The sequence below is a fragment of the Harpia harpyja genome, chromosome 9 (genome assembly GCF_026419915.1).
Source record: "Harpia harpyja isolate bHarHar1 chromosome 9, bHarHar1 primary haplotype, whole genome shotgun sequence".
Classification (NCBI taxonomy): Eukaryota; Metazoa; Chordata; class Aves; order Accipitriformes; family Accipitridae; genus Harpia; species Harpia harpyja.
In genome coordinates, this window is record NC_068948.1 from 19,902,704 (window position 1) to 19,974,792 (window position 72,089).

The following is a 72,089-nucleotide window of genomic DNA, read 5'->3' on the forward strand; positions in this document are numbered from 1 at the left end:
GAATGGCTCAGCTCCCCTCAAAGTTCATTTGATTCCATGTTTTCAGACTTGGGACAGGTACTTTGCAAACCGTGCAGCGGTGTCTGCTTCCCGTGGGCTGGAGCCTCCCAGGAACATGTACATTTGAGGAAGAAGAGAGGTAAGGGTGGAAATGTCGCATCTGAATGAAACAGTAGGTGCACGTTGCTTAGAAGTCTGGGATGTGGCTAAATCATGGGATGGGAGGCCCCTGACTCACCTTAACAACCATTAGCAAGTGTCTTTGACTTAAATCACCAACAACCCAGTGGTTAAACCACAACAGCTTGGATTTCATTATTACAGCTGGTGCTAAACAGTCCCACCAAATCTGCAGAAACAACTAATTATGCAGAAATAACTAATTAATCTCTGAATTATTTTGTACTATGACCTCAACAACAATAAAAAACTGAATAAAAAAAGTGCTAGTCATATGTTGTGGTTTAACCCCAGCCAGCAACTAAGCATGACGCAGCCACTCACTCACTCCCCCCACACCCAGGGGGATGGGGGAGAAAATCAGGAAAAGAAGTAAAACTCGTGGGTTGAGATAAGAACGGTTTAATAGAACAGAAAAGAAGAAACTAATAATGATAATGATAACACTAATAAAATGATAACAGTAATAATAAAAGAATTGGAATGTACAAATGATGCGCAGTGCAATTGCTCACCCAGCTAGTCCCTGAGCGGTGATCCCCCGCCCCCACTCCCCCCAGTTCCTATCCTAGATGTGACGTCACATGGTATGGAATACCCTGTTGGCCAGTTTGGGTCAGGTGCCCTGGCTGTGTCCTGTGCCAACTTCTTGTGCCCCTCCAGCTTTCTCGCTGGCTGGGCATGAGAAGCTGAAAAATCCTTGACTTCAGACTAAACACTACTTAGCAACAACTGAAAACATCAGTGTTGTCAACATTCTTTGCATACTGAACTCAAAACATAGCACTGTACCAGCTACTAGGAAGACAATTAACTCTATCCCAGCTGAAACCAGGACACATAGAAGTCTCTTGTAGTAATGTAACCAGAAGTAGAAACAGCATGACCATGATGGTACTCAGAAATGCCATTGCAGTGAGTTTTATACTGAATGCCAAGCACAAGCTGTGCCTCTGGAGAGTGTGCTGGAGCGGCAGTAAGAAAAGCAGGTGTGTGCAACCAGATGATGGGGTGAGGCTGAAGTCCTGGAGGAGAAGAAACACATCATAAAACAGGTAACCGAGTAAGAACATGTCACACCTTTTAAAAAGAAAGACCCACAATCCATCATGATACCTCTCATAACTTGACATATTTTTTCTACAAACACCATTAACAACTATTCCCCCGCTCCCTCCAAACTTTGTTTGAACTTAAAAATGATGAATATGTGCTTTAATGAACCATTAGTGTCTCTCAATGTCTTCCAGGCTAAGTCTACTCAATTTACAAAGCAAGTGATTTTCCTTTCTCCTCTTTTTTTTTTTTTTTTTTTTTTTCCTGCCAGCTCTGCAAACGCAACCTGGAATCAGAAGTCTGATCCTAAGGGCTCGAGTATCATCACCAATAATAAAAATCTGGTAACTGAAATTTACCTGAGATTGATGTTGTTCATGTGCCATACAGAGCAGAAAACCAGCTCACTTTCCCACAACTATATTGTCTCTTAATTGTTAGCAATAATAAAAGCTCATTTCCATTAAGTAAGCAGATACATCAGACATATGGGGAGCAGATCTGGGCGGGGGGAGTGCCATTGTTTTATAGTCATTTCCCTCACTGTAATGGCATTTAAGAAGTTACTTGCAGCATGTAAACTAGAAGTAGGATATGCATGTGGGCATTGTGTGAGAGACAGCTGGACTAAGAAAATCATCTGGCTTCTATACAATGGAAATCTTAAACCTTAATGCAAGTAAAGGTCTTTAAAGTAAGGGACCCTCTCCTGTTCCCCAGTGAAGTGAATGGCCAGCCTTCCAAGGTCTGCAAGAGAAAGAGTCCACCATCAAAACTTTCAGGAGTAAAACACCAGCTATTTGTTTTACTACACTTGAAAAGTTCTTAGTAAAACACAAAGGTTTTTTGTTGTAAAGAACTCATGTTAAAGTTCTTAGTTCTGCAATTTTCCTTAGGATCTCGCAATTCCAGTTTACTACATAGTGAGAACAACATTATTTTTAGCAGTATATTCTACACAAAAAGGACTGTAAAAAAATCCATTCTCATGACTCACGATGGGGAGAGAGGAGAGGCAGCACCTTTAGCCTGCAGGGGCTGGGAGAGAGAGAAGCATCGCTGGGTGGTATGATAAAAGGTTCTGCCCATGCTTCAGGGGAGTATATCACACATCTTCTAAACATACAGTGCTGCATAACTCTCAGAATGAGAAGCAAGTAACAGACTTCACAACTAGTATTATATGTGTGGTGGGCTGACCATGGCTGGACTCCAGGTGCCCACCAAAGCTGCTCTATCACTCCCCTCGCAGCTGGACAGGGGAAAGAAAATATAACAAAAGGTTTGTGGGTCGAGATAAGGACAGGGAGAGATCACTTGCCAGTTACAGTCATGGGCAAAACAGACTCGACTTGGGGAAAATTAATTTATTACCAATCCAATCAGAGTAGGGTAATGAGAAATTAAACCAAATCCTAAAACACCTTCCCCCCACCCCTCCCTTCTTCCCAGGCACAACTTCACTCCCGATTTTCTCTACCTCCTCCCCCCCAAGCAGTGCAGGGGGATAGGGAATGGGGGTTGGGGTCAGTTCATCACATGTTGTCTCTGCTGCTCCTTCCTCCTCAGGGGCAGGACTCCTCACTGTTCCCCTGCTCCAGTGTGGGGTCCTTCCCATGGGAGACAGTTCTCCACGAACTTGTCCAACATGGGTCCTTCCCACGGGCTGCAGTTCTTCACAAACTGCTCCAGCGCGGGTCCCTTCCACAGGGTGCAGTCCTTCAGGAACAGATTGCTCCAGCGTGGGTCCTCCGCAAGGTCACAAGTGCTGCCAGAAAACCTGCTCCGTGGGCTCCTCTCTCCACGGGTCCGCAGGTCCTGCCAGGAGTATGCTCCAGCGCAGGTTTCCCATGGGGTCACAGCCTCCTTCGGGCACCCCCCTGCTCTGGTGTGGGGTCCTCCACGGGCTGCAGGTGGATATCTGCTCCACCATGGACCTCCATGGGCTGCAGGGGGACAGCCTGCCTCACCGTGGTCTTCACCACGGGCTGCAGGGGAATCTCTGCTCCGGCGCCTGAAGCGCCTCCTCCCCCACCTTCTTCACTGACCTTGGTGTCCGCAGGGTTGTTTCTCTCACATGTTCTCACTCCTCTCTCCGGCCGCAGTTTCTGTTGCGCAGCAACTTTTCCCCCTTCGTAAATCTGCTATTCCCGAGGCACTACCACCGTCACTGATGGGCTCAGCCTTGGCCAGCAGCGGGTCCGTGTTAAAGACGGCTGGTATTGGCTCTATCGGACATGGGGGAAGCTTCTAGCAGTTTCTCACAGAAGCTGCCCCTGTAGCCCCCCCAGTACCAAAACCTTGCCATGCAAACCCAATACAATATGCCAGTAAGAGGGGAATGATTTTTCCACATAGCCTTGCCTATTCACACTTTTATTATAGCAGTGTACTAACACTGGACAAGTTGCCTTGGCCAGGCCAAACTTACTGTTTGGTGGAAGTGAAAAGCAGAATGAATGCAGTAAAATTTAAATCCGAGGCTTGGTGTCATGGGAGAGAAAAAGGCAAACTTCTTATAAAAAGAATTTGGAGAATGGCAAGTAAGAGCTGTACTGAAATCATATTTTAAAATTATTTTTATCCAGCTGAATGACAGAGCTTGTCACTTCTATGTAGTATAAATGACTGAATAGTGGGGATGAGCAATAATACCATGGCAGATTGAGTCAAGCCAAGATTTGATTCTTAGCTCTGCTACCAATTCATGCAGATAAATCATTCAAAGTCTTTGTGCTTTGACTTTCCCATCTGAGAAAGGAGATATTCAGCTTAGTTCACAGAGGTGTTGAAATGTTGATCATTTTTATGCACACAGCAATGTGAACTCATTGGGTGAAAGGTGCTTTGGAAGTATTAAATATTCTTCTTGCTATTATGCCTGCTTTCGTCTTCGTACTGTTTATGAGTAGTGCTATTCTTTTGACTGAACTTCAGCCCATTAGAACTTGACAGTATAGAATTTACATTCTTTGCAATGATAAATGCATTTAATTTTCTTCAAGCAAATACATTCCAATCCAGCATTTAAGTATAAAACTAATCTCTTTTGTTTCACGTGACTATTGAGTAAAAACAAGTGCTCAAGTGCTTTGTCAAATTGAGGCCATAAGAGTTTTTGCAAGAATAAGCAGCAATCGGCAGTTGAAGCCTGTGATTTGATAAAAGTTCTCTTCCAAATCTTGAAGAAACTATCAATAATTTCATTGCCATCCCACCAAAATGGACATGGTATAGTACCTGTACTATGGGTTAACCTGTACACAGGTTAAAACAAACAAACAAACAACAACAAAAGATAAGAATTTCCCATCATAGTCTTGACTCTTCCTCCAGAACTGCAGTATTCCCTGTTACATCTTGCTCTGCCTTTGGAGGGGTAAGCAGCACTAATTGCAAGTCTAAGATGTTTGAGGGAAGAGACAGATTCTTCCCTTCACTATCCTTACAGGGACCAGGTTTTCTTTTCAGAAGAAAGCTGTGGTATATTTCCTAAATCTGTGAGAATCTAATACACCAACAACGTCTCTGACTGTTTCTGCTGTCTCCCTACTACATCAGCAGTAGTTACATTTCTTACACAATCAAAAAACTGATCCAGGGTATGAGGAGGTTTGTGCAGCCTACGAGATATAAACTCATGAATTCCTCTGGAGTACATGCAGTGAAATGAGCTATATCCATACATATTTCATTGATTCAGATCTGTATATTCACATTAATAACAAACAATTGCTATGAATCAGTTCTCATGCTATCTGCAATAAACTAGAAAGTAATATAAACAGTGCTCACTTAGACTGCTTTTCCTGAGATGTTGTATTAGGTCAGAGACTCACTGCGATGAGGGCTGCAGTTTGTAATCTGCAACATTACAGATTATTAGGATTTCATCTGACTTCAATATAAATAGGCTTCCTTGACCAGAATGAAATACAGAAGGCAGAGGATGATCTTTCCCCCACCACCTCCCCCATCAAAAATTTTGAAATCTTGAGATATGACAAGCTAAGCAATCATAGCCCCAGCTCTGCATATGGTATTGGGGAACCCTAAAGAGCTTCTTGGAATGATCTCATCAGCTTTACTGAAAAGACAGACCTAATGAACTTAAGTGAAACAAATGAAAATGGAAGTTTCTGTGCATACGAGCTAATGTACCTAAGAAACAGCCTAGCACAGAACAATCTACAGGTAAGTCACAGTAAGATTGAATTAATGAGCAACATACATGCAAATATTTCTTGAAATGGTGAATTCTGGGAGGAAAATCTAGGGATTTTCTGTCTGAAGCAGAAAACTGGAAAAGCTAATGTGTAAAAATCTCCAGTGGACATGCAATGCAAAACCTAATAAAGCATTTGAGTAGCTGGGATACCTGAAGAGCCCTCCTTCCCTCCAAATACGGTATTATTAAGGTAAGCAAAAACTAAATTCTGTCATCAGGAAAGGTATTGGATCAGTTCTTGTAGAAATATGGTTAAGATTAACTTACACACAATTGGCAGCAGCAAATGCTGAGTGTCACTATGCTCAGAAAGGGCTGGTGGAGAGTGAGGACTGGGTCTTGGACCAAGAGTGTGAAAAAGCTTCTTTTCTTAATTTATGAGATCTTTGTAGACCAAAATAAATGGCAAATCACTTATTTCATTCTCCAAAGAAGCCTAAATGTCCTACCTCGCCCTTGGGAACACAGAAAGTTGTTTTTTTAAGGTTACAGTTTTCTGATCTGTGAATTACCTGAGAGGGATTTGTAGACTGCAGGTACAAGCACCAGAGGGGTGGACAAAAGCTCAGTAAAGCAGTGTCCAGAATGAAACCAGTGTTCTGGGTAAAACATCATGTCTCATCTCAGGTGACATGTGGACTGCCATTCCCAAAGCTACTCAGGAGATCAAGCAGAAAAAGATAATTAACTGTGACTGTTGAGGTTGCAAAGACTCTCAATGTGAAGAGCTGAAAGCAAGAGGACTTGCTGCATTTTAAAGTGTATCCCTTCCTGGAATAGGAAGATGACTCCATCACAGATGGTAATGCTAAAAAAATAAAATAAAGGAAACTTAGTAATACTGTACAGGTGCTGCTGCACCATAGAAGAGGGCATGTTTTCAGTAATGCCTTTTAATCCATCATTGTACACAGAAGTTCCCACTGCTTATTTTACTATCATCAGAAAACACGTATTGATTCGCTTATGATCATAATTCCTGATTCAAATCTTTGTCTATTACATCACAGCAGAGGGGGTGGAAAGGAAATCCAGAAATAAAACAAAAGTAAATTGCCATTTAATTTCAGAGTAAAACCTTAAGCACTTTATTCTTTAAAACAGAGAAAAAAAATATGTGATCTGGATTTTGTGTGCAGCAGTAGTAATATTATTTAATATCATCTTAAAATCAGGAAAAAAAACAGTATAAAACTTAGGCAAATGGCCCTAGAATCAGTCTTCCTGACAGGAAAATGTAGACATGCTGTATGGCCTATCAAGTTGCCTCTGGAAGTAGTTTAGCCATTTATTTGCCCTGTATTAATAATGGTCAAGTATGAAAGAAATTAACGGCTCATAAAAAGCATAGGAAGAGTAATAAAAATGTTGAAAGACAAAAAGTTGGAATTTAATCCCTTTATAGAAACATTCTCACTGACCATTAAAATGCTGCCTTTATTCAGTCATTCCCATTAACAACTAACACAGACCGCTAAAGGACAGGCAGGTGGTGCCGCTGGTTCAGGTTTTCACTCTAATGGAGGTTTTACTTTGAACTCAATACCTCCCACCTAACCACTGAGGGCTGGTAGACTTTCCTCACTCCCCGCCTTTGGGATTCCCACAGTGCCCTTAGATTTTTCTTCTTTTTGGCATCTTTGAGGTTGTGATTCTGTTCCTGAGATCTCTGTGACAGACCAATGACCTAGTATGTCTTGTAAAAGGAGAAGCAGCTGACCTTGATACCTAATTATACAAGAAAGGAAGTCACTAAATAAAAGCTGCGAGCCTGATTCACTTAAGAGCCTGCTCAAACAGCTCCTGCTACACGTGCAGTGCCAGTAACTGTCTGAACAATCTTGGTATGGACACTAAACATACTCCTGCACATTTGAGCTTGAAAATAATCCCAAGCTTTTCTAGTACGATGCCACAAATTACTGCTCAACCAGAGGACAGTTTGCAATTGGATAACACTTACTTTGGTTTAACATACTGAAAACGACCCAAGCCCAGCCCCAGCTGCCCTAACAATGGCTGGACATGCGGTAACAGCCCAGTGCTATTAAGACTCATATATAAATATATCTGCCAGCCAAACAGCCTTTAATAATCAAATATGAGTAACAGTTTACTGTAGCAAATTGACGATAAAAACAAAAGAAAAAGCTCCAGATAAAACTCCCCAGGAAGTTTGTGCCCAGGAATTCAATTTTAAGTTTACAAATTGTACTTTTACCAGTTGGTTGAAGTACTATGTGAAAAGTTAGTAATATAAAACTGACAAACTTTTTGCAACATTACCAAGAGCAACTACTGAAGAAATCAAGTAATGTCTCCTTTCCAGGGAAGTTATTTTATATTTATTAGATATATTTATATTTTTATGTTTATAACTAAGAAATTATTGCCACTGTAAAGGTAAAGATGGTAACTACAGATGGTTGAATGATGTTCAAGATTCATCAAACACATTTTTCAGCAACTGCTGAAAACTTGTGAATCGTATTTTCCTACTGCTAAACCATTTCTATAGCTAGTAAATAAGACATTTCTGAATTTTTGCCAGCTTGCAGTGACTAATTTATTCAAATGCAATTTTTTCCATTATTCATCTCCCTCTCAAGGCAATTTTTTTGAAAGATCTTGATGTGACTTATTGACCAATTTCCTTTAGCTCTATTAAACTGTAAATTTTGTTTAATTTATTAGCTTTTGTATATGTAGCAGGTAGTTATTCTTGTTGGTTGGTTTTGTTTGTTTGTTTCTGATGGTAAAATCACAGATTGGCCTCCATATACAGGATGGAGAAACTTAGCAACCCCAATCAGTCAACTAATCCCACAGAAAGGAAGACCCATCCCTTAGTAGACCAGACCAGATGATAAACCTTAAAATACAACCCACAATTGTAAAATCAAAGCCACAAATGTCCCCTGAATCTTTACTCTGAGAAGGCAGAGTAACCAGCAAGACTATGAAGTCCATTCAAAGAACTTCATGGAAGTCACTGCAGTAACGGTATAGCAATATAAGTCACCTAGATAAAAAACATATTTGATAAGAAATTCAGGTGAATCAAGTAAGTAAGTAAGACCAAATAAACTGAAACAAATTCAACTGTCATAAGAAAACCACACTCCCTGGCACAACAGATTTAAGCTACAGCAATATACTCTGCTACATAGTTGCTTAAATCCAGTTATCATAACATAGGCCAGAAAGAGATGTAATTGATCAGTGCACCAGGCTTCAATAATACATGAATATCCCCTACGTTGTCTGAGTGAAAGCACTGCCTCAGTGTCCCTTTATGTGAAGTAAGAATTCTCCTACTGTCTTGACAAGAGTCCTGGAGTGAGTACCCGATCCATACACAGCATTTTAACACACAATCTCTACAAATAATAAATGAGTATATAAGCATCATACAAATGTGTGTCATTTTTTTTTCCTACCAATACAGACATTCAAAATATATGAGGATTTTAGAAGGAGAAAACGGGTGTAAGAGGGGGAATCAAAAGACTGCAGGCCCCTTGGCCTTACCATTTTTCCAGAGTCTGTAACAACAGGGACCTCTCTGTTTCAAAGAAAGCCCATTGTGTTCTCTGAATCTGCTGTGATGAGATGAAATTTGCATTCAGCATACAGCACTAGTGGTCAGAGGGAATCACTGTTTCCATCAAAGATTGTGCACTTTAAATCCTTTGCTAGTTCAACTGCTATAAATTTGATTTTAATTAAAGTTCTGTCATGAATTATAAAAGACCAGATCTTCAAAGTCATTAATTAAGGCCCCTCGGTGTCTGAATACTAACACTATAATGACAAGTGAGATGTACAGTGCCTATCAACAAGCGGCTGCACAGCAGCAGCAGCAAAGCAAGCAGAACTATTATTCTGACATGTTCAGGATTGCACTTGCTGATTGTTACAGCAATGAGATCTCCCATGAATACAAACAGAACAGCGGTGGGGAATAGTCAAGTTTTGGTGTGGCACTGTTTGTAAGTAATGTGCCTCTTCCCAGAATTTGAGAAATGGGTCACTCAGTGAGATACTCCTTAGGGTCTGTCTCTGGAATTTGAAAAGCAGAAATTCCATAGCTCTGTACTATGGGGCTTCGGAGCTGATCACGCAATCATGTCAACTTAGCTCTAGCTCTTACTGTGCGTGTGGTAGTGGCTACCTTACTAGCTAAGGGCTAGATCCCATCATCCTTACATCTTTCACTGCAAGGTACCTCATTAAGATCAACAGGCTCACTGACAAAACACAACACAAACCAACACCAGTATGGATGGCAGGATCTGTCCCCAGTGCTACTCATGATCATGCTGAGTTTACCAAGCTTAAGCAAATACAGCAGCATTGAGACTTCATTCTTCTGCCGAGCCAACAGTGATGTGGAGTTTCTTTTAAGGGCAAATTAATTCTGCACATTTTATCCACAAGATCCTGTTCATTTTCAAATAGAGAAGCCATTGGCCAGATGTCCCTCCCTTTCCCTACAAGTAGCCCCACTTATTTTTTTAGACACTTTACAAAGTCAAATATGAATGAACACAAAATAGCTAGGTGTTTTTCATATGTTGCAACCAACTGGGCAAATTCCAATGGTAAGTGATAACCTCAGTTGTAAATCGCTGTGGAATTGGATGCTTGAAAATAAGGGGAAAAGCCAATATGTGAAAAGGGAGAAAAAGGAGAAGTATAAAATCAGATACTAATAGTCATGATGTTTTTCTTTGAAATAAAACAAACTGATGCACTTTATGTTCTAAGCAGGGTGCTTGGGTTTACATCAGAAACAACTCGGGTTTTCTCTGCCTTTTACAGATGCTCTGTCCTCAGAGAATACTGATAACTCAAAACTAAAAAATCCTTACTCATGATCAGCTTCACTCATTTCCCAAAATAAAGGTTTCCTCTTACTGCTCTGCAGTTGAAAGCTTTACACTAAAACCTTTTTCTCACCTCACTGCTGAGGAGCAGTTTGAACTTTGTTTCCTCTCTACAAACTACATTTGGTGTGGGCAGCCAGTCTGTTGGAGCTAACAAGCAAGGCCCTTGAGGAAGCCAGAGCCATCTCCTCGCTCGAGCTTTTCTTTCCTCGAGCAGCTTATCTTGACCAATAGACCAACCTGATTTCTTTTAAATTCACCAGCCCTATAAGCTAGAAGGGAGTTCTTCAGACTCATTCTGAAAAACATTATCAATACGCACTTTCACAACATTCCACACTAGTTGTCCAATTTATGACCTCTATTATAATTAATTTTTCTTGTACAGAAACTATTTCTCTGAGCATTTTCACAGTTTCACCATAAGGAATTGCCTTATATTGTGCTCCGTTTATGGTGATTTAGAAGTATTTCCCCATTCATATCCCTCACATTATTAAACTATGTAATTTTTAGTGAAAGCACTATACTTTCCATTTTACTGCCATAATTTTCACTGAAGACACATTTCAATTAGTGACCTTAACAGTTAATAGGTCAGGCATATGCTACTTACTATAATCAGTCTCTAAATGGACATACCTAAAATACATTTTTTTTTTTTAATTTTATCTATTCTCTGTCTGAAATTCAGGGGTGACAAGCAGGCAATGATCAACTTCAAACACAAGTGTTTGAAATTAGTTTCTAACCAAATTCACAAAAGGCTTTATGATTTCTGAACTAACTAGCTAGCAGAATGCTCAACAGCAATGAGTAATCAGAACACCCCAAATTCAAGTTACAAGAACTCACCAGATGTTACTTTATCCTACCGCATACTTGAAATCAAAATAGTTAAAACAGGTAAGAATTACATTAGGAAAATGCATAGGAACAAGAGATAAATTTATCAAAGGAGTCTGCATTTTAAACCTTCTCTAGACTATCTGGCAGTACTAAGAAGGCACAAAGAAGTTTGTCCTGGTGACACATGTAAACTTGGCCTGGGGTTTTGCCCAAAGTAGTTCAGCATATTTCCACCAAACTAATTCACCCAACAGAAGCTTTGCAATGCCAATTAACACCAGATGAGGACACAAGCAGAAATTTCTGGTTCAGGCAGAATCATAATGAACAAATGCAATGGAAAATGCTTTGTCAAGAGTAACAGATTTACTTAAAATTCATTTCTAATTTAGTAGCAAGCTAACAAATGAAATCCATGTGTCAATGGAACTTCACGTCCTTAGGACCTAACTTCCCAAAACAGAAGGGATGAGAGAAACAAATGCAAAAATATAATTGCTACCTTAAATGCTGAAAATCACATCTGGTACCAACTGTTGACCCTTTGTACATTCTCCCGCTCTCACCCCTCCCCATGCACGCACACACACACACTGATTTCCAACAGTTTAAAGACTCCCTCATGTGGTGGTCAGATACGGTGAATTCGATCACTGGAGTCTGAGCCAGCCACTGAGCAGGCAGAGAGCATATCCAGATAACAAACGATGTGGATGTTTAAGACTTATGTTCTGTTAGGATCGACCCTTCAACGTACATGTCTTAGATGAGCTCACTTGCCTGCAATATAAATGAGTTCTTGCTGAAGTTATTAATCCTTTTAAACTCCAATGGGGACTGTTGTGACTGATCATTGCTTCCTGGAGACAACTTTACTAAAACAGATAAACTGCTAATATTATGCCTTCCTCTGTTCCTACAGGGGCACATGTCTCCATCAGTCAACTGCAGCAGACACCCACTATTTGTGTTATAGGCACTGAATGGCAGGTACTTGGAGCTTAGTGTCTTACCAGTGCCAAACACCAGAAAGAACGTAGTCCCTTAGTATATTAATACTATTACTTGTATAGATTGTCCATCTTCAGCAGAGGTACCACTAAGAAAGACCAGTGAGTAGATAATGATTCATATACAGCTGAGGTTCAGTGGGGCTTCAGTCTGGCACCACACTGGTAGCCTTGCTACTTTCTACTGCAGTGCCCTCCTAGTCAGACATGCGACTGCAAGTCAAAATGCATCAAAATCCCTCCTTAGCTTAGTCCAGTTCCATGCTTTCTTCCATAAGCTCTTTGGTTTCCTGGTACTTATAAACTTCTCTTCCTCAGACAGGAAGAAAGGCAGCACTGGAATGATGATCCAGGAGAAATTACAGAACAGGATCTGTGCAAAGGAGAATAGTCACAAGGCAACCCTGGCAACTGAGAAGGAGCCAAAGGCCTGGCTAAACTGGACCTGGGACGGTCACAAGGGCAGCCTTCCTGAAGCCCAGGCAAACTTTTCCATCACCTGAGCTTCAGGTTTTCCAGTCCCTTATAAGTTCTGAATGAAACACTCTGAGAACACCACATTAGCTCTAACAATTTTAATTGGTTGTTTCTTTTTGACAAATCCTGCTAAAATCAATGCAAGTCCATCTACTTTAACCAAACTTTTGTTTTGCTTCCTAAACTTGAAGCTATAAACTGACAGCACAGAACCTAGAAGTAACAAATACAAGAAGAGGCTATATACATGTACCGCAATAGTTTACTTGGAGAGACACATCCCACTGCACCCAGTTACAGCCAGCTGACTCTGTAATCAGAGGATCAGCTGCTTTCTTGAGATCTTAATTGTCCCAATGATTATTTATTTCTTCAGCCTAGCAACAGGTTTCAATTTAAAACATGAAACCCCACTAAGAATAAATCCATCATTCTCCCATGGCCTGTGCTCACTGACACTCTGCCTAACATACTCCTCTGGAACCACCAGGAAATCATCAGCTTTTGATAAAATTTTTGAATTACTGACAGTAGGAATTGCTACAGTACATTTCTGGAGGGATGACTACTCTGTCAGCAAATTACCCAAGACACCATCTGAAGTCTAATCCTGAAACTGCTGAGTGCTCCTGAATCATTTCAAAAATAATTTTCTGAAACAGAAAAATCCTTTGATAAAAACAGCATGTTAATACACACTCATGTATCAGTCAGATCTACTGAGATATGTAGCTTATGGCTCACAAGACATCATGATTCCCTTTTTACTGTTATTACTGAAGCACGTCCTCAAAAGAGGCATTTGCCATCTCAGACTGTGTGGTTTCTGCTATACAGTTCCTATTAATGCATGAAAGTAGGCATTTAAAAAGCAAAACTGGCATCTTACTCATAAAGTAGGTGGTTTAAAATTTTCAATATGGAGTGGTTCTAACCTGAAACAAACACTAGAGGAGCTTTTTATGACTCAGGAGAGATAAATTAATGTATATATCAAATAAATATCTTACCTTATATAGAAGTTATATGCAACATTGAAATGAATTTTTTCCACAAACACATAAAGGCTGTAGTTGCAGTTATAACTGCATTCATTTTCTGTAGCTAATCCAGAGGTAGCATCTATGTACCTAGACAAAAAATCTTGTAGAGTGAGTATTAAGGTAAGAGAAAGGAGACCTAGGTTGCTGTTTCAGCTCTTCCTTAAAGTTGGTAGATGGCCTTTGGTTCTCTTCTCAGGGGGGCTTCTTCCTCTTTCTCTCTGTTTTGTATTGCTTCTTTCCTTAATTTTTAACTTCCAGGAATCTATTCAGAAGTCACTAATTAATGTTAGAGGTAATCTCTTCAGAGTATGGAATGTCAAGGGAGGTTTATGCACTAAACATTAATAGCAGTTACACCGTCAATCTGTCAATGTCAAAATACATCAGTTCAAATGTTCCAGAGTCTGTCTCCCTGATTTTAAGCTTATCTAGTCTGAGAATAGAAAACACATCATGCCATGTCTTTTCAAATTCAGCACGAGTGGTAGGATGATGGAGTAATTCGGGCTGTAACAGACCTCAGGAAGTCATCTAGCCTAACCTCTGGCTCAAAGCAGAGGCCTGCCAGCAGCAGAATTTCCCTACTTTCAGGATTTAGCACATCTGTAGCACACTGAGAACAGGATGATCCCATAGAGCTTAAAGAGAAATATAAGAAGATAAGAAACATTTTGCCCCAAATTTAGTCATAATACGATGGGACTTCTACTCTCACAAAGAAGTGTCACCAGCGTTAACTTTGCTTTGCTTATCTGAAAGAGGGTACCTCAGCTAGGATCTCATAAACTGCTACTGATCTCATGTGCTAATGGAACAGAATGCCTTTCACTCAATGGTCAGAAACTCAATATACTGGTTCACCCAGTACCCCTAAATCCAATATTCCATTATGTATTATGCTTCCTAATTGAACATAACTTGCTTAACTGCTCACTAGTTGAAGTAGTACCAGCAAAGCAGTTTACCAGCAAAATTGCAATCAAAGGTGAGAAACAATGCTTCACTGCAGGTCTGTATGGTTTCTGTTGCTTTGCCAATTTTTTCGAGGAAATGTATTTATAAGGTGACCTCAACCTACTCTCACTGACAGCAAAGATAAGAAACAAAATACAGTGAGATTTTTCAAACTGCACAGACCTCACAGTCCATTCAAAAGTTTCCTCATCCACTTCTGATTCAATGTTCATTAGGACACACTGAGAATTGAGCATTCATTAGATTTCAATGAGGCTTACGAGTGCAACAGGAATGTGCCAGGACACATTCAGCTTTAAATGGCTTCACATTTAGCCCTTCTAAATGAAAGCTACTAAGCCATCATAAATTACATTAAAATTCTTCTGAAAATGACGTGGTTCTTACGCTTTAAGATTTACAGCAGCCCTTGACCTAATGCAAAGCACAGAGATAACTGCAGAATCTTGTGACACAACACATAATATTTTTTACTTGCTTAATTAAGGAGAAGCTAAGAGTAACTTGGCACATCTAGTGAAGGCTTTCTCGGCCTTTGTTCTCTTAAGAGTCTCACGTGGCCGGACACAAATATGAGCTGTCACCACAACCAAAGCAGGAGAGTCATTCCCCACAACCAAGTGCAGGGCTGTGGAAAAACCAGATCATATTTTCAGAACTGCCATTTATTAAGGCAAATCTTAGAAATTACTGTGGGTTTTTGCTGATGGGGAAAACCTAAAAAAGATGTAATTTCAAAGCCAAACCATTAGGGGAAAGTTGTTCACTGTCACTCAAGTGCCATTGGAATCCTACTTGAAAGGATGAGAGGGCATACATACAAAGCTACTTGCTTACAAAGAAAGCTCCATTCATGTATGAAGTTCCTGTAACTCCTCTTTCTCTCTTGAGCATTAAGTGCTGCTTCCCATGGCTGATATACCCAGCGGCTGTGCATACAGCTGCTGTGTTGGGCTGCCGATGGAATTGTATGGGCAGCAAAAGCTCCTGCTAATGCTTTCTCTCTGAACACCTCAGCCCACCCTTTGAAATCTTTGCCTTTATATAAAACTATTCAGTCCATAGATGATCGGGTGCAGTTAGCAAAATAGCTTGATATTAGCATAAATTAAAGAACTGTCAATAGTAACTATTTACAATCAGATACGAAAATATTATGAGTAAATACCAAATACCAGCAAAGTATTTCCTTTTCATTAACAGCCCTATTTAGTAACAAGAGTCATATCGGGAAAACTTTCATTTAATATTCAGCGGAAAGCCATGACAGCCTTTATGCTGACATACAGCTCAGAGGAACCTTGATGGCTGGACTTATGTTTAATAGAAACTGTAGACACTTGGCTGGCCAGAACACAGTTTGCATTCATGCAGAATTGCCAGCCTCCCGTCTTAAAAAGTCATGAGCCAAGCCCCTAGATTAGGGATATTCAGCTAAAAAAATATTCAGCTTGTAATAACATCTCAAAGCTAGCAATATTATGAACGACACAATAAAAAGACTGTCCATGACAATGGCCATTTTTACACCAAAATTTCAGACTAAGGCAGCTGCACCAGTGGACCAAACCCCCAGCATAAGCAAACCCTGAATTTTGTACAATTCCCCTGATGTCAATTATTGAGGATAATTTCTATTGCTGAATCTGCCTGATGATCTCTTTACCCTGTAGATTAAGGTGATACACTGTGCCTGTTGGTGGCAAAGCCTCAAGCTGGTTCTAAACCCAAACAAGCCACAAGAATCTTATTCAGAGATCTGCACATTCTGCACAGATCAGGGAGGAAGAAACACTCATGCCAAATGCGGGTGAGCCCTATGTACACAGACCTACAGTTTATGTAGCCTAAGCGGGAGTGGGACAAGAAGCCTCACTCGGCTGCACTGCCCTGTGCAGGGTCTGCCTCAAAATCCGTAAGCAAAATGTTTACTGTAAAGCACTGTGTAGGAGTGTAACCACATATGACTAAAGCAGATTATTATGTCTGTGGCAAAAAAAATAGGCTAAAAATTAATAAAAATACTTAGCCAGGAAAATAATGTTTAGGAATTTGTTTATTTTTTTATTTAAAATATATGTGGGACACTTCATCTTCAACATTAAGTCAGATTTTGCTTTTTTCTGCTCTCTGGCTAACTAAATACTTTCATATATGCAAATGAGGAGAAAATGTGGCCTCTTTCAGCACTAATAAATATCTGCCTGTTGCTACCTTAAAATCACTGCAATCACATCTGGTAACTGCCCTTTTCTCATGTTTCCACTAGTTTTCAGACTTCCTCTTGTGGTAGCTTGAGACTGCGCATCTGGATGTTTTAAACATACAAAGGAATTGCTAGAGCAAGCAAAAGAGAAAACGGTGCAGAGAGTTAAGATGTGCAGATAAACAACTGGTGCACTGTGCAGCTAAAGTAACAGACAGGCAGGCAGGGAAAAGCTTTTTGCAAAGAGGAGAGCACAAGTTTAGGCAGAATGAAGACTCACGTTGTCTGTGGCTTCATTTTTAAAGTACTATTAATCCAAGTATACCTTTTTAACAAAACTTTAGCTGCACCGTCACCAATCATTAAGTTTCCTGGAGACAGCACTCCCAAAACAGACAAAGAACTAGCAGTGGTAAGTGTTGGTTTCATCTTTGCTTCAGATTTATATTGTTGTTTCATAAGCAGATGTTTCTTTCTTTTTTCAGCTGAGCCTAAGGAATGACTGTAGCATTCTCTCCCTAGAGTCTCTGGAAGTGCTAGCTAGCTAGCAAAGGTATCAGCTTTCAAAAGTTAAAACTAGAGCCAAGTAATGTTTCCTCTCTTAAAATTTTTAAAGCCGGCAAAGAAAGTTGGTTTTTTTTCTTCCTTAAGTCTGAACATAAAAAATAATTTCATTAAATCATTGTGACTATAATCAGAAGATTGCAATGGTAAGAGGGGAGAAGGGCAAGTAAGAGACACCTAATTTTTTTACTTAAATCAAATAGAAGTGAGGGCTCTCGAGACTCACTTAATGCATGTATCACAGCTTTCAGAAGTTTGTTTTCCAGATTGCTTACCGTGCGTTGCATAAACATAGCTTTAAGGGACAACTACAATTGAAAGCTGGCTCGAGTTCCAGAAGCCATTGTGACTAGTTTTGACTTTGGGAAAAAATCTCATCAGAAGTTTAAAAGAAATTTCTTTCCAAATTCAATCTGGAACAAAAAAAGGAGTTTGGATTTCTGCAACATTAGCAAATTATAGCTATAACTCTACAGCATTTTATTCTAACCTTATTTTAGCCCTGTGGACCTTCATAAAAATGACATTATGGGGAAGTCCATTTGAGGGGAGATTGAGATGAATTATTCTTATTTTAGCATGTAAATTATAGACATTTCTCTTCTTCAGCAGTAAGTCCATTTTAAGGAAGATTGAGATAAATTATTCTTATTTTAGGACACAGAGGTTTGAAAGTTGGTCACTTTTCTTTAGGAGTTGATGTGCATCTTGGGAAAGCTTGCCAGGTTAAAGAAGGTCTGGGGGAGGGTAGAGAGAGAATTTCCAGATGGGAGCTGTGGTGGAAAGTTTAGGAAAACAGACAAACTGACCCCAAAAGGGCATTCCTCAGCCTTTAGCAAAACAAATTCACCCAAGGTTTTGCCTTAGCAGCACAGCAGCCAGGGGATGGGGGCGGGGGGCAGTGCATGTAGGAGAGGAGAGTGGGGTCCCACATGTCTAATAGCAATTTAACCACTCTTAAATAATCTATGTTATTAGACACAGCCAGGCTTTTATTCAGTTACAGCAATTCACATCTCCCCTCATCTCTGTTTCTTTCGAAAAACCTATTTATTATGTGTACTCAGAGGAAAATTACAAGCTGGTTTAACACTGCAGTTCTTCTTTGTCTTTCTTGTAGTATTCTTGGGTAATGCTAACTGGCTGTCTTTCCCTCACACCCTCCATCGGAACAGCCCCAACACTCAGCATCAGAACACAAATTGCTGTGTTGCAGCTGGACCCTGTTTCGTTAATGGGCTGGATCAAAATTCCAGATCACCACAGCTCCCTGCTGACTCTGGGGAAACTGAATTTCGCAGCCTAGGCCAAGATGTGGTTTACATAGACACTACATTTTCTTCAAGATTCTCTTCTCATAGAACAGCTGGTTATGTTCATTTCTCATCTTCAGTAAAATCTCCATTTTAGGAAAAACTGAGAGGGGTTAGCTTTTTATTTAGAATCCCAGCAAGTAAAATTCTTTACCATGCCTCATTTTATATTTTTGGTTGTATGTCTTACTCCCAAACCTAAAATGGCAAGAGCAGCATCCTGCTTCTTCAGTAAACTTCAGGTCTGATGCATAGTCTGTATTATATCATGGTATCTCATTGCGAGATGCAAACAGAAGCATAAGAAAATATATCAAAGTACATTAAAATGAAAACTGGGATAAGAACAGATCCTCCAAACTGGCCTGTTTGATTATGTTCTTAATGGATTTCACATAATTTCCACCAGGCCCCATTAACTATGACTAGACAGAAACTTAGTGGTAGCAAAGGTGAAACCACTCTGTGTCCATTATTTGCCAGTGCCACAGTCTCCACCAGAGAAATACGACATCAGAAGTTACAAAAAATCACAAAAACTAGGCACAGTCTGTGCTTAGTTAGTCAGTAAGTAGATGGAGGACCTTCTGAAGGAAATGGTGCAACATCTTGATTAAATCCTTTTTCTGAGTAAGCTCTGAACCATTTCCTATGCAGGGTAGATGAGGTATGCCTGGACTTAATGAGGAGGTGGTGAAATCCAGGCTTGACCAACCGCAGTCATCAGATATCCTTTGCTATATTTTGCCGATCTAGTGGTCTTATCCCCAGTCTCCTGGATGAAGTTCAGTCAATTAGTTAGACACATAAAGTAAGGTTTCCCTCAAGAATACTTCCTGGCACAAGAACTTATATGTGCAGTCATTTTGTCAAGCTTCTTGTAATCCTCGGTTAGAAATAATTCTCACTGATATTTCTGATACCTTTTTGGCAAATACACCTTTACCTTATTTAGGGTGTTCTCCCACCTTGGATTTGTAGTTAATATTTTGGATACAATACCTGAATGATGCTCCTTCCTCTGCTACAGACAACTTTACTGGAAAGATCAGTAACTTGCAACCTTCCTGTCCAACAGCATCATTGGCAAGGGCATCTCTCAGCTCTGTGCCATGCTACACACCAGTTTGGGTGGCCTATCCATCAGTTTGGCAACACCTGCCATTTGACATGGCTGTAGCTTTTCTTTTAGAGCTAGGCATAAAATATTGCAAACACAGACTCAAGTGTGGAGTTCCTGAAATCTCTGTGCAAGAGAACCATAAGATTCACGTTACTGGATAAAGCCAACAACTCCAGATAGTTTAGTCAAGGTGTTTAGAACCTGCGAATGAAAATAATTAGATAATGATAGGTTATTATCGTTATAGAAGTACCCAAACTAACATCTTCATCATAATCCATTTAGCTGCTCCTCAGTGAGGATATAAATTCAACAATCTAAAGCTCTATGTAATCTAAACAGCGTGACTGAGCTTTTCTGTGCAACAGTCCAAGCTAAGGCAACAGCTTGAGCTACAAGTTTTCTCAAATTCAGTCTGGATCCAAACACTGAATCCAAAACCTCTAGCTAGCCAGCAGTCTGTTGTGTGGCCATGTTTGTTAGTCTCCAGATAGGAACACAGTTGATTTTAGACAGTTCCTGACGATATAACTTCATCACTCTTTTTCATTTGAATGAATATGGTTTTATGGCAGGTTTCACCACATGCTAGAGACTGCCAGGCATTCTCTCAGGGTTGGTCTCTACCCCAAGAAGCTCACAGTTACTCTGCCAGTCAGCACTGAACTTAAGGGAAAAAAATACTAAATGGTTTGTGTGATCTCACTTGTGTATTGCATAGAGAGTGGGGACCATGTATAGGTATTCAGGACCACAGGTGTTTATCTACAGTTTAGTTTATTATAAATATGCAACTTATCAACACACATCTGAAAGACTTGGCTGCTTAACTGGAACAATTGCCAGGGAACAGACTAACCCATTGCTCCTCGGGCATTAGAGGCAGCAGCAAACAACAGACAGAGATTGTTTTTTTTCTTTAACAGCACTATACCTGCTAATTAGGTCATACTGATGAAAATGGAAAGTGGAGGAGACTTGGGTGGGTATTATTTTAGATAAGAGATGAAAATAATGGAATTTGTGCTGCCTTTTTGATCCTTTATGACCACTAAGGAGAGGTAATTTTGTGGTCTGCCACCATGGCTGTATCAAAAAGATCAGTCTGGCCATAATCCGCTGGAGCATTCAATGGAGTTTTAAGTATGCAGATATTGATTGGCTGCAGTGTCCAGGCAAATGAGGTGTTACCAAAGACCTTCTTCCTCAGGTCTTTGCAATGTTTGACTCAAAAGCAAACACACACAACATTCAAATAGCTCTATGTGGTTTGAATAAGGAATGGTTTTTTTCCTTTTCAATTAATGTGGTCTCATTTGTGTGGTTGCTTTGATACCTTGACAAGTTTCTCCATAATCCGTAGAGTCTTCCAAGAAAAAAAATACACAAAATCTAAAACTGTAAGCAGTTTTATACATCATAAAGAAACCAAAAAAGATAAACTCATTTTTACTTTGTAGTTCCTACATTAAAGCTCTACGCTTTACTTACTAATAAAGCAATTCATTAAGTAAAGGTAACAGCTAATAGTGGAAATGATTGCTTAATTAGCAATGTTGTGTGATCAAGGATGGTTTGTGTCAATTAAGGAGATTCTGCTGGTCTCAGTTACTAATAATAGTAATTTTGAAAAGAAAACTTGCAAATTACAGATGGAAAGCTAACATGGAATTACAGTATTTTATTTGTAATGATTAACTATTTCTTCTATGAATTTTACAGTCTTTGTTCTGTGCTTTTTTTCCAAGCAATACCTGAATAAATACTATGGGTGCCCAAAAGACAATTGCAATTTATTTGTCCTGAAAGATACTTTGAAGAAAATGCAGAAATTTTTTGGGCTGCCTGAAACAGGAGATTTGGATCAAAATACTATTGAGACAATGAAGAAACCCCGCTGTGGTAACCCAGATGTAGCCAATTACAACTTCTTTCCAAGAAAGCCCAAATGGGAAAAGAATCATATAACATACAGGTACTGACTGGTGATGTTGGGTTTTGCTCACATATAACCATAGTGCTTTCAAGAACCAATCGGACAAGACACTTAGAAGCGGAGTAGCTGCTTAGAGGGCTAGACAGGATTTCTTGAATTAGAATCTCTTTGTGTTTGGAAAACTATCCGATGCTTTAGCAAACACCTCTGAAATTTCAAATTTAAAATTTCAGGAATAATCATCTAAAGATCAACTTCATGGTTCTGGTTGAGACTAAAGAGATTTTGGTTTTGTTCTTTGCTCTGCTGCAAGCATCCTAAGGGAACTGGAGCAGGAGTATCCCACCTGCCCATCTGTTCAGCAGGGACCACAGTACTTACTGACTGCAGGGGCCATGTAGGAGGACAAACTCCTCTGCACTCAGCAGTCATAAAAATGGAGGTTGTCAATAATTTTTAAAATAAAACAATCATACTTCAAATATATACAGACATGATTTAAGCAAACCTATTGCAATAGGTTTGGCATGTTTTAATTTCTTACTCTTACTCTGAAGAGTTGGGGACCCATATGGTTCTCACTGAAGTCAGTAATAAAAAAACCCTCATTACCTCAGGTGGTCCAGGAACAAACTTTTAGCACCAATGAGAAAAAACAGCAGATTTGTCTTAGCTGCTTGACTTGGTCTGCTGCTTCCTCACAAGCTATGACTCAAAGCATCCCTCGTGCTGCAACTAGCTTAATAAATACTGAAAAAACCTGTGGCAGCTCTCGCAGCCCCCACTTGCTGATGTGCTTCCTCTGATTCTTCCTCATTCTCCTTAGGCACGAAGTACTTTCCCTCACTATGCACAGCCCCAGCAGCAAAGAATTGGAAACTTGTCTACATGGAGGTTGGCTGGCTATAATATAAGGCACTAAGAATTCCAATTAAAATATATGAAGAAGAAGAAAGCAATGCAGAGTTTTGTGCCTTTTAAGAGTTTTTGCCAATTAAGAGTTTGTGCCTTTCCCATGTCAGGCCTATGGCTCTATCTTACATGCTTTTACCTCCTATTTCCCCATGTATCCTATTGCCAATGTAATCGACACACTGGTAAAGGCTTAGCATTCAACTGGGACGAAACAATATGCAGGTAACTAAAATGGTGAGGGAGGAGGGCTGTTTTCCTGTTATTACTAAAGAGCAAAACAATCTACACTTGAAACTTTCAGAATGTTATTGAGCTTTTTTCTGGCAAATAAATCTTATATATCAAGATGTGCTTGTATGTTCACGTCTACAGTGACAGTATGACTTGCCAGCCCCTCAGCGCTGATGCAAAACCCTGAATATTTTGTGCAAGACCCACCGCCATGCAGGCTTTACAGCCTCTGGCTATATAATTTTCTTCATGCTGCTGCGTCAATTCCAAAGGAAAATAAATAGTAAGCACCACATCTAAACACATCTCTGAATCAAAGGAAAGTGTTTAGATCTCACATGTAGCAGTGTTACATCTTAACTGGTTTCATTACTGAATCTACTCAGCAATTTGATCAGTAAACAACAAATACTGGGTGGGGGGTTATGTGTTATTTAACTCTTCCTTTTACTTCTAAGGATTATAGGCTACACCCCGGATTTGGATCCTGAGACAGTAGATGATGCCTTTGCGCGAGCATTTCAAGTCTGGAGTGATGTCACACCGCTGAGATTTAACCGAATAAACGATGGAGAAGCAGACATTATGATTAATTTTGGCCGATGGGGTATATTTTTCTATTTTTACATATGTTTTTGGTTTTGTTCCTTTCATTAATCCTTAGTATTGGAATGATCTACCCTCAATAAGCAGTACCCATGAGCCTTTCTGGCAAACCTTGTCCTAGCTTGCACTTGGCTTATACAGGCTAAGATCTAATTTCACTAAGATATTTTTTTTCTTTCTTATACATGAGAAAGAGAGAAGTATTTATACAATATCCTTGTACTATATTTATCTTTCCAAAAGAGAATTGCTAGTGGCAACATTTTATTTTTAAATTAACAATCAGAAATAGAACTGGGACATATTGGTACAGATCTTCAGATGATGTGAGCTGGATTCCTGCCATGGAAGAGAATGGAATGCCATTGTACTGTTTATTTATAGCTCTGTACTCAGTTTTCCAGTGATAGTGGTGGAGGTCCTAACATATTGGAGATTAAAAATGGATTTGTGGCTTTCAATTTTGACTCCATAGCTGGTCTCTGTTCTTTAGCATAGCAGAATGCAGGCTTTCAATGCACTCTTTGGTCCTGAGGAATTTAAAAGTATGGATCGTAAGCTGTATTATGGTTTGAGTCCAGCTGATCATAGGTGACTTGATAATCAATTTTCATTGTAGATGCCTTCTCAATTAATTTTGGTTTCCCCTGAAAGAATGTTTATAGCTTTTCAGTGTAAACCTGGGGCAATTTAACTTCTTACAGACAGTCACAGAATTTTTAATACTAATGAAGATACTTGTGCAGCCAATCACTTGGGAGGTAGACTTTGGAAGTGAAGTGAAGAGTTCAAAGAATAACTGAGCTCTTTGTAAAAGCCTCCATTTCAAGCGGGTTTTCTTTGCTTTAGCTACTGATGAGTTGACCTCAAAAGCTTCAGTGATTCTGTACAGAACTCAAAACTTCAGATCCTCATCCAGGCTGGCTTGGTTCGCAAAAAAGAAGTTTTACAAAAGCAGAAGTGTTTATGCTGGTTTTAGTACTTGCTGGTTATAGTCAGCTCAGAAGCAGTGGGAGCAGAGCTTCTTTCACATTCATTCATTGTTATCACTTTACTGCAAGTCAGATTCACAGGAGCTGGGATATCCACAAGGTTTTTCATCTTCAAGCTTTCTCTTAAGCAAATTATCTACTTTTTGAAATAAATGGGAGTAAAGCATCTAATATATGTCAAAATCTTCTCCTTGACAACTAACACACTAGTCTACTGAAATGAATGAAGGGAACTAGTATTAAGAGAGTGACACCAGCATGAAATCGGTGTAACAGAGTAGAGAATCATGCCTGTGTATTTAGGGCTTCTGTTAAATGGCAAGACATCAGACCAAAAGGCCTGAAATGATGCAACTGGAGATGCTGGCAGCCAGCTTTGATGCACAGGTCAGTGTGGTGGGAAAGCTATGAATACCAGGGTTATGCCCTTGCCAGCCTGCCTTACCCACATGTGGTGTACTTCCAAGAAAAGCCTACAGTGTAATAACAGGAGAGCTACTTAACCTGCTGTTGCCCTGTGAGCTGCCTGAGTCTTGGAGTGTTGATGTGGAGGAGGAACAGGCTCATTCACAGGACTCGGAACACTGAATAAGAGCTAACTTTCCAGAGGCTTGCTACTGAGACACTCAGCTGATTTTCTTTCCTGCTTAAAGTAGTTAGTATCCTGCACTAAGAGCACAGCAGTCTGAGGTGCAGCAGAAAAGAGTAGCCTGCAAAAAGAAATCTGCCTTTACTTTCTAATGTCTGTGTTAGAGACTGATATGAATTATCTAAAAATATCCCTCATCTACAATGTTTATTTTACAGCTCCCTACCAGCCTCCATTGAGAAACAGCAGCGTGTATGCAGTCATACATCTAATGTACAATATTCCACTGTGCTTCACTGTCTTTGATTCCTTTCCACAACACTTACGAGATATAAATAACATGCTGTGACAACTGCAGTACTGACACTTAATGTTCTTTGTAGGAACTGGCTTCTTTTCTCTTCTGATTCAGTCTTGCCAGCACAACCCATACCAATAAACTCACTCAACTAGAGTATTCTGCTGCTGTCTTGGATGGGGAAGCCCACATGATAATCATCATTCATGTATAGACTCTGACAGAGTTGAGGTCATTAGAAACTGCTCTTTTTTGTCTGCTTCCTCCTGCAGAACACGGTGATGGCTATCCATTTGATGGCAAAGACGGTCTTCTGGCTCATGCCTTTGCACCGGGGCCAGGAATTGGAGGAGACTCCCATTTCGATGATGATGAACTGTGGACTCTTGGAGAGGGGCAAGGTACCAGACTTTTTAATGTTTCAGAACATATGGCCTGCTGGCTGCTATGTTTTAATGCTGTTTCAGGCACTGAACTAAATGTTTTCATTGACATGTCAATAAATGTTAGTGGGTGAAAATTATACAATTTAAATTGTTCTCTAGAAAATGTTTATGTAATTCCTAAATAAATGTTACCTATGATTTCCCTTTCTGTTCCTCTACTGTTGCCCATTGAAAAACTGAAATAATAATGAGCCCGATGCTGCACAACCTTCATGAATTGTGGGAAAAGTACAAAGCCACAACTACGATTTTGAATGCTTCAGTTGCCAGGGACTCAAACTGCAACATCTTTAAGTTCATTAGTAAGAGGCAGACTGGCCAGTGCTTTTCTGCTGACATACCCTTTTTAAGACGACTTAAGCTGTGGCTCCAGTTGTTAAGAATGGAACCATCCACCTGAATAAGTTTTTATATACTTATGGTATCTGTCAAAAAGAAATGGAATATAAATCTCTCATGCTCATGACTGAAACAAAACTGACATCAAACAGTGGATTAAGAACATCTCCAAGACTCTTTAACAGGCAGTTTGCCATACCCTTTAGAAGAAAACAACTGAAGTCCAGATAATATCACCTGAACTAGACAAACAAGACCATGTATTAGTAGTTTGGAACCTCTTTTTTCTGCTTGAACTTTGCCACAATCATATAGTACTGATTATAATTCTTCTACTGTAAAATAATTTGGAAAACTTAGAATAAGAATGCAAATTCATATTTGCCTTTCATTTCAAATTCTAGTTTTCTCAGCTGTCCTCCCATTGAAAAAATAATTGAACTTTAATACCAAAATAGTCAACTTCCTTCTGTTTGGCTTTCTTTTAACTTTAGCAGAAGCATTGACCAGTAGCTCTACTAACTGGACCAGATCCCTGCCGCAGACTAACAACGAACAGGAGGAAACTGTTTTCCATATTAGTGGAAATACTGTGCAAGCATCCAGTTAGTTACTGCCACTAAAAGAAATGCTATGGATAAGTGAATTACCTATACATTAACATATACTACAGCACCAGTACTGTAGTCTTAAGACTACATGTGACAAACTGAAATAAAACCCAGGATCTGGGTGTGTCTGCATTACAACCCTATCCCCCAGTGCCACAGCAGATCTCATTCAAGTCAAATTGGAAATACCAAAGTGGTTTATGAGGCATAAGGCATGTTCAGCTCACGCTCAACTGCTGCCTGAAACCTTTCAAACTATAGTGAACATTTAGACCATATTACCAAAGAAACTAAATTACTAAATGTATTAACAGCATGTTTATAAGTTTGCCTTGCCATAGTAACAATAACATATGTATTTTTCTGGGCTGATTTTAAGGACTGTTCATTCTAACACTTCACCATGAGTAATATCCATGTAATTCTTTCAAAATTACCAGTTATTATTTCAGCTATGATCATCTTGCCAATAGAGAGACCAGCAGCATATTGAATTTCAAAGTGGAAATTCAAACTGCATTTCTATACCAGTATCCTCCAGGAAAAGAAGATGTCCAGAAACTGTACTTTCTTATATCAGTTGGTGGCTAATTTCACCACTGCATTTGTTCTCTTTATAGTGGTTAGAGTGAAGTATGGAAATGCAGATGGTGAGTACTGCAAATTTCCCTTCTGGTTCAATGGCAAGGAATACAACAGCTGCACAGACGCAGGACGCAACGATGGATTCCTCTGGTGTTCCACAACCAAAGACTTTGACGCAGATGGCAAATATGGCTTTTGTCCGCACGAGTGTAAGTAGATCATTGTTTCTACTGTTTTTTTCGTGGTAGACTGTTCCCTACTTACTTGCCCATCCACTTCTCCTTGTACTTTTTCCACTTCCTTTCTGGCAGATTTATATTTGCTACTCTTTAATATCTCCTCAGTATCTAAGCAGACAAAACTCCCTAAAGACTCCCTTGGTGTAGGAGAGTTTGTAACTGATGATGACGAGGCCAAGGCCTTTCTCTAAAAACAAGGACATATTAAAGATATGTCTGAAGCAATGTTGGCCCCATATATACATCAAAGACACTACAGGTTGAGCTTCACAAAGCAGGAAAGACAACCACCTTTTAGAGTAAGGATAGGGCCAAATTTGGAGATAGAGTACACTAAATGACAGAAATCTCTCCCTAAATTGCAGGCCATTCCACAAACAATTGAAATTGCATCTCCTTCAAGAGCAGTAACTGACAAAAACTATCAGCTAAGGATGAAACCAAATAAGCCAAACATCTATAACCTTGCATACCAATTTTACCAGCTGGTGGCCCAGGTCCTCCTATTCTAGGAGCCATTTTAGTGCAAAGTGAGACTATTATTGTCACAAATCACCTTTAAATGGCCTCATACTGCTTTTCAAAATAAAAATTATTGAATTTCAAGTAAGTATGTATCCTGCTACAAAGTTATTTATATGTTGGTACATTGCAAATTGCTAGCCAGGGAAGCAGTCACATTTTTAGAATTTAGGTTTTTATTTTTAACGCAGGTCTTAGAACTCTTACTCATGAAGCAGTGCCAACGGCTCACTTTAGATACAGGAATGACACTGTATTTCAGAAATCATAACTCTGTATCAGTATCTATACAAAACTGTTAGAGGGTCTAGGAAAACTAAAATCATACTTAATTTCTAACTTTTTGGAATGTGAACAGAATCCTCTGTTTCACAAGCAATTTATTTCATATTTGGAAACACTCATTTACAGATTAAACAATATGTGTAATGCTTTCATGTAGCCATAACTTTTAAAAAATATACACAACATGATTACCTTTCAAATTAAATTAGGACAATATGTTTCCTGTTTAACATCAGGAACACTTATTTATATGCTTGAAAATCTTGATGAGTCTACCGAATATAAGATTTCAGACAATTTATTGTTATACGAGTGTTAATTTCATCTCCTGTATATCACACAGCCGGAAACCTTTAGAGAAGCAATTAAGTGTAATTGGCTGTAGCCACTGTGCTGATTTATCAGCAGTGAGTAGAGGAGCCACTTGCTCCATCTCCTGTTTGCCAGCTCCAGGGCTGCCACCTATACTCAAAGACATTCCCAGTACTGCAGTTTTCCATATTCACTTTTTTCCCTTTGTACATAACCTATTACTATAAGCTTTTGGCAGCAGGGAGTGTTTCATCACTCATGTTACCTTACATCCTGAGCAATGGATCCACAGGGTCACTAAAACTCCTGCCTGCTACTGCTGTGTCATAACAAATAATAAGAGAGTTATGAAAGAGAACGAAACAGAAAACAATGGAGCTTTTGTCGGACTCATGCTAATCCTGCTTGGAACAACAGTACTAAACTTATTTATAATATTATGGCTACATGCAGTCAGTACAAGGAAAGAGAATGCAGGTTGCTGAAAGAAAATTAGTGATGCTTAAGATGCAAAGCTAACAAAACAAGACATTTTCAGGGTTTTGCCAGACAAAGAATGCACAAGCAGAGGCCGACATGTCCCAGGCAAGCCTCAACAAGTACTGTAAAAACACATGTATGTACATTAATATGTATGTGCCAGTTAAGTACACATAATTTTTTGGAAGACCACAGATATGTGTATGTAGAAAAAGTTCAGATACCCTGTCTTCAAAACTTCTCTGGTATCCTATTGTAGCCAAACACTAAATGGATTCCTGCTTGACAAATTTTAGGGATTTCTCAAGTTCATTTGCCAGACCACACAGTTTCCAATATAAGATTACAAATTTTCTGCATCAGGATGCTACTGGTTTGCAAAGACAATCTGTTGTAGAACATACCAGTCTTCTAGCCCTAATGTGATAAAAAAAATATTCTATAATTTCCAAAACCCTGATTGCCTGTTATAGATCACATCTTAAGCTGGATCTACCATGGTGACAGCTATTTGTACGACTATAGGGGATGAACAAGCAGGAGTGTGAGCTTTTAACAGACTTCAGTTAATAAAAAAAAAAGTTATCATTAGTTACATGACTTTCAGAACTAAGTTCTTCAGCCTAACATTTACTTCAGGAGATTATATACGTGCATATGCACATACCCGCACAATCATTTTTTCCTAAAACTTTGCCATCTCCTTCATTCCCCACCTTTCCCCAAATCTCTTCTCCTTCAGGTTAATCCTTCCAGCTGGAAAAGAGCAAAATTGGCCTTATTTCTTTAAAATACTCCAAATGCTCAGATATAGTCGGAATGAAGCCCAGATTATAGGTAGCTGGACAAACCGAGATCCACATACTCTGACTGATACCTTTGTAAAATCCCAAAGTCATACAAGACCAAAAATCTAAGCAGTGAAGCACTCTCAGGGAAAGCTGGTTCTGGAAGTTGATGTTCCTGGAAATGCTTGTGTCAAGGTTTCTGAAACGGAACAGAAGGGTTTCAGCCTTTTGTTTCTGATGTAATTGTTTCGCAAGATCCTTGAACAGTTATGCACAGATGTTTCTTATTAAATTCAGAGCAGTATTGTTCACTCATTATTCCAAGACACCATTTGCTAAAACCCAGCTAATAAAATCAGATAGGGGAGTATTTACATCACAGAGTCTGTGTTGGGGGCGAAATTCCTAGTTGTCAGTGTTTATTTCTCTCCCATTTAATTCACTCAAGTTAGTTTTAATTCTTCCCGTTATAGAGGCTCGCTGCATATTTGGAAACATTTTTAAAGCTATGGTACTGCACCAGGCTTTTCTAAAGTTAATCCCAGATCTGTACCCTAATTTTGTAGGCTGATTCAACTATCATCTGTCAAAGCAGAAAGCTGTCTACCTACTACAGAAATCTTATGCAGGTGTGCTGAACCTCTCCTTTGCCATACAGAATCAAGGGATCTTGAATCTCTTTCTTTACCAAACTCCACTGACACTACAGGGAGTTTAGGCTCCTAACTTTGGTCCTCTGATATTTAACGTTACTGAGATATGTATTCTGCCTGTACCTCCCTCACACTGATCATAGTTCTTGTAGGCTGCTGCTCGACTGCTCTCCCAGGCAGAACTCTCATGAAGCTGCAGCTACCTCCACCTTGGACCTGTGCCACAGGGTTTTTAGCAGCCTTCCAGCCTGAGGTTTCCTTACATCACAACTGGCTGATTTTTCTGGGAAGAGCTAACAGTGCAGTGCAGCTCACACATTAGTAATGTCCAGTCTGAATCTGCTCTCACATCAGCATGTCTTCACTGATTTTTAAATTGCTGAGCTTACCATGATGCAGAACAAGATTCAGGCCGTTTAAGATACCCTTACAAGTAAATAAAGCTTTTGTTTTGTTTTGGGGAAACTGACCTAGTCTCTGTCTTTAACTTTCATTTACATTAAAGCAAAGAATTTTCTAGTTGGGGGGGGGGGGGGGGGGGATGGAGGATTTGAAAACTTAATAAACCACTGTTGTTACCATCACATGATGTTACCTCAAGCAAAACGAAAAAAACTGCATTTTGACTGTGACTCAGAAACTGCTTCGCGTGGAGTCCAAGAGATTGACTTTCCATAAGGTTTTTGCAATTTAGCCACATTTAAACCAATAAAAAAAGGCTATTGAAATACACAGTTTGCCAGATCTAGAGCTTGAAGCAGCTCATGTGGTAAATGAGTCATCTAAACAACTCAGTTTAATTTTGCCTTCCAATTCTATAATTTCTTTATAAAAAAATAAAGTCTTTCTCCAATCATGATAGCCACAGTCCTAGTTAATGCACGTTTCCTAACTTATTACAGCATCTGAGACAAATACAAACATTTGAAGCTTGCTCTTTTGGGGAGGCACAGTGTGTGTTGCAGTTATCTTTTGCCTAGAGATAGGACCTCTGTGTGGCTGCTTCCATGTCCAGGATGCAGAAGGACACAGATGAGAGCTCAGCCAGATCAGAAGTTCAGCAAACTCGCGCGTGAGCCAGGCCTGCAAAGCTCCAAGTCCTCTCCTCTGTGGGACTGGAACTTACTTCAGTAACTTACTGGTTCATGCCCCCAATACTGTGGCCAATTACTGATTTAAGTGGAAAAGGCAACATGAATCATCTGTGTCACAATACCCCATTTGTTACAACCCTTCCCAGTCACCCTTCAGCCAGAAAAGGTCTTGGGTTTTTATTTATTACTACTCTAAAAAGTGAAGCATGCTCTTAAACAATGTCTCTTCCCATCAATGTATCAGACTAAGCAAAGGCAAAACCCCTGAAATCCTGCACAAAGACACTGAGGCTATAATGGCTTTTTGGTCATCAAAAATGACAACAGCAAAGTTAGAAATAACCTGCCAAGCCTTCCCACATACACGTTTGGGGTTTAGCTGTAGCTTTAAACTGGGGGAAGGAGAGACAGAAAGGTGTCCCCTCAGGCACCTTAAAAAAGGCCAAATCATGCATGCTTTACACTGGGAATTCAAACAGACGTGTTCCATTCTGAGGTGCTGTTCTTAAATCTCAAGGGGAATTAGCGCATGGCTGCATGAAGGATTTTTTTGACTCTGTTCAAGTGCAAGGCCTGGCCCAGTTTGTCATCCTCATGGTTTCCTCTCACCAGCACATGGCACTGACAGACACTGTCCTGCTATTGAGGATTCCCACTGATAAAGCAGCTGAGAGAAGACACAGGCAGGTTCACAAGATATCAGATGCTCCAAGCCACCTGCATTTTCATGTAACTCAATTTGGACATACTTTTTTTAAATATCAGCATGAGAGATTTTATCTCTCTGCCTCTAGATATTCCAGAAAGTTTACTAAAATCCTAAAAACAGATCCCAGAACTCTCAACTTAGTTTAATCTGTACTCCTTCATCCATGAGAGAGATTTCTAGTTCTCAGGGTTGAGCCACGTGGCCTTGTCTGTGTATGCAGACAGACAATAAACAACACCTAGAAGACCAATAGACTACCTTCAGGAACATTAACGAAGCAAACGACAGGAGAAGCCTCCAGTGTTCAGCTTTGTCGGAGATGTCGTATGTCCTCTCTTGTTTATCTGTTGAGTGCCTGAGCCCAGCTGCAGGGATTCTCAGAAATGAGTAGCAAAGCAGAGGAAAAGCCTACAGGTTATTATCTGACTTTAACTCTACTGTATGTCAGTATCTTAAAGAAACTGAAAATGTACACAGATGGCCACTGGGAAAAACCAATCTGACTTGTCTGTGGCTCTGTACAAAGTCTACTATTCTAGCTAACATTCTTGATGCAAGGTAAATGAATCAGCAGAGCACTAAGGAACATGAGTGACTTTCTCAGAATCCTCTTTCTAAAGGTTGTTTCAAGAAGGGATATTAATTTTATGTTATAAGGCAGGCTATAAAGGATACACACAATTCAAACCACATTCAAACAGCTTGGTAGAGTTTTCTTCATTCCCAGTTCATTTATAAAGATCAAACAGTCATTCCTTTCTAGACATTTGTGAGATTGTAACATCTCTTGTCTATCTTGCCAAAGCATTTCATTTTTGGTGTAAAATAGAAGTTCTAAGTGTGAACTGTAGCACGCATGACAGCTGTCTAATCTCAGTCAAGACCTTCACACGTTACCATTGGCACACAATGATTCCTTGTTGCTATTGAGCATTGTGTACTGACGTTTTTCTCTTTCGTTGTCTCTACAGCACTTTTTACAATGGGTGGCAATGGTGATGGGCAGCCATGCAAATTTCCCTTTAAATTTCAAGGCCAGTCCTATGACCAGTGCACAACAGAAGGCAGGACAGATGGATACCGATGGTGTGGAACCACTGAAGACTACGATAGAGATAAGAAATATGGATTCTGTCCGGAAACTGGTATGAGGAACGTTGCTTGCATAGCACAGTCTAATTTGTCATTGTTTTAAGTAACAAAAGCCTCCTGTTTTTACACCTCCACCAGAGCACACAAAAGTTGATGAGTTAGGCACAATTTCAGCATAGGTGGCCAAGGAAGTAACTAGAACAGGAGCAATCTATGATTTGGTATGCCATAGCACACCAAGCTTATCAGGGATACACAAATGTCATTGAACCATAGGACTAAATGTCTACCACTGCAGGGTAATTACGAGTAGATTACAATTTGTTAATGGCCCTCAGAGAGAAGTCTCATGTGATGGAAGAAAGCATGAATAATATTTTAGCTTAATACTTACCATTTACACTTGAAAAAAGAAATCCTGTTTAGTATGTTAAGCTTGAGTTAATAGATATTCTCAGCAATTAAAAAGAACTAAGTAAAATGGTTTAGTCAGGAAAATAGATTTCTGCTTTCTTCACAATTTTTTATACTTTTCAACTTGAGTTTTATTACATAAAGGAACAAAAATTAATTTATAGCCTTGTATAGCTTGGCAGATGTTCAATTTTAGGATACAGACTAGAGCCATAAGTATTTAGACTGTATAAGTTAGCTATGGCAGTTCTAAAATCTCAGGCTTTTAACAGAGCCAAGGGAAAGCTACATTCACCCTGTTGCACCCTGAAGCTACATTCAAACCTACATGCATCCTGTTTTTTGAGTATTTTGAAAATGGCCTAAGCATTTGCAATAGGGATTTGATGTATTGGTATTTGGCTTCCTGTTACTTTTGATAACCAGGTGTAACCCTTCACTTTTACCTTACAGATGTTTAAAAAAGAAAAAGAAAATTAAAAGAAAGGACCAAATTCATTCTAACTTGCTACACAGGAAGAGAAAAATCTAAAGGATAGTTCAACAAACAAACGAACCAATATATCTAGAATCAATATATCCAAAGTCCTAGGTAACACAGTCTCTATCACTGGAACCAAGAAATACACTTAGTTTAAGCTTTTTTTCAGCATAAGACATTACTGCTTGAGGTAGCTGTGATTTTTTTTTCTTTTTTTTAATTTCTGGCTTATTAATTAGTAATAATGAATGAGAAATAAATAACAATAAATAGTTAGGGACACAACCAGCTTTGCCTCTGTGTTGCTCTTCTGTACCTTCCCAGGTAATTTGAAAGGAACTGTAATTGCCAGGCAGCAGTGTAAATGAATTTAAGTGAGTTTTATATTCTTTTCCTATTCTGTTTACAATACCTACTTTAAACTGTAATTTTAAATTTAGTTACACCCTCTTCCCTCTAGAAAATACTTGTACGTGCATATACAAATGTTATTTCTTACATATCACCACCATATACTACATAGATAAGAACACACTGAGGGGAAAAATTTACCAGTTTTTGCAAAAACACCGGTTCAAAAAAAAAAAAAGCCATTCACATTTGATATCCTTTTCTTTAGAAAATGTTTAAAACCATATGCTTTTAAACTGTACCCTGCTGTCAGCATAAAAATTTATTTGATATGACTCCTCTTCTGGACCTTTCGGGTTTTTTTTTTACTTCAGAGCTTATACTTGAGTGGGACACCTACTAACCAGGTGGATACTCAATAGCTCTTTAACCTTTCTGACACTAAACCTACCTTCGACCTATTTGAGACACACTTTAAACCATCACCAGGAAAGACCATCAAAAGATAGTTGCTACGCAATCACCTTCCACAAAACACTGTTAACTGCTGTTTTCTCAGAGCTGTGAATGTAAGTCCAGGGCTCATTCTTACTCCCACCAAAACTATTGGCAAGTTCATTGCAATGGCAATGCCTAGACTTTTTCCTTTTTTTCTGTCAGACAATTTTCTTTTCAAATACTACATTTAATCTTACTCCTCATGTTCTTAAGTGGATTGCAGATTTTTCTGCTTGCTTTCTGGTTTTAGTGTGTAGTCTAGGAGAAGATGCATCAGCTTAATCTCACAAAAGGGACTCCCTTCACACTGTGGTTTTCTGTCATTTTCTGCAGCCATGTCAACAGTTGGTGGAAATTCAGAGGGAGCCCCTTGTGTATTCCCCTTCATCTTCCTTGGGAATAAATACGAGTCCTGTACGAGTGCAGGTCGCAATGATGGCAAGCTGTGGTGCGCTTCTACCGGTAGCTATGATGATGACCGCAAGTGGGGATTTTGTCCAGATCAAGGTAACACAGTTTGTCAGAGCAATACAATGGTAACAGCATATTGACCACACCGATGATGTCACACTTACAATGATTTAATTCTCATACTTATCACTCCTGTCTGGTTACAGTACTTCCCCCCAGCCCGAAATCTGAGCAAAACCCCTACATTTAAATGTAAGACTATGGTTAAAGAGTCAGTCTCAGAGCTCATCTGCCTGAAACATTCAGATTTTCTAAAATTATAACAATGAAGTATCTTTCCAAAATATAAAAACCAAAAACGTTTAAGAAATAAATAAATGTTTTTCTCAACACCAGTTTTGACTTCTAAGGCTAAAAGCCACAAGTACTATAGTATTTCACTAGTATGTCATAATTACCCTCTTTTATTGGCCAAATTAGGAACAAATGCTAAATGTAAAAAATTAATACATTTGTGGCCGATATTGCTGAAGATGAAAAACATGTTTAAAAAATGAGAGAGACAATATAAAATTTGTATGGTGAATATAAGTATTTAAAATTATTTTGGTTAATCTTTGCCCTTATTTGTAAGGTAAAATTAAATATAGCAAAAGGCTTTTTACACATTTACAAACAAATGCTAGATTCAGGTTTTTCTTTTAGGAGGAAAATAACTGCCAAATTTCAAAGACTGTTTGGGCATAATTGATAAAATGTCACCCTGTGATAAAAGATTTTTTTTTAACCTAACAATATGTGGTACAATAGTACTGATCCAGGCTCTGTTCACAGACACACAGATATACAGACCTGTTTATCACTTACATGTCATTTCATGATGTAAAGTAAGATTTGAGGTCTAGATTGCAAGTTTAATTCTTCTGTGCTTAAAAAAAAGTCTGATTTTATTTGCTACACTTCCTTTTTTCACAGAAGTATTAAGACTGTGGTCAAAGTCATTTGCATGTGAGATTTGTATGAGCAAGTATCAGCTACAGAAGGAAGTTTTAGAATCTAACGAAATGTCATTTCTGGCAATGTGTATGACATTCACCATTGGAGGCTGTACATATTATCATATTTATTATTGGAGATTTTTGATGGGTAGCAAGGAAATAAAATTGTAATACTATGAATAACCTGTGTGGTACACTTCTATTTAGATGCAAGCAGCTAATACTATCTTGCTGTGTTATTTAGGATACAGTCTCTTCTTGGTTGCTGCTCATGAATTTGGCCATGCTATGGGATTAGAGCACTCTGAGGATCCAGGAGCTCTTATGGCCCCTATCTACACCTACACCAAGAACTTTCGACTTTCTCAGGATGATATTAAAGGGATCCAGGAGCTATATGGTAAAGTCCTCCCTCATCAGCAGAGCCCATCAGAAAAGCATGGAGCACAGGTTGAAATTTGGGACTCTGAACTTGCAGTAAATTACATACTTCACAATACCACCAATGCCACAAACATCCTCTGTTCCTTTTTCCCTGCTTTCTTCATATTATTACCACCACTCCTACTTCAATCAAATATCACAATTTAAGGATGAGGTGTCACTAAGTTTACTGAACTAACAGGAGCCCCAAAACTCCCCATAACCAAACTTTTAGAAGAAAATTTCTACTGCCTTTACTGGGACAATGAAATGTCATGCTTTTCTCTAGCTTGAAATACCTGACGTGGGTGGTTTGGGGTGTTACTGTCTACAACACTCTGAGCTTCCCAGATTGCAACTCCCTGTAAGAGGGGAAGGACGTTGTTTCCTGTCCCAGCTTGGAAACAGTTCACATTGCCTTCCCACAACAATTCAAGCTGTACTGTCACAGTAACATTTGCAGAGTGTGTGGGAGCTGATACTTCAACATTAATGTATTTGGCAAGCTCCTGGAGAAAAAGTGGATTTAAGTATTTTTATGTTAGTACATCATTAAAATTTATTTTTTTCTCCACAGATACTCTTAGTAAAATGCATAGGAATTATTAGGATTAAAGTTCCTTCCATGTATACATTTTCTACCTTGTAGAGGCACAAGTATACTACAGTCAATTAAGCAGACGAAGAAAATCTATACCATTTCTCTTTCTGTGCTTTTCACTTTTCTACTGAGATATCTTCCTAATTGTAAGTGACTATATTTTACAGTATACAACACCTTAGGAACGATAATAAGAATATACCAAAATGATTACCACGAGACACTTTTTTATCAAAAATCTGATTTGAATCTTCATTTTTGCCTTGTTCTTAGCCGCTTTAATTAAGATTGAGAATTGAGACATGGGCAAGGTTAAGTGAATTTTCTAAGCTCATATGGCATATCGTTGATAGAGTTTAGAGTTTAACCCAGTTCTCTCAGGGCACACTCCAAAACCTGAGACAAAACTATCTTTCTTGCTTCTTTATAACTGATATAACCCTTTACAAACCACTTTCTATATAAAACAAGTATTCAAAAAACCCTTTGTTTTCTTGCATTATAATTATCTCAAATCAGCCACACTCCACCTTGTTTCATACAGTAAATCAATGTGATGTCTAAGAAAAAAGGCAAATGCCTTATAAGGCAACACAGCAGCAGCCAAATAATAAAACAAAATAAAATAAACCAGATGGCAAAGCGTATGTTCTGAAGAGCACATTTTGATTATTGATGAGGGCAGAAAGATCATACAAATGGCTCAAAATGCATCTTTGTAACTTGCAAAATATTGGTACTTCTAGAAAGAAGAGAAATCCACTTTGATGTCTCTCTCAGCAGAGTTGCGGATAATTCTGAATAGAAGGACTTTGAAATGCATTTCTCTTCTTTTTAGAAGCCAGTAAAAAAAAATTGTAATGTTAACATTTGAACCCAATATAGCCACTTCTGAATATCTTTCAAGTTAAATAGACAGCTCAACATGGACAGCCACTTACACAGGCACAGGGTCTTGAATGAGGCCACACAGCAGATTAAGGCAGGACTGGAAGCTAAGGCCTTCTCAGCTGTACTTGACCACCCTTCTTTTGAGAAGATTTTACTATAAATTTTTTCTCCTTCAAGCACTGCCTCCAAATTATTCCCGTTCTAGAAGTCACGGTAGTTCATCTTCTCTGTAACCTATGCAGCACTGTATTTCAGTGTAACAGAATATCTGTGTTCATCATTACAGAAGTATCGACTGATGTCGAACCTGGACCAGGGCCAGGACCACGGCCAGGACCACGTCCAACCCTTGGACCTGTCACTCCAGAGCTCTGCAAGCACGACATTGTATTTGATGGAGTCGCACAAATTAGAGGAGAAACGTTTTTCTTCAAAGATAGGTAAGTGAGATAAATTGCTTACCAGCGGGACCTCAGGTGGAGGAATCTGTATTATATCTGACGTATTCATCAAAATCTAGAAATTTATTATCAGGCACAATCCCTGCCCTCTCTTTTGTGTGTTCAGAGGCAGCAAAGTGTCCTAATCAACTTCTAAGGGAAAGAGATGGCAAATTCTGGTTTTACAGTTAAATAATATGGCCTTCTTTGCCACAAGGGTAAAATGCTGGCTCGTGGTCAACTTGGTTTCCACCAGGACCTCAGGCCCTTTTTCACAAAGCTGCTTTCCAGTCTGTTGGCCCCCAATTTGTACTGGTGTTTAGGATTGTTCCTCCCCAGGTGCAGGACCTTGAACTGGCCTTTGCTGAACTGTGTGAGGTTCCTGTCATCCCACTTCTCCAGGGATCAAGGTCCCTCTGGATGGCAGCACAACCCTCTGGTGTTATCAGCCACGCCTCCCAGTTCTAGGTCATCAGCAAACTTGCTGAGGGTGCACTCTGCCCCAGCATTCAGATCATTACTGAAGTTGTTAGTCTTCTACCCAGTACTAACACCTGGGGTACACCGCTAGTTACTGGCCTCCAGCTAGACTTCATACCACTGACCGCACCCTCTAGGCCCAGCCAGTCAGCCCATTTTCAGTCCACCTCACTGTCTGCTTACATCACCCACACTTCAACAGCGTCTCTATGAGAATCTTATTGGAAACGGGGTTAAAAACCTTTCTGACCCACTCTCCCCTCATCTACCAAGCCAGTCATTTCATCATAGAAGGTCATCAGGTTGGTCAAGCATGACTTCCCGTTTGAGAATCCATGCTGACTATTCCCAACCATCTTCATGTCCAAAAGACTTTCTGTAATTAGAGATAGGTGACATGATTATGCCATAAATTCACTTTTTCTTAGAGCTACTCTCAAACTTAACTTTGAGACTCTGGAATTTTCAACTTCAGTCATTATTTTAGGCAGTTTTGTGGTGGTTTTTAATTTCTAGTTTCTGCCCTACACTGGGATTGAGCATGCCAAGATGCTATGACAACGACTGGGCTGGTGGTAGCTCTAGCTAAAATCAGGACAAGGAAATGCCACAAACCTCACGAAAAAGCCTGTTCTCATTATATTTTCTGTCCAATTTTAGAGATTGGAGAGCAAAAATCAACCCTGGTGTCAGCCCTGCCAGCTTCTGTGGAGTCACACAAGGGTTGCTTAAAAGGGTGAAGTAGCTGGGAGACACATCCAAACTTCTAGATGCTTATGCAAACCAGATATGACCTGCAAAATCTTTAGAGATTTACCCATCTGTAATGTTAATCACAAAATTAGCAATGGAAGAGGTGTATTAACCAGTCTATTGCCTGCCAAAGAAGGATTCATTCTCTATAAAATATTTCCGGATGCCTCTTGTAGCAAAACCTACAAGGATTGTAATTCAGCAATGGAAATCCCATCACTTTCAGTGGAGTAGAGCTCTGGAGGCACTATCCTTCCTGATTTCACTTCATATAGTCTGCAGTCTGGGGGAAAGCTTCAAATCTGATTGCAGGAAAATTTGCAATCTCAATTTCTAAAAACACTCCTCCAAAAAAGTAGTTCATTCAAAGCTAGTGGCAATAATATCAAATGCCTCTTCCACCATGGAGACACTGTTTTAGCAAATCTTCAGTTTTAGCATAACTTTCATTATGACAGACTGGTCCAAAGAGGATCTGTTCCTTTCCCATGTTCATAAAGATACAATCATGAAAAACTGTGAGCAAAGTCTTGTCCCTGAGTGGTTTAATCCAGGTTGAGTCCAAAATCATTAAATAACAGTATGATGTGACTCGTGGTTGCTGTAATAACATATCAAGGGCACTGGTGATTGGGATAGGCTCCATGTGTGCAAGGCCTCCAAGGCAGAAGACACAAAAGGCATTTTTGATGCAAGAGCAGAGACATTCCTGATAAAATTAGGTGGCTGCACAGCTGCAGCTCCCACTGTCTTTGCCAGGGCCTATTACCCAGCTGCTCCGCAATGAAGAGCATCTCCTAAGGAGAATGGGACTTGGCAGCACCATGGTGAGAGACACTAAAGCTCCTTTTTTCCTGCCACAATTTGAAATCATTTATCCTCAGTTACCCTGAACATTCTCCCAAAGCCATTGAAGATGTGGGCACAGTCATGTTCACTGCGCGTGCCTAAATCAAACACTGTCTCCTATCATACAGAAACATACACAACCATCTGAAGCTGATGGAAGTATTACAACTCACCTGTTCACTGCTTCTTGCCAGATGTCAGCTGAAATTTAAAAGCAAGCAGGAACCAACAGACAAGGTCCCCCTCACAAAACAGCAATTTAATAGTTATTTGTATCTCTTTGTGGTGTAAAGTCCAGCCACCTCCTCCAGATTTAAATTTTCAGCTAGAAGATATGAAGGATTTATTACTATGCTGCACGGTTTAACTCTACTCACCAGCTTTTCGTAACAAAAAATCACAGTCAGTAAGGTAATTTTACAGGCTATGGTATACAGTAATTCCTTCAGTGTATTTCCTTCTAGTTCCCATTTATGTGATACCCAGAATAATGGTGTTTGGGCTTTGAAGTTTGACTTAATCTTTATCACAAACTTTGCATTTTAGCAATGCAGAAACGGGATTGAAAACTTCTGGTTGTTAAAACATAATGTTCCCCATTTCTATTACAGCTGCTAGGGGCAAAAAGGGTTCATTCAACATGTCTGTGGGGACCCCTATGATACCTTTTCTACTATTCCTCTTGGCCCCATTTAGTGGCAGGCTAAGATTCCTTACAATCCGGTGATCCCTAATGGCAAGAAACAGCCCTTTCTTGGCCATGAAATGGCTCCACAGTACCAACAGATCAGCCTCACAGAAAGCCAGCACTGGACCCTTCCACCAACAACCTGCACACAGCTGGCCCCACCACCCTGGCCTAACAAGTTTGCCAAAAACACTGCCCACTTTGGCTGGCATAGTCATCAGAGCGCTAAAGTATTCACCTCAGCTCAGTGCCTTCAAAAGGAAAAAGATATTCTCACAGCAGTAAAAAATCTTTCAGGTTCCACAGTATTCACAGCATACTGATCCTCTTTTGCTCACTTATGGGCCTTGGTTTTCAGCCAGACCTCCACCTTGCTTCTGCTTTTGTAAACTGGTAATCACGCAAGGCTTGATCCAACACAGAACAATTTAAAATCTATTCCTAAATCAGCAAAGTGATTCAGTATTCTATATAATCTCAACAAAACAGAAGTATTTCACATTCAGATACAGTTGGTCAAAGAACTATGCAAATAACAAAACAATCTGTTCATGCTTTATCTAACATGTAGCAAAAGCAGACAATTGTTGAATTGTTTTGCTCTGGAATGGCTTTGCCTGTCAGTCTTGCAGCTTTCCAACTATCAGGCAAGCAGCATTATGACTCACTTTTGGAATTCAAAAAACAAATGTCTATCATGTGTCGTGTGACTTTTATGATTCATGAAAATGACCACAGCATCCAACTGTCATATTGCACAGGCAAAAGGAGTAAATAGCAAAAAGGAGGTCAGATCAGATTAATTCTTTCAAAAAAGTATTTTTCCATCCCCCCTCAAACCAAGGAGATAAAAGGGAATTACTGGAGGCGCTGTTGGCCATAGAGAACAGTTGGGCTTTTCCACCAGGCACAGAATCCTCCAAGCAATCAGAGTGCCTGAGTACGGCATTTACACAGGTGGTTTTGTTCTGAAAGGGAACAAAAATTCAAACTTCAGAAGTTTACCAAGACATTAAAAAAGACCCACTGATTTGGTCCCTTTATATAACTGCATGTAGTAATAATAACAATGGCAAATCTTTTTTATGTTAAAATATAATGTAAAATACTTACTGTAACAAAGTATTAAATCTGTCCATAAACATACTAAAATTTAACCTGAATGAGTTAAAAGATTTCTAACATGTTGAAAGTGAAATGAGAAAGCCAAATAATTAATTTCACCATTTCCTCAATAAGACAAGTAGAAATAAAAACACATCCTACCTGATTCAAAAACAAAAGAAAATTTAGCTTTGACAAAGCTTCCCTTTCCATGAGAAAATCTCCTGTTTTAACAAGTCCCTTGAAATGTGTGCTTTAATAAAGACCCGGTGTTAAGTCTCCACTGGCTCTGGAAAGTTTGGAATTCATGCAGATAGTAATTATTAGTGCTGACTCAGTCATAAATCAGGTCCAAATTTGATTGAGACTTCTGTAACTTGGATTTTTAAAGGAGCTACTTTTATGAATACACTGTTAGAAAGATTTGTTATATGTATTTCCATTTCATATCATATTGGATCTGCTTTTCTGTCTAAAAAGAGATGCATAGAACAAATGCTATAGCCTTTTACAGCATTTCATATGTGTTTAAATGCTGTCAAGAGCAAGACTAATCAGTTAAATGCCTTATTCCTTGCCTCTTTAAGTGAAAATTTTGATGAGTTATGCTCAGAGATATTTTTGTACATGTTAAAAATACATGTATGTATGCAAAATGAGAGTTAAGTTAACATATTAATATCTTAATTATTAGTACCATATGTCGGGTTAAATTAATATGTATTTTTAATTAAGAGACAAAAAAACAATGCACTTGCCAGTTGTACTCTTCCTCATATCAAACACTATAGATTATCATAATTCAGTATGCAGCAACTAATCGTACTTGCAAATGCATTTCAAAATGTTTTATTAGTCTTAACTAGCTCTGTTCACAGTCAAACTTCTGTTGATAAAGATAAAGCAATTTATTAAATGAATATAGGACTGCTCCTCCAAGTTTTAGGCAAAACCAAAATTCAGTTTCAGATCCTGGGTTTCTTAAAGGTATAATTATTCTAGGTAGGAATGGGTAATGACTATTTACAGTCTGCAAAAAATAAGATGCCAGTAGCACCTTGAGCTTCGGCAACATAATAATGGTAAAAGCTGTCTGACCTGAGAATTTAATAGCTATAGCTTGGTGCAAGAGTGATTCCACCAGCCTGCTGATTTTTCATTTTATGACCATGGCAAAACTTTTGTTCTGTTGGGGAAAAAAGTTGTTCATTCCATGGAGAGGAAATAGCAGTGCCATTTTTAATACAAAAAGCCCTCAGCACAAAGCTCTGCCATTTAAAGATAATTACAGCTTTTAAAAGATTAAATCAAATGATGATCCTACTTATACATAAAATAGCCAATAAATTACCCTCTGCATTTCTCTAATGAACATTTTTAGTGCTAGCAGTTTCTTTTACAGGCGAGCTCACTTCCAAGCAGTTTGATATACTGTTATTAAATTTGAACTTTTAGTCACTACAATAGTAATTGCAAGAGCAATTCACAGAATACAAATCTCTGCTTTTGTCAAACACTCACCCGTCTGCTCCATACACAACAGCAGAAGAGCTCTAATAGTTTAAATGCCTTGTAAATGAGTTTATTTGTGTATTCAAGCACAGAATACATTTTGCCCTGATACAAAAAGCAACAGGAACTCCAAAGCAATCAGCACAAGCAATTTCACCTGCACTCCAGCATGCAGCTTATTGTGCAACTGTTTTAGCAACATGCTTCTAAATGAATGATTCGGCTTTTCAGTCACGGTAGGAAAACAGTTACAAGCATGTATTGCTGCTAATGTGTGTGTGTGTGCATGTGTGTATATGCACGCTCGTGTGGCCTTTGCCAGAAATGATGAGAAACAGATGTGCTGGTGAATTAGTTCACTGTAAATCTCGCACAATTTTCTGTTCTGCTCAGATTCATGTGGAGGACTGTAAACGCCCGAGGAAAACCCACAGGTCCTCTTCTTGTTGCTACATTCTGGCCTGATCTGCCAGAGAAAATTGATGCTGTCTACGAGGCCCCTCAGGATGAGAAGGCTGTATTTTTTTCAGGTATTGTTTTAAGTTTTAAAATGTAAGTAGCCATTTGCATAAAAGTTGCATTCAAGCTCAGTTTCCTCTGAGTTGTAACTGGGCCAGGGAATGGCCTGCCTAAGAGCCAGTATAGCCAGCAGGTATGGGTGACATCTCAAACATCCCATGCTGAGGATTTTAGGACAAAGGCTGGATCTGAAAGACTCTGAACAGCATTCAGCCTCCATTACAACAAAGGAGAGCTATAAAGACCTAGAAAGACACCTTCAACATTAAGCAAGACTAAACAAAGGTCAATATTTAAAACAAAAAGCAACAACAGCAACAGTGGGAACTCTGTTTCATCAGTCACTGCTCTGTTTTTCTTCTGTTTCCTCTCATTTTAATTTACTGTCTCTGTACATGTTGCTTGAGAAGATTAGATCTTTTTTTCCTCCCATGCCTTTCCTTGTCTCCTCCTCTTTTGCCAACGACTGACTTCCACTCTGGCTTCCAAGTATCTGCCTTGGTGGCTCATCAGGCAGAGGATACAGGCGGCTGTGCTAGCTGCCTCCATGGGAGAGGAGGATAACAGGAAGCACTACTCTGTCCGTCATAAGTCACACATATGGTTCAGCTGTACTGGCCAAATTAGAGGAGCTGGGAGGCTATTTTCAACATGAAAAACTGAGCCAGCAACAACTGGCTTCCAGTATCTACTAAAAACATGACTAAACATCTCCAATCATGTAAAAACCATATGGCTGATGCTGCTGTACATTTTCTGTACAGGAGGGAAAAAAAGTAATGATAATGTATTCCACATGTCTCAAAGGTCATTTGCTTTAGTTTACATGGCAGGGAGCGGGTGGGGTGGGGGGAGCTTAAAAAAGTTTTATTTCAGGCAAGCCAAAACAATTTAAATATTGCATATACTATATATAATCTTATTACATCTAAACCTCTCTCCCTCTCTTTGTAATTTCCAGGAAAATGTAACTAACCTGCTTTTAAAAAAATAAATAAATAAGAACTATCAAACAAACAAAGACTGGTTTGAAAGTTATATTACTTACTACTGAGACCCACCCTTTGCTCCTGAATGGTCAAATAGTAACTTCTCTGGAACTCAAATGCTACACTATACTTTTCTCGTATTAAGACTGTACCTACTTTCTTTCCCACTAGCACAGAATCAAAGAAATGTGCTTTCATGAATGAATCTTTCCATGGCTTTCAGTGAATCCACTGAGGGTATTTACTCAGTAAATTATAATACCATGTAAAGACCGCAGAATACTAGTACATCTTCCACTAGTACCTATTTGGAGAGACATTAGAAAATGTTGCATGACAAAAGACAAAAGAAACAGGAAGTCTGGGTGAAAACTTCCTGTTAATCACTCAATAAAATCACTCAACAAAACAAATGGAGGGTGAACATGAGCTTCTGCATTTGACCTTCAGGTGGCCGTGCCTTGTTTCAGACTATCTTCATCATACAAAAAATGACCAATATTAACTATTTGTTTTAACATAACCCCAACTGTACTAAGACAGCATCTGCATCAAAGATGGGACCGATAAGAAGGGAGGAAGCAAGAGAAAGCTGAGGTGAAGTCTTTTGCTGAGAGGCAAGCAACACTGAAGAGGCAAAAGCAGAAATTGTAATCACAGTATACCTGCACTTTAATCTAGTACTTCACAGATGGTAAAATACTAGAAAGACTAGTAGTGCATTTAGTGCAATAAAATGTCACATAACAAAGCATAAAAGAAGAAATACTACTCTGTATCTGATTAATAAACAGTGTTTGTTTGCTTTGTTTTCTCCCCTACTTAGGAAATGAGTACTGGGTTTATTCAGCCAGTAACTTGGATAGGGGCTATCCAAAGAAACTCACCAACCTGGGACTACCCCCTGATGTGCAACGTGTTGATGCAGCTTTTAACTGGGGCAGAAACAAGAGGACATACATTTTTGCTGGAGACAGATACTGGAAGTAAGATATATTGAAGTGGTGGTGGTATGTTGTTAGCCAAGCTGTGTCTCCAGGGCTGAATGCATACTGAGGTTCAGGAGGCAGGGGGTTCATCTTTTGAGAATACAAACCAAAGGCTGCCAGGACAGCACTGACAGAGTGGCGAGTGAGGATGCTGAACCAGGGAGCGTGTCTAGGAAAGCGCTTCAGTACAGCAGCAGGAAACTAGCTTGCAATGGAAGAGGATATCTGGGAGTCTGTCAGGCTGCTCACCACTAACAACCCATCCCTCAACCCTTATGTACCAACTGCCCCACGTCAGTCTCAGGCTCTTCAGAAGGGCAAGCTGTCCCTACTGTCAGCTCACAACTGCTGGGAGAAAACTCTGAAAGGAATTCCTTAAAAATGGGCTGATCTCCAATCACTTGAAGCCAAAGACTGACCAGATTGCCTTTGAAATTCGTTCACTAAACCATCACGTTTGGAAGCACTAGATGTAAAAGAAACAGCAGGGTGCCTAGCAAAGCGTGCTGGGGATGACTGTAAATCCTTTCAGCAGCTGATGTACCAGTCACTAACACATTTGCTCTACTAATAGAATTGGCACTCAGGAGATCTGACCAAACCACAAGAAGTGTATCTGTTAGTACTCTGGGAAAAGTCTTAGCTTCAATTCATTTTGACAGTCTCGACAATCCTTTTCATGTTTCCAGTACATGCTCAGAGAAGTTTTTGTTGCAAAGAACACCACAAATGTGATATTCCACAAATGCGTGTAACCCTATTTGCACCAAGGTTCCTGTTCGAAAGGCTGTATGAGACGCAAAATACGATGCAATGTAAGCAACCACACTCAGGTGACCTGCTACCACACTCTATCCAGGAAAGATACTGGACTCTTAGATTAGGAAAGAATGTCCTTAAAATGTCTCAAGGCTATTACTGTGGTAGAAATAAATAACCTATATTATACCTGATGAAGAGTCTACTAATTGTATTTAATAGAATTTCATTATCATAACTGGCAGGAAGATCTGGCAGGAAAGATCACCTTAAAAAGCAGAGGCACTTTGGTGTTTTGAGGAACTGTGTGAGTTACCTCGGTGCTGCCTATCAGAATGGCATGAGAACAAAACAGAGACACTAACTCCTGCTTTCACCATCAGAGGTCTCTTCCAGGAACCAGACTTTACTTCAGGAATGCAGACATTACACAACAGGATGAAAGTTAAACCATTAATTAGCTGACAATTTAGAGGAAAGTTAAACATCAGAAACACCCACCAGAAATCTAAGATTCTCCAAGCTATAAGGGTTCCTTCTGAGAGATGCTCTATATAAAGTATTAAAGGAGGTCTCAGTATAACTGACTCCATTTTATGTGAACATTAATTTCATGTTATGATCAAACTGGATAAGTGTCTTTATTATATCCTAATGGCTGTGGATTCCTGTAAGTAAATAAAATACCCTTTCACAATTGCCATTTGATCATAACTTTCAATTACTTTGAGGACAGTACTCTTCTTCATTATCTAAAGAAAAAAAAAAGAACTTAAAAGCTAAAGAATGTTATTCATTTTTTAATGTCATATTGTAGAAACCATCTTAAACATTTGCAAGTAGTTCTAAGTAGTTCTAATACAGCCATTTGCAATACTTTGAATTCCTACCCAAAATCTACAGACTCTGAGTTAGCAAAGCTGCTGGTCTCCTCTGTACCAGCTATTGGTTTGATTAACTGTGCTCCAGGGCCTCCAAGTAATTCATCGCTCTAATCACAGACAGTATTTCTATCAAAGTACCTTATCAATTGCAGTCACTGCGGAATGCATAATTTGTTGTTAAGGCATCAAAATAAGCTTAAGTGATTTCCATCTGTGTAAAGAAGAAAGCAAGCAGTTGACAAGTATTTCAGAAAAAAAAGCATCTCTGTTTAACACAGATGCTATAACCCTTAAGTATGTGGCTGTTTTATTTTATACAAGCGCTCTGCCACATGGAATCAAAATAGTTACATACCATAGTCCTTCCTGTGCCATTATCACACTTACTTTAAATGGATTTTTTGGAAACCTTCTCCTCTCCCTCCTTCCAGTCCCAAGCTATTTTAGTGTTGTTATAACAAGATTGATAAACAAAGTGAAGTTTTGTGACGGAGAGGAAGAGGAACCGGCTCAGCTTCCACAGCTGGTTTTAAAGCTACACAGCAAGGTACTAGATTTTCCTTAAATATCCAAGGAAAAAATAGTAAGCAATTTAAAGTAATAATTTAAATCGATTTTGATCAACCTACTGTTCATTTGTGCTAGTGTAACTTTAGATATAATCCAAGCAGTTCCATACAGCAATGAGGGAAAGATACGTACAGAGATACATACAGATACAGATAAATTGAAATCAAGAACATAAATGCTTCCCTCTCTCCAGTACTAGTCAAAGATGACCTCTCTGAAGTCCACTGCTCCTGAAGAAGTGCTGCTAGGGTGACTGAGGCCTCACATGCATTGGAAGCCTGGTTCAAACTCTATCCCATGTCATTGCTCCTCAGGACATCTCCACTCCTCCTGCTCAGCACTGACTCCTATCTATGAATCAGAAAAATGGGGAAACAAGGCCACAGTCTTGCTCCTTCCATCTTCACTCTCAAGGACCTTTCATCCCTGGGACATTTATTCCCTATATATGGAAAGGGAGATCCTGGATTACTTTTTTGTGGGAGTGTAAAACTGGCTTTCCACAAATCTATCTTTGCATTCTACAGTGGAAAGCACACAGAGTAAATGAAACAAATGATCATCTGCAGATGTGGATACAGACAGATCCATTCACTTCTGAAGGGTACTGCAAACTAGATTCAACTTCTATGGAGTTAGGTGGATTTACATCAGCTGAGTTTTTCCTCTTTAAAGCATAGATTGTGAAAGCCATTGTGGTTTGGTTTTTTTTCCCCCCCCAAAGAAAAGCATATATTTTTAACTTGGCATTTATCTGTTGATCATCACTGAAAGAGAGAGACTGTGTGAAAATAACAGGGGGGTTTACTGAAATGTTAGGGAAAGTAATTAGCAATTTAATAGCAATCCATCAATTACATGGACTACAAGCATATTTCAAAGAAGATTTGAAAAAGATAGCCATTTCACATTAAAAACTGCTATCTTCAGATGCTGGCTGCTGCCTGAAAAAAGTTACCTTTCCTAGAATTATGTTTGGAATTTTAAAGCTACTTTTCTGAAAAAGGTTTTGCTTTGAAAGTGTATTTTCAATTCAGCAAGAATTGCATTTCCAAAAGGAAAGATGTAAAATTTCACAGGGTTTTAAAGGAGTCAGGAATAATTATAATGAAATAGAAACAATGTTACATCTCAGCTTTATATTTGTTTGATTGTTTTATATAGTCACATTTGCTGAGGACTCCCTGAAATATTATGTTAAATTTTAACATTAAATACAGATTTGTAATGCAGGGATATAATTTTCTTCAGGTACAATGAAGAAAAGAAGAAAATGGAGCTTGCATCCCCTAAATTCATTGCTGACTCTTGGAATGGCGTTCCAGATAACCTCGATGCTGTCCTGGGTCTTGGTGACAGTGGTAAGCTGTAATTCTGATTCAAGTCACTAACAAGCTCTCTTATTTGTCTGCTGTGAAACTTATTAGAGACTTTAATTTCTTGTGGTCCATGAGTAGGAGCCAAATTGAGCCAAATTCCCATTCAGCTTTGCAAACCACTGGTTCAAACAAACTTTTTTTGTCTCTTTATTTTCCCATTAAATATCACTTGATAAATACCCTACTAATCACAGTTCAAACTTTTTAAAATGAAACATTTAGGGAATATGACCTCTCCTGAATATTTTTATCCAAGCAAATAACAGTTACGCTAATTTCCCTTTTCATGAAGGTAATTTAATTTCAATCTGCTACAGCTCTTTATCATTTACTTCCCTGATGCTGAATACTACAAAGCTTAAAAAGTCAAGAAACAGCTTTTATTAGCATCTTTCCCCTTTTCTTCCTTGTGCGTTTTTTGTTTTGTTTTTTGTTGTTTTTTTTTTAAAAAGGCTATATACTGTCTTGTTTGAGTGTCTTGAAGCATCTTACTGCTTTCCATTGCAATGCTGTACAGGTCTAGAAACCTGCTATACAAATGTCAGACAGGACACGGAGGAAAGTAATCAGTGATTCAGTCACTTTTATGTCAAGATGTCCCCGAGGCTCAGATCTGGGTTCATGTTGATTTTCCAGTTTGGGCATGGGGAAAATTAGCTCTGTGGAGAATTGTCTTTCCAGTGAAGTTTCAGACAGAGACTGAAGCGACTCCTGCAACCCAATGTCTGATGCACAGGATGTCCTAACACCAGAAGACACGACTGGGCCAGGCCCTATAGCTTGGAAATTTCCCAACTTCTTGACAGCTCCATAGGTTCCTCAGTACCTGCATGTAGTCACAGCACCATTTCAGCATTATCCTGCTCTAGCACAGTCAGAACTCAAGGATGACAACCTCCTTGATCACAGGCACAAATGGGTTGTATTTTGCTCTTTTTTTTAACCTCCTATCAAATGCAGCTGAGAGCCCAGTCCATGGTTTTAAGTGGCCTCATATTTTGCACAGATACGCATACATGTCTGGAAGCGGTGCTGATATCACAAGTCTCAACTCGGTTACATTTTCAACCGTATTGAACATCTATTTTGCCAGAAAACATTTCTTCCCAGAAAATTCTGGCTCACAAAATGGTAACCTGACTTCAGGCTCCATTTAACAAGACCTCTCTTCTCCAGGATGGGAATTTCTATGTATTTTTACAATAAATCTTTTTTATTGTATATAAATATTTCAGGAAACAAGTCTTCCAGTTCATTAAGCTTCAAGAAATCAAACAGACAAAAAAACTTTGATCAAGAATTATGTGCTCCATAATCTGAGTCTGCTTTTTTATTTACCTTCACAGGATACACCTACTTTTTCAAAGATCAGTACTATCTACAAATGGAAGACAAGAGTTTGAAGATTGTTAAAATCGGCAAGATAAATTCTGACTGGTTGGGTTGCTGAACTGTACGAGATATTAATAACCAAATATTTACTTTTTTGTTATATGCCTTATCTGTAATTAGAAATAGATCTGAATGCTAATTACTGGACCAGTCTGGTACTGGCACCAAAACATTAAGTACCAGTACTGTACACATCAGATAATTTAAGAGTGTTTGCCTCCTCAGTATACAAAAGATGTTTACGTATATATTCTGGTACAATTTTTCAGTTTTCATGCTAGTCATAGTAATGCTAGTAACAGAACATCCATCATTCTTTATTCCCTTGGTGCTTAAACAGAGGATTTAAACCATTGGAGACTGGATCACGCCCCTGTGTTATACACGTCCCAGATAGGCTCAAATGAGATGTACCAGCAGTGTGCACTTTGATTTTTTTTTTTTTTAAATACAGCTCTGTTATAAATAGATGGTTTGTCTTGATGTTTTTCACCCTCTTGCGAGTTTGATCATTACTTCCACTTATTTACATAATAATACAGAAAGACTGTCAAAGGCACAGGTTGCCTCAGGATTTGATTTGTGTTGATGCATGATGGAATCATGGCAAGAAACTGTGTTAAAGTATTGTTTTAAAGTACTTTTTATTTTAATACCTTAGTTAAATTCAGCAATTTGCTTCATGCACTTTGTTACTACTATATAACTTGTTTATATGGACGGAATGACTCAGATTTTTGAAGTCAATGCGTTATACATAAAAGCCAAGTATTATTGTTTAACTTGTTTTATTTTTCTGTTCTTTATAATATTGGGGTTTTGTTCAGTTAGGTTTTTTGCTTATGCATTGGGCAACAGAAAATGTTCTTTTCACAATCTGATAGAATGTTTCTCATTAAAAAAATAAAACAGAAAAGAATGTCCCACACATGAAGTGCCAATGATACAAATAAAATCAAATTACACTGTCAACACTTCTCATGGCCAGGCTTCCTTGTATCATTTAAAATTAGGAATTCAGTAGCATGTTACAGTGAAATACCTGTCAAAGGAAAGACAGTATTACCCCAGTATATAACTGCATATGGGATTTATTTAGAAACCTAGATTATTTTCTCTGTTAGTTCTAAGATGTAACTGCAGCAATTTACATTAAAGAGATGATATGGTCCCACACCTCCACGAAGCCTGCTGCCTTCTCAGAACAGTTTACATGCCTGTCTATTATCCACACTCTTTCTCCTTATCAGCAGGCTACCTCACCACAACCCAGACAGGAAGAGTCAGCATAGACACAGTGGTATCTGTATCCTACAGGGAATATAAGCTTGAGAAACAGAGATGTAAAACCTTACTCCTGCCCATGAGATCAGACACCATTTTGCCAAGAATCTTATCCAGCTCCATGCACATTAAATGCCTTGTGAGACTCTATGGACTGCATCATGCAAGTGGTCAACCCAGATCCTTCTCGACATGTCTCTCACATTGAGTCCATGATTCATAGAACTGGCTAGTAAGCTGTCGTGGTTTAACCCCAGCCAGCAACTAAACACCACGCAGCCGCTCACTCACTCCCCCCCACCCAGTGGGATGGGGGAGAAAATCGGGAGAAGAAGCAAAACCCGTGGGTTGAGATAAGAACGGTTTAATAGAACAGAAAAGAAGAAACTAATAATGATAATGATAACACTAATAAAATGACAACAGCAATAATGAAAGGATTGGAATGTACAAATGATACGCAGTGCAATTGCTCACCACCCGCCAACCGACACCCAGCCAGTCCCCCGAGCGGCGAATCCCTGCCCCCCACTTCCCCGTTTCTGTACTGGATGGGACGTCACATGGTATGGAATACACCGTTGGCCAGTTTGGGTCAGGTGCCCTGGCTGTGTCCTGTGCCAACTTCTTGTGCCCCTCCAGCTTTCTCACTGGCTAGGCATGAGAAGCTGAAAAATCCTTGACATTAGTCTAAACACTACTGAGCAACAACTGAAAACATCAGTGTTATCAACATTCTTCGCTCTGAACTCAAAACATAGCACTGTACCAGCTACTAGGAAGACAGTTAACTCTATCCCAGCTGAAACCAGGACAGTATCCACCCCTTATTCTATACCATTGACGTCATGCACAGTTCCCATACCTTTAGTTACATCCTGATCAATCATCACTTTTCCATCCCTTTAAGACATATGAGCAATGATATATATATATATGTATACACACACAGAGATATCATTCCTTTAGTTCATGGGTCATGTTCATAAAATGTTCATTGAGTTCATTTAGTTTCCGACTCTGGGCTCCATCTGTCATACCAGTCTTTCTGGGCAGGAGGGATGGTGCAAAGTCCTCTCAGTCGGTAGAGCAGAATTGGGCTTCAGTGCAGTGTGACAAGCAGGTGACATTTGGCGCAGCAGGAGGATGGTGTGCACCGTTGGATTGTTGCATGCTGGAGTCAGTTCTGGTTCCATCACTACTGCGCTTTGCTCAGTTTTATCACAGTTCTTTTCTTGCTTGATCTAAGTGATTCTTACTATAGTACTATGGATATAGCACATAATTATAGTAAGGATAACATACAGTAGCAGGGTTATATAGCAACTAATATACAGTTTAATTCTGGCTGTTCTCACCTAAAATTAAATCCCCTTGAGGCACACATCGGACTTCCCCATCTTTTCGCATCACCCACCAAGTGCACCCAGGCCCTTGAGCAAAAGCAATCCCACGAATGGGTTTACCTTTGCCTGAGGCAGGAGTAACCCAGACTGTCTTCCCTAACATATTTTTTATGTGCACTACAGGGACTTTATCCCCTTCTACAGTATGTAAAAATTCCGACTGGGCAGGGCCACCCCGATTGGCAGATCCTCTGGTGTTGACTAACCAGGTGGCTTTTGCTAAATGTGTATCCCAATGTTTGAAAGTTCCACCCCCCATTGCTCTCAATGTAGTCTTTAACAGTCCATTGTATCGCTCAATTTTCCCAGAGGCTGGTGCATGATAGGGGATATGATACACCCACTCAATGCCATGCTCTTTGGCCCAGGTGTCTATGAGGTTGTTTCGGAAATGAGTCCCGTTGTCTGACTCAATTCGTTCTGGGGTGCCATGTCGCCACAAGACTTGCTTTTCTAGGCCCAGGATAGTGTTCCGGGCGGTGGCATGGGGCACAGAATATGTTTCCAGCCATCCAGTGGTTGCTTCCACCATCGTGAGCACATAGCGCTTGCCTTGGCGAGTTTGTGGGAGTGTGATATAGTCAATCTGCCAGGCTTCTCCATATTTATATTTCAGCCATCGCCCTCCATACCACAGGGGCTTTAACCGCTTGGCTTGCTTAATTGCAGCACATGTTTCACATTCATGGATAACCTGTGCAATAGTGTCCATGGTCAAGTCCACCCCTCGGTCACGAGCCCATCTATATGTTGCATCTCTTCCCTGATGGCCTGAAGCATCATGGGCCCACCGAGCCATAAATAGCTCACCCTTATGTTGCCAGTCCAGGTCCACCTGAGCCACTTCAATCTTGGCAGCCTGATCCACCTGTTGGTTGTTTTGATGTTCTTCAGTGGCCCGACTCTTGGGTATGTGAGCATCTACGTGACGTACTTTTACAACCAGATTCTCTAGCCGGGATGCAATATCTTGCCACAGTGCGGCAGCCCAGATGGGTTTACCTCTGCGCTGCCAGTTGCTCTGCTTCCATTGCTGTAGCCAGCCCCACAGGGCATTTGCCACCATCCATGAGGCAGTATAGAGATAGAGCACTGGCCACTTTTCTCTTTCAGCAATATCTAATGCTAGCTGGATGGCTTTCACCTCTGCAAACTGACTCGATTCACCTTCTCCTTCAGCAGTTTCTGCAACTTGTCGTGTAGGACTCCATACGGCAGCTTTCCACCTCCGATGCTTTCCCACGATGCGACAGGATCCGTCAGTGAACAGGGCATATTGCCTCTCATTTTCTGGCAGTTTATTATACAGCGGGGCCTCTTCAGCACGTGCCACCTCCTCCTCTGGCGACATTCCAAAATCTTTGCCTTCTGGCCAGTCCGTGATCACTTCCAAAATTCCTGGGCGACTGGGGTTTCCTATGCGAGCCCGTTGTGTGATCAGTGCAATCCACTTACTCCACGTGGCATCAGTCGCGTGATGTGTAGAGGAGACCCTCCCTTTGAACATCCAGCCCAGCACTGGCAGTCGGGGTGCTAAGAGGAGCTGTGTTTCAGTACCAACAACTTCTGAGGCAGCTTGAACTCCTTCATATGCTGCCAATATCTCCTTTTCAGTTGGAGTATAGCGAGCCTCGGATCCTCTGTATCCCCGACTCCAAAACCCCAGGGGTCGGCCTCGGGTCTCCCCAGGTGCTTTCTGCCAGAGGCTCCAGGTAGGGCCATTCTCCCCAGCTGCAGTATAGAGCACATTTTTAACATCTTGTCCTGTCCGGACTGGTCCAAGGGCTACTGCGTGAACAATCTCCCGTTTAATTTGTTCAAAGGCTTGTTGTTGCTCAGGGCCCCACTGAAAATCATTCTTCTTTCGGGTCACTTGATAGAGAGGGCTTACAATCAGACTGTAATTTGGAATATGCATTCTCCAAAACCCCACGACACCTAAGAAGGCCTGTGTTTCCTTTTTATTAGTTGGTGGAGACATAGCTGCTATTTTGTTAATCACATCCATTGGGATCTGACGACGCCCATCTTGCCATTTTATTCCTAAAAACTGGATCTCCCGTGCAGGTCCCTTGACCTTACCTTCTTTTATGGCAAAACCGGCTTTCAGAAGGATTTGGATTATTTTCTTCCCTTTCTCAAAGACTTCTTCTGCCGTGTTGCCCCATACGATGATGTCATCAATGTATTGCAGGTGTTCCGGAGCTTCACCTTTTTCCAGTGCAGTCTGGATTAGTCCATGGCAAATGGTGGGGCTGTGTTTCCACCCCTGGGGCAGTCGATTCCAAGTGTACTGGACACCCCTCCAAGTAAAGGCAAATTGTGGACGACACTCTGCTGCCAGAGGGATTGAGAAAAACGCATTAGCAATGTCAATTGTAGCATACCACTTGGCTGCCTTTGACTCTAGTTCGTATTGAAGTTCTAGCATATCTGGAACGGCAGCACTCAGCGGTGGCGTAACTTCATTCAGGCCGCGATAGTCAACTGTTAGTCTCCACTCCCCATTAGACTTTCGCACGGGCCATATGGGACTATTAAAAGGTGAGCGAGTTTTGCTGATCACTCCTTGGCTCTCCAGTTGGCGAATCAACTTGTGGATGGGAATCAGAGAGTCTCGGTTGGTGCGATATTGCCGCCGGTGCACCGTCGTGGTAGCAATTGGTACTTGTTGTTCTTCAACCCTCAGCAACCCCACAATCGAAGGGTCTTGAGAGAGACCAGGCAGGGTAGACAGCTGTTCCGTGCCCTCCGTCTCCAAGGCAGCTATACCAAAAGCCCATCGATACCCCTTTGGGTCCTTAAAATACCCTCTCCTGAGATAGTCTATGCCAAGGATGCACGGAGCCTCTGGACCAGTCACAATGGGGTGTTTCTGCCATTCATTCCCAGTTAGGCTTACTTCAGCTTCCAATACAGTTAACTCTTGGGATCCCCCTGTCACACCAGAAATAGAAATGGGTTCTGCCCCTTCATAACTTGATGGCATTAAAGTACACTGTGCGCCGGTGTCTACTAGAGCCTTATACTCCTGTGGGTCTAACGTGCCAGGCCATCGAATCCACACAGTCCAATAGACCCGGTTATCCCTTTCCTCCACCTGGCTGGAGGCAGGGCCCCTCTAATTCTGGTCAGAGTATCCAGTATTCACTTCTCGTAAAATTGGCTCAGAAGTCCCTTCAAGAGGATCAGAAATAAGATCAGCCCTTCTACTCTGTTTGGAAACCGGAGCGGCATTTTTCCTGGTAGAATCCCCTTTTGTGGTGTTTTTTCCTCGCAGCTCACGTACCCGTGCATTTAGGACCGAGGTAGGTTTTCCATCCCATTTCCTCATGTCCTCTCCATGATCACATAAGTAAAACCACAGGGCACCTCGCGGTGTGTACCTTCTATATTCTTTCTCTTGGGCAGAGGAGCGCTCACTCCTAATAGCTGAGACATTGGTCCTTACAGGTGGGCAACAGGACATCTCCTCTTTGAATTGCTGGAAATCCTCGGACAGCTTCTCCACAGCCGAAATGCAGGCTTGTAGGGAGGAGGAGAGATTCTCTTCGTATTGACGGAGTTGGCGAGCCACTTCATCCACTGTCGGTGCCTCTTCGTCTTTCCAGGTCATTATTGCCAGTGAGTTGGCATAGGACGATGGTGCGCTCCGTACAAACTTCCGCCACATGGGTCGTGTGCATTGGACTTCGTCTGGATCTTTGGGTAATTGTGGGTTGTCCGGATCATGATGAATTGTCTCTAGCACAGCTAATTCCCTCAGATATTGGATACCTTTTTCCATGGTTGTCCACTTGCTTGATTGACATATAACATCTTCCTTAAAGGGGTACCTTTCCTTCACACTTGACAGGAGTCGCCTCCAGAGGCTGATGGCTTGTGTCCCTTTTCCAATTGCCTTGTCAATGCCACCTTCCCTGGCAAGCGATCCCAGCTGCTTGGCTTCCCTACCTTCTAATTCCAAGCTATTAGCCCCATTGTCCCAGCATCGGAGGAGCCAGGTGATAATATGCTCACCTATACGGCGGCCAAAATCTTTTCGCATATCCCGCAGCTCACTCAAGGATAGGGACCGGGTTATTACCTCTGGTTCTGCCTCTTCCTCCTGTTCCCGTGATGACCCTGGTTCGCCTTCATCCTTCGCTAAGCGAACTGATTTTTTTGTATATTTCTTTTTCTGTACGGGGGCAACTGATACTGGTGCAGGTTGGTCCACTGGTTCAGTTGCAGTACCGCTCGCCGGGTCTTGGATAACCGCAGTGTCTGTTGCCAAGGTTTGGGTAGCTGCTGTGCTCGTTGCTGGGGCTGGAGGGACCTCAGTGCCCGTTGCCGAGGTTTGGGTAGCTGCCGTGCTCATTGCCGAGGCTGGAGGGGCTGCAGTGCCTGTCGCTGAGGTTTGGATAGCCACAGTGCTCATCGTTTTGTTGTTAGGTCCAGAGACCTTCTCTTCCCCTTGAGGGTACTGAGTGGTGTCGAACAGGGCTCGATAGGCATGGGCCAGGCCCCAGCACGTTGCAGTAATTTGTATCTCTCTGGAGCTGCCGGGGTGACAGCATACCTTTTCCAAATATTTTACTAGTTCTTCTGGATTCTGCACTTGTTCAGGGGTGAATTTCCAAAACACTGGAGGTGCCCACTTTTCTAGGTACTTGCCCATACTACCCCACACACCCTGCCACTCATAATTATCCAGCCTTGGGGCAGATCTCTGGGTGATTTTCTTAAATAGTTGTTTAACCTTAAATGAGAGCTGAACCACATTCAGAAGCATGCTAATTCCTAGCAGTAGGGCTAGGACCGTGCTGGTCCCAACATCCCAAGAGTATTCAAATTTTTCAAAATTCTCAAACACCATTGTAACTGGACTGAAGGAGAAAGGAGAGGGGAAGAAAGGTATCCCACCCATAGACTGGTTTTCCAAGGAGGAAAGGTAAATGGTATAATTATTAATAGTTTCCCACAGATGGCTTCCAGAGTATAAAGGTGACAATGCTGGGTGCAAGTACCGGATTAATCCCACAGCCGACGACTTTATCATACCATAAACCAGTGTTATACAATACATCAAAGCGAAAACCTTAATCCACCTCCCACGGATGATAAGCAGCAGAAGAGGGACTACATACAGCAAGCGAGGTGATACATAACAGAACTTTAAAAACCAGAGCAACAACTCTAAGAACACATAAATCAACATAATGACCAGCAACTATTAGACCGATATAATGAATGCTTATAACAAATTTGTTTTAACAAGCTCTGGTCAGGTTTGTCGTTATCTCAACCCTTCGTGCCCCACGTTGGGCGCCAAAAAGGACTGTCGTGGTTTAACCCCAGCCAGCAACTAAACACCACGCAGCCGCTCACTCACTCCCCCCCACCCAGTGGGATGGGGGAGAAAATCGGGAGAAGAAGCAAAACCCGTGGGTTGAGATAAGAACGGTTTAATAGAACAGAAAAGAAGAAACTAATAATGATAATGATAACACTAATAAAATGACAACAGCAATAATGAAAGGATTGGAATGTACAAATGATACGCAGTGCAATTGCTCACCACCCGCCGACCGACACCCAGCCAGTCCCCCGAGCGGCGAATCCCTGCCCCCCACTTCCCCGTTTCTGTACTGGATGGGACGTCACATGGTATGGAATACACCGTTGGCCAGTTTGGGTCAGGTGCCCTGGCTGTGTCCTGTGCCAACTTCTTGTGCCCCTCCAGCTTTCTCACTGGCTAGGCATGAGAAGCTGAAAAATCCTTGACATTAGTCTAAACACTACTGAGCAACAACTGAAAACATCAGTGTTATCAACATTCTTCGCTCTGAACTCAAAACATAGCACTGTACCAGCTACTAGGAAGACAGTTAACTCTATCCCAGCTGAAACCAGGACATAAGCTCTGGTCAGGTTTGTCGTTATCTCAACCCTTCGTGCCCCATGTTGGGCGCCAAAATGGACTGTCGTGGTTTAACCCCAGTCAGCAACTAAGAACCACGCAGCCACTCACTCACTCCCCCCACACCCAGGGGGATGGGGAAGAGAATCAGGAAAAGTAGTAAAACTTGTGGGTTGAGATAAGAACGGTTTAATAGAACAGAAAAGAAGAAACCAATAATGATAATGATAACACTAATAAAATGACAACAGTAATAATAAAAGGATCGGAATATACAAATGATGCGCAGTGCAATTGCTCACCACCTGCCGACCAACACTCAGTTAGTCCCCGAGCGGCAATCCCCCCCACTCCCACTCCCCCCAGTTTATATACTAGATGTGACGTCACATGGTATGGAATACCCCGTTGGCCACTTTGGGTCAGGTGCCCTGGCTCTGTCCCATCCCAACTTCTTGTGTCCCTCCAGCTTTCTCGCTGGCTGGGCATGAGAAACTGAAAAATCCTTGACTTTATTTGACTAAACATTAGACTAAACATTACTTAGCAACAACTGAAAACATCAGTGTTATCAACATTTTTGTCATGCCTAACTCAAAAACATAGCACTGTACCAGCTACTAGGAAGACAATTAACTCTATCCCAGCTGAAACCAGGACACCAACTAATACCTAAGCCAACAATCAACCAGTTTCTTCTCATGTCCTCTACAACTTCATGTTTACACTCAGTGCTTTCCTGTTCTAAGCAGAGTTTTTTTACTGTGGTATCCTGAAAAGATACTGCTGCTAAAGTGGCTGCATTTGCCAAATCATCTTTCCATTGCACACTATCCAGATAGAACTCCCACTCTGGGAAGCTGTTAATTACTACAGACAACTCTCACCTGGATGAACCAGTACTATTTTCACCTATGCCAAAAGAAAAGATGGCTTATCTCCTTCTGAGCATCCTCATTCTCTTCAGAAATCTTTAATCACCTTCCCAATTAGTCCTGCACCAGAATCAACAAAATAAGACACAAAAAGAAGTAGTTGTAATTGCAAAATGTTAGTCTTGCAGTTTTTACAGACACCTGGCAACCTTCTCAGGATTGCAGGATCTATTGAGCCATTGCAGGGATGTATGGTCTGTCCTGACCATAAACATCCTATACTAGTGTTGAAAATTTTCTGTAGCTTTAATGACTACCAGGAGTTCCTTTTGAGTGTTGCAATAATTTCTCCCTAGAGAATTTAAGCTCGGTTTTAAGCAACCTCAATAACCATCCCCTAAAGATTTTTATGTTCTTGTGTCAATACTGTCCCAAACTGCATGCTCTAGCATCTGTATTTAATATGGAAGGTTTCTGAAACATAGATATACTAGAGGAATATTTGCAATGGGCCTTTTCAGCTCTGAACTTGCTAAATCATATTTCTACTGATGACTGAAACAGTTTCCTTTTCATCTACAACTCAGGTATATGTTTTGCAACATGGGCAAATTTACCAGCTTACCTTCTGTAATAATAAGACCATAATCCTACAAAACTCCACACATCTGGTGGGTTTAAGGAGTTCTGCTCAGCTTCTTGTTTTGTTCTTGCCTGTGTAAATCCATTCTCCAATGACTACATCACTGGCAGAAAACCAGAAATAAATTTTCTATCCTTAAACCAACCCACACTTCTTTGGGTTCAGTTTCAGACTGGCAACCTTAAGCTTATCACAGGTCATTTGTAAACACATCTGTTTCTCTTCATGAACTGTAACATTTGCCAGGTTATCATCTACATATATCAGACGAGCTGGAGGAGTATACTTGTCCTTCTCATTAACCTTTCATGTTTGACCTGTGAAATGCCAAAAGTCACAAAATATGTCCTGAAAAGGTCTTCGGGTCTAAATCCACTTGCTGGTAGCCACTTTTAAAACCTCACTGTTGGAACCCAGAAACAACCTGCTCCACCTCCAGTATATCACCTAGTCATGATAATTGAGATGAAACTTTAAAGTTACTTTAATGCATTTTCTGCAGTTAGGGATGTTTTTCTTTTTCCTATGGCCAAAACTGAAGAAATTGTACATTTCCTCAATGATTTTGTACCTCTTCTTTCCTGTTTGTAATGAGTTAAACATGAGATGGGAAGTCCTTGCCTCAGCAGCATTGCAGCTCTGCCTGTAGCTGGCCATGTCCCATGCCAATCCATCCCACTGACTTGCTTCCCTGTTTGACTTTGGACCTGCCGCAATACTATGGACTTCTCTGGTGATCCCTGGACTCTTGGCTGAAGTGGATTGCCCTCCCCAGGCCTGCTCTGTTCACCTTTCTTGGGCACTGTGAGTCCGTGCCCTTGTCAGCAAGGCCACTGCCCTTGCCTTTCCCAGCCTCAACATGTTTCTCCTAAGACATTTTCAGAACTTAATCAAGATTTTTACCTACCTTCTTTACAGAGGAAGAAACAAAGGCCAAAAGCATAAGTGTTTATCTCAAAGCCATATAAAACCCAGCACAAAACTCTATCAAACCTTTACCTAACTTGTTCTACTTCTCCAGTTTTATTAAATTGAAGTCAGGTTCCCTTAGGACTTTTTGGTGTCAGGGTAGAGTTGCACACATGCTGCACAAGGGCTTGTTGCAACACGGACAGGGCTCAGACACCCTTGCTGCTTGAGCTGAAGGAAATTTTCTATCCATTATGAGCAGGACAGGCTGTATGCACCCAGCAGGGCAGTTCCAATCCGATGGAGTAAAGGGCAGTGGTTTAGTAACTGCTCTGTCACAATACATAAAAGGCAGCCAAGGCTATAATGAAATGCCATAGTTTAAATACTTAATAGACACAGCAGCCTGAACTGTGACTCATGCTTAGCGCTTTGTGTCTCACTAATGCTCTGTATTTGTTAAAAATACATTTTCTTCCTGCTATTCTGTCATGATTTTACAAAGCAGCAGTTACCCATAAATTTAAGCAACTGTCTGTAACTGTGCTGTTCTTTAAATCAGGAGGAAGTAGGTCCTTTGGGCCCATTTTGGACAAATTATTTCTATTTATGAACTCAGACATGCACGTCTTTAGCAGCAAAGTCCAGGTGAATGAACATTCTTCTGCTTTTGGAAGAGATAAAGGCAACAAATGAGCAGGCATTGGGCTCTGTGGGATCACTGCAAATGTAGAGATTTATACCTGCAAGGGGAAACAGACTTGTTGCAGACTGGTTATGTAAAATGCTTATAAGTACTAAGGTATTTCAACGTAGGGAACTGTAGTAAGGACAAAACCACAAAACTGGAACAACCCCCCCCAAAACAACAACAAACCCAACAACTCTGAGACTCTGTCAGAGAAATAGCACAGTCAGGCAGAAGCAGAGGCATCTCAAAAGCTGCCAGCAAGGTTTCTGCACACCGAGCCTGTCAAGAGTCACATACTATTACCTGAAATACATCTCCTTCTGGCATTGCCTTTTCAAACAGAAGTGAGAGCAAAATGGCATCTTAGGCTAAATTGTCCAGTTCTGAGATTTACACTTGCACACAAACAGCCATGATTTCACGCACAACTAGCCAGGAAGCTGGGTACACGACTTACCCCCCACCCCGATTGCAACAGCAAATCTTTACCTGCAGAAATAAATGGGCTCCAATTTTCCAGGTATATGATATTCGGTATAAACAAGACAATTCAATAACATTCATTCATTCTCATCATTACACTAAAAATGGTTTTAGTAAGATCCCCAAATAGTCTTTTCTTAATTGAGACAATTATTAAGAAACCCTGTTATTATCTCAGAACTCTTTAATCTAATGGAGAAAGATATGGCATGAACCATTGCCTAGAAAATAACAGAATCTGAAAAAATGCACACTTTATTAGTGGTAAAAACAATAAGCCTGTGTACCAGGCTACTAAAAGAAGTGAGAGGTGGGGGTTTTGTGGTTTTGTTTGTTTGGGGTTTTTTTATGTCTTCAGATCAAGACTCCCTGCCTTTTTGGAGACTATCCTTCACTCAGACATATTATTTATGGTGTTAACACAGCATATTTGGGAAAAAAATCCTGCCCTGGACCAAGTGGGGATTGGATTAAGTTAACCAATATCCTCTTCCAGCCTTGAACTGCCTTAGGCTATGAAATTAATTTATATAATTTTAAGAAGTATATACAATAGCTTTTTCAAATTATGTATTAAATATATGCCTGCATGTGTACACATATATATACACACAAAGAAATGGCTATATTACAATTTCTTATTTAATATTAAGGATTTCATATGAATGTCAGAATAGAATAGAATATCTCAGTTTGAAGGGGCCTACAATGATCATCTAGTCCAACTGCCTGAATGCTCATTGACCTTAACCTGCTTAGCACATTGCACCAGTTTTTCCCTTCTACATAAAATACGCCACATTCTAAGTAAAGGCCAATACAGTGAGATTAAAGTACAAGTATTCAGTCTGCACAGGTATTCTTCCTTGATAGCACTAGTGGAGATAACAGTCAAGGATTTTCAAAATAATCTGTGGTTTATTGGTTTTATTGCTCAAACAGTAAGTAATTTCTCCGTAGCTACAACAGCTGAATGAGTGACCATTCAACAGGTCATAGCAGCTTCTACCAATGCTACCAGGCTGGTCAGCCTAACGAACACTGGGAGGTCTGTATCCACACAGCCTGCTGATGTAGCCTCTGGATCATTCTTTCACCTCTTTTTGCAAATCCCCAAACTCCTAGTATACTTCTAAAGTTCAGCTTCAGCCAGCTTTACCACGTGCATGCTCAGACTCTACCAGACAACCAACAAGCCACTCTGAAAAAAGGAGATAAGGATCAAAGGCCTCAAGTCACTACAAGTCTGCATTTCCCTTGCTAACCCTGCTTGCAGACTCTCTGCACGGTCAACCAGAGGGTGACAAAACAGAAAACTGTTGAGCTTTCAACTGTCTGTTACTGCCCAGTGCTTTCCTCTGGGACTTCTCAGAACTCCTCCCGAGTGACTAACTCACTTTGCTGTTAAGAATTTGCTAACATTGCCAAAATAAATTTAAAATTGTAAGAGCATAATTGTTTTAATTTACATTAGCCTGGAGCTTGGCAGTCTGTCCCTGGAATTATTTGGAGGTGGTCTCCCCTTCCTAAAAGACAGGAATTCGCAATATTAAGCTATCCAGGTGGGCTTGTTTTTTGTGTCTCTAACCAATGCTCTAACCTTGGAGTGCTTCATAGCTTTATTCTGTCTTCCCTATGCCTATTACAGCAGCCATTATACTGCTGCCAAAAGGGCTGAAGCTAGAAAGCAGCTTCACATGCTGCAGTTGGGTGCCAGGCAATGATGAAGACCCAGCACCTCCACCACACAAAGTTTCTAATCACCACTAGCCAAGGAATTAGGAAATTCAACCACAGGTCTGCTATCCAGTGTCACATCATACAGTTAGTTAAACCACAGAGACAGTATTTCTTCTGTGGTTGCACTTACAATAGACAGTTCTGGCCACTGCCCCTCTCCATTGCTCTCCAAGTCCCTTAATTTGACTTAAGCTGAATCCCACCACAGTACAGTTTACTTCTACAGGATGGCAGCTGACTATCGTATTAGGAAAACCAAGTTGAAGCAATTTACCGAGAGGCAAGTCCTGCATGCAAAAGGAAGACAATCAGTGTGCTTTCTCTCTGTGGCCAATGCACTAACTGTTGAACCTAGTCCTCTAAAGAGAGAGTGATTTCTCACTATTTGAAGACTTTGCAAGGTTCATTAAATTCTTGCATTTTCATGCTTTTCTTTTCCATTAAGAAACGTGTACCTTCAAGGCCACTGACAATTCTCTTGTTCAACAGCTCAAAAGTATGAAGTAGGAGGACCTACCCTGAAAATTCTTTTTCTGTTGTTTCCCATGTGGTCAAAGAGACTCCTATGTAAGCCCTTTTAAAATCCTCCTTTGTAGGACTCTTTTCTTCATTAATAATGCCTTTCATCCATTCTTACATTTAGATGCCTTCCTATGTAGTACTGCATAGCACTGTGTCAGTCCTTTATCTCTTGTCTTATATCACCGATTATGTGTGTACAACTGTGCCTTGATTCTATGCTTATAGGTAAATTCCAGTTCCTCTCGCTTTCATGCAGTATTTTGGAATCTAGGAACATCCCGAAGCTAAAAGAATGTAGTAAAGAGCTGATTCACCATTCCTGATGTTTTGGATCAAGGTGTGCACACTTCCAAACAGGTGACAACATTAGGCACAAGCAGATTTTAGCAGGGAAATGAAGAATAAAATCTCAAATTTAAAGCAATATTAACATTTCATCATAGGCCCTTTATTTGGTATCCCTCCAATCATAGACATAACTACAGACTCGTACACCAACCCAATTTGAAAGACGCTCGCAGATGGCATTCTTATCAGGTTACCTTCAGTACAATAAATACAATTGATTTTTCCACTGTGTTAGCAATTCTTCGCATTAAATTATTGAAAGCCACACTCACCAATACATGCAGAAAGCTATTAAATACGGATTGCTTATAATGCTATAAGATCTTTAGTCTCCCATGAAATAGACGCTGCTGTGGATTTTAGCCTGTTGAAAGTTTTCAGCATGCTAGAGCTAATAATCAAACCATGCAAAAGCACTTCATCAGTTTTCACAAGATATTGTGACACGAAACACAACTAAACAGGCAGCATAAAACTGTGCAGGCAAACTCTTTCCACAAAGTGGAAAGCTTGTCTATACCATCATTTTTCCAACTGCTGGCTCCTTACCTGACACCCTTCAGGAAAGGCAGCAATAAGAGAAGTTCTGGGCACATTCTTTTCAGTTGTGCAGTACTAACCTCCCACAACATAAAAGAAAATTTATTTTTTTTTTCCCCTCACTGAGACCAAGTTTTCCACCAAGACAGGCCCCTGCATTTGAGACTGTATGTCGGAAGTTCAGTTTTCTGGACAAAAAACCCCACAAAACCAGAAAAAAGGAGGGAAGGAAAAAAAAAAAAAGAAAAAAAGAACACTGGCTGCAAAGGTAGCCCAGAAAACTGGCCAAGAAAGTCTCCATAAGCTGATGATGTCAACAGCCCGAGCACTGTGGGTTCCAGGCCGCACATGGGCAAGGACCCCATCTTGGTAGCTCTGCTGCTTTCACAGAGAAAGAAAACCTACCATTTTTGAGAAAAGGATTCCACACACTTGTTCCTGCCTCTCCCTAAGAGAACGATGGCTCTGTGCCACCATCCTTCCAAGCCACAGAGATGTCGGCAAGCAGGCTCAGAGTTACGGTACACCTAGTACCTGAGATTGCCTTGGTCCAGCCATGGCTTCCACCAGTGCTATGTTGACTAGAGGGAGCCACACAATGGGCACCCCCAAGAAAGAAAAGCTGTGTAACTAATTCTGCTGCTGGACCACCATCAGAAAAGCACCTTGAAAGCCAGCTAAGTGTAACTGCTGACTGGTACTGCGCAATTAACTTTCCCAATGGAGAGCATTTCTCCTGTGGCCTTCTTGGAAAGAAATCGAATGTCCCAGCATCCTTTGCACAAGTGTGACAGAATACACTGGAGACACAGCGCTACAGACAGTGCTAAATAAAAACTATTTGCACTCACTAAATGAATTTGGGGAACTTATTTGCACTATTTGACAGAATGCGTGACTCTAGCATTTAAGCCTGGATTCAATTAAGAGGAAAATCCCATAACTAGATTCAGGAATGTGAAAAGTTCCTGAAAACACAGGAAAGAATACTCCTAAAATTGAAAGCTGTGTGGATTCTGAAACCTCACAGGGCCTCTTTGTGTGAAAAAATGAAAATATTTCTTTTTAAATAATTCTATTTCTTGAAATTTCTGCTCCATAAATTCTAGCTATGCAAAACTGGATGTGGTCTCTGGAAATTAAAACTAACATTGTAATAAATATTGCTAAAATATATTATGTTTCTAGGGCACACTGGCAGCTTTTGTGTTCCTAAGAAAACTGTGTCTATTCAAAGGTTGTTACACACAGGCAGTGCAGTCCTGAATTCATGGGTAATTCTTCCTTTTATGAAGTTGAAGTGGTCTAGAGTCAAGGGAACACATTCTTTCTCACCTTTTTAAACTTTACAGCTAAACACCAAGCCTAATTCACCTTTCTCATCTCTCTTCAGATATTTCATTCCTCCTCATTAGTATTTTAATCACTGCTGGAAAAGGCTATGCTCTGTGGAACCTGAAGGGCTTAAGAACACACATGTTACAACATCCATTTAGGTGCTCATTTTTTAAATTAACTTCAGCTTTTTTCATGTGTTGAACTGGCCCTAGTTTCTCTACTTAAAAAATTAAACATAATGATTCACACTTTGTCTGTAAGTGTACCATGAATCTTAACTAAATATTTTGCTATATAAGCGCAAAGATCTCTTGAAGCCATAAAAGAATCCAGACTCGCAGCTCCATATCCCTTCCTCAGCACAATACAGCCCCATAGGAGAACCACCTTCCCACATTTCCTAATCAAAATTTTATGAGAAAAGAGGCCCTCTTGGGTTTCACACTCTTTGTGGGAACATTCTAGTTTTTCAAAAGTGAAAAATCACCCAAAATGGACCAATGGGACATGCACTGTTTTTTTCAGGTATATCTGGAATGCCATGATTAGCAAACTATTCAGAATTTCTATTCCATTTTCTCATTGAGGAGATACATGAGTAAAATTAACTGCAGCAGGTAAAGAAGTAGCTCCCAGAAACAAAGACGCTATTTTAATACCTGTATCTTCATAGAAGATGTAGCTCCCTTGCTTGCCAATGCTAAAATTCTTAAGAATTATATTTAAATAACGGAGTATGACCTGAATAACTGTGGCATGAGCTGAGCTGGTGTAGACACCACATGGCACACTGTGAAAACGCCAAAGGAGGCTCTGCAGAAATCACAGTGGAAATAATACAACCGAAGTTCATGAGACTTACACAGTCCTACTTTCTCACAAGTTTGGAAATAGACTGCATTCTCACTAGACCCCTACGTACAATCCCAAGGTAGGCAGCTTATTCAGAAGGGCATTTATGAAATGTGGATGTAAACTAGAAGTGTTCCTGAAGTTCAAGGAGAGAAAAGCCTCTGCAATGCCAAGAAGTGGCTTTACAATAATTGATGGGTTTAGAGCAAACGGAGGGAGAGTTATTGCAGTTGACACAGCATTGCTGCTAGTTTGCTTTTATTTCCAGAGTCAGCAAACAGGCTGTCATAGACAAACATTTGAAAAGAAAGAGCGATTCTGAAATACTTCACTTTAGTAAGGTTTTCAGATACACTCGACCATCGAGTCCAGTAACCAGACAAACAATGCCACTTGCAGGCTAAAATGGATCACTGCACCAGCCACCCTACGGAGGTCGTTCAGCGAGAGCTAATGAAAAGCGCCTTCATCAAGCCCAAACCCACTCCTCCCCCAAAGCAAAATCATGGCCTCAGAACAAGCCTGTGTACCAAAGGCAGCACAGAAAATATCTGTATCCCCCGGAGTCCTCGATGCAGAGCAAGAGGCTCCCAAGCAGGAGGCTTGCAGGATTTTGTTCCCTTTGTGTCAGTTATTTTGGGGTAATACCAAGCTATTCAGAAAGATAAAGGGTATTTAAAACATCAAAAGGAAAGCATATTTTGTTGGGAATAAGTGTGAAAATGCATTTACAAAGGCATTTCTTTAGAGAGAGGGAGAACTGTTGTACTATATTCCACGACTCTCATATATGCTCTGCTATACATACTCCACTATACATACTCTGTACTTACTGTACTTACTTAGGGGAAGCTTTTCCCTTAAGTTTGTCTGTCCCTCCCTCCTCACCATGTCCCTCAGGCTCTGCATTTTAGTGACCATCCCTTCAAGCCAAAGGAGGAAAGTCGTCCAAAGCTGCACAGCCTTCAGCCAGGAGAGGGTGGGGAGTGACTGAGACGGGTTCAAGGCATTTCCTCGTTGTAGGAGGTAAGTCCCCTACAGCAATTCCTGCCAGTATGAAGAGCAAAGATCGTCTTTATAGCAGCACAGTGTGCTGCCAGTAAACCTCTGCTCTGGCCCACATCTCAGCAGTATCTCAGCTGTGCACTGTTTATATTCTAAGCCATTATCTGTATTTTTTTCCAGACATGCACATTGTTAAATTCTTTGTTCTTTAAACCGATACCACCTGAATGTAATTTTAACTTGTCACCTTACTGTAATTCTCAAGTATAATTCAACATACAAAACTGTTTATTTAACTCTAGAATTACCTTTGCAAAGTCATTTTTTAGAGATTTTGGCATGTGACTAGCATGCCAACTTCTTAGCCCGGAGAACGGGAAATTAGGCAGGCTTTGCCTCTACAGATAAAAGGTATGGCACAACTATGGCATTACAATGAAAATATAGTCTGAAATATCTTTGTGTGCTTGAGAATAGGGTAGATAACAGTGGGAAATCCTGCTAATTGGGAGCGATGATTGCTGCACACTCACACCCCTAAGACATCTTTGGAGAATGAGAGAGGAGCAAGGGCAGTGCAATCCAGTCTCAAATTAACAATGAAAGTACGGAGCTACCAGCCAATAATTTCACAGGATTAACCAAAAGGTATAGAGACCATAAGTAAGGATGACCATAAGAAAAGAGCAAGGGAAGTGGTAGAGTAAATGAATATCTGAGATAAGCAGCCACATGGTTCATCTCCACAGAGACCAACACTGCTCTCATCTGCCCCATGTCATCCCACCCTGTACATCACTCAGCGCTCGTTGTCAGATCCTGAGGAGCAGCAACATAAAGTTACGCTCTGAGTCCAAAAATCATTCTTCTCAATCAAACATCTTTCACAGCTGCTACTGCACATAGGCAGACACCAAAGCTTCAAGCATCATGGAAATATTAACAAAGTATTGACAGTATAAAATAAATATTCAAGCAGCTCAAAACTCTGAGATGAACTAGCTTGTCATTAGAGAGGCAAAGCAGAGGTCTTCCTTCTGCTGTTATTTGCGGGTGGGGAGTGGGGTGTCACCAGAAGAGGAATAATCATAGACAAGGTAACAGATAAATTATTACTATAGACAGAACTAGTGAATTGCATTCCAGCACTTGGGCATGTTTCACACAACTATGGAGAGTTATCAGGATATAAAATCAATTCAAAACATAGACCATGCTCCTGGCAGGCTCTTTACTGCAGCAGATGTTTGTCAATAAACAGAAATTTAACTGTGCCTCGATGACATTTCATTATCTGGAGCTGAAGAATACCACTAAATACTTCACATTTATATAGATTAATCTATTCTTCCTTACTGTCTAATATCCATCATGATCTAATCTATATTGGCAAGACCTCTCCATTTCCCTGACGGGATGGGTGCATACTATTAACATGAACAGGTTTTATCTGTATCACAGTACTGGGGGCTATTTGCAAACATACTTTTAGTTTATCAAAATGCAAGATTCTCTTGTTTATTAGGGGAAAAAAACATTGA

At 40.3% G+C, this 72,089-nt stretch overlaps 1 protein-coding gene across 1 annotated transcript; it reads left to right on the plus strand.

Moving 5' to 3' along the window:
• The first annotated feature begins 17,000 nt into the window (after positions 1 to 17,000).
• On the plus strand, positions 17,001 to 52,982 carry MMP2 (matrix metallopeptidase 2). The gene is made up of 13 exons (XM_052797456.1): positions 17,001 to 17,325; positions 21,662 to 21,888; positions 23,454 to 23,602; positions 25,753 to 25,881; positions 27,497 to 27,670; positions 33,515 to 33,688; positions 35,713 to 35,886; positions 37,033 to 37,188; positions 38,990 to 39,143; positions 44,923 to 45,059; positions 46,864 to 47,023; positions 50,491 to 50,600; positions 51,965 to 52,982. Exons 1-13 carry the CDS (start codon positions 17,182 to 17,184, stop codon positions 52,066 to 52,068), a joined length of 1,992 nt encoding a protein of 663 aa, XP_052653416.1. The 5' UTR covers positions 17,001 to 17,181; the 3' UTR covers positions 52,069 to 52,982.
• The last annotated feature ends 19,107 nt before the right edge of the window (positions 52,983 to 72,089 follow it).

Bases quoted from the DNA above. Each gene is read 5' to 3' on its own strand.
- MMP2 (XM_052797456.1), top strand. From the start codon at position 17,182: ATGAAGACTCACGTTGTCTGTGGCTTCATTTTTAAAGTACTATTAATC. The intron at 37,189-38,989 runs GTAAAGTCCTCC...TCATCATTACAG, and splicing joins AGGGATCCAGGAGCTATATG to AAGTATCGACTGATGTCGAA. The intron at 39,144-44,922 runs GTAAGTGAGATA...TGTTCTGCTCAG, and splicing joins ACGTTTTTCTTCAAAGATAG to ATTCATGTGGAGGACTGTAA.